At 44.9% G+C, this 72,089-nt stretch overlaps 3 protein-coding genes and 1 pseudogene across 3 annotated transcripts in view; 1 reads left to right on the forward strand and 3 right to left on the reverse strand.

Moving 5' to 3' along the window:
- LOC123076991 (DNA damage-binding protein 2) overlaps nucleotides 1–3,740 on the reverse strand; it is a 4,168-nt gene extending 428 nt beyond the window's left edge. Inside the window, exons 1-11 of the mRNA XM_044499164.1 lie at nucleotides 3,335–3,740; nucleotides 2,842–2,932; nucleotides 2,270–2,397; nucleotides 2,030–2,152; nucleotides 1,829–1,917; nucleotides 1,629–1,749; nucleotides 1,308–1,399; nucleotides 850–979; nucleotides 517–765; nucleotides 213–409; nucleotides 1–132 (exon numbers count right to left, since the gene is read on the reverse strand). The exon at nucleotides 1–132 is cut by the window's left edge and continues 428 nt beyond it. Coding sequence (XP_044355099.1) covers nucleotides 1–132; nucleotides 213–409; nucleotides 517–765; nucleotides 850–979; nucleotides 1,308–1,399; nucleotides 1,629–1,749; nucleotides 1,829–1,917; nucleotides 2,030–2,152; nucleotides 2,270–2,397; nucleotides 2,842–2,932; nucleotides 3,335–3,601 — 1,619 coding nt within the window. The 5' untranslated portion in view covers nucleotides 3,602–3,740. The remainder of the gene's footprint in view (nucleotides 133–212; nucleotides 410–516; nucleotides 766–849; nucleotides 980–1,307; nucleotides 1,400–1,628; nucleotides 1,750–1,828; nucleotides 1,918–2,029; nucleotides 2,153–2,269; nucleotides 2,398–2,841; nucleotides 2,933–3,334) is intronic.
- Nucleotides 3,741–9,116: 5,376 nt separating this feature from the next.
- On the reverse strand, nucleotides 9,117–10,932 carry LOC123073860 (UDP-glycosyltransferase 83A1). The gene has a single exon (XM_044496871.1). The coding sequence runs from the start codon at nucleotides 10,818–10,820 to the stop codon at nucleotides 9,489–9,491; it is 1,332 nt and encodes a 443-aa protein (XP_044352806.1). The 5' UTR covers nucleotides 10,821–10,932; the 3' UTR covers nucleotides 9,117–9,488.
- Nucleotides 10,933–22,889: 11,957 nt separating this feature from the next.
- On the forward strand, nucleotides 22,890–24,081 carry LOC123073862 (uncharacterized). The gene is made up of 3 exons (XM_044496872.1): nucleotides 22,890–23,139; nucleotides 23,549–23,598; nucleotides 23,683–24,081. Exons 1-3 carry the CDS (start codon nucleotides 23,059–23,061, stop codon nucleotides 23,891–23,893), a joined length of 342 nt encoding a protein of 113 aa, XP_044352807.1. The 5' UTR covers nucleotides 22,890–23,058; the 3' UTR covers nucleotides 23,894–24,081.
- Nucleotides 24,082–46,402: 22,321 nt separating this feature from the next.
- On the reverse strand, nucleotides 46,403–50,145 carry LOC123076993 (zinc finger protein STAR3-like; annotated as a pseudogene).
- Between the last annotated feature and the right edge of the window lie 21,944 nt (nucleotides 50,146–72,089).

Raw genomic sequence — 72,089 nt, forward strand, 5'->3', positions numbered from 1 at the left:
TCACTACTGTTGTCGTGCTTGCCATTTGGTTTCTTCCGCGAACCTGACCCGTATACATATTCCTTGACCTTCTGGCTGGTCCTCTCCTCCGTGGGATCGATGTCACTCTTTGGTTTCCAAATGAAAATGGACCTGCACAGACAGAACCTCGTAAGGGTGAAGAAGATCTAGATTGGTAGATATGCTGGGTAAATACAGATCGATTGGTCTACCTTGAGCTTCCTGTAGCTAGGATTTCATCTTGAGGATGTAGCTTGTTCACTGGGCTGATAGTGGTTATGTCGGGGTCCATCACCTCGGCCAGAAGCTTCCCAGTGCTGGTGTCTATGAAATCAATGGGATGTAGAGCAACCCCATTGTAGTTTTCACTTATGTAACGACCAATAACTGCAACTGTTTCTGAGTAATCCTGCAGAACAATAACATTTCATATCAAAGTTGGCAGGTTGCTTTTTGCAACTTGGCAACAAAAACAAAAAGGAAGGAAAAAAAAAGGAAACAATTCATAGCTAGAACCTTTGGATCCCACTCTGCTTTGAAGGGAGTCAGGTGACGATTGAAATCATGGCTGTGAACAATTTCTCTACTTGGGGATTCCAGATTACCAAAAATATAATCCCAAACACGAATTCGATTGTCCTGACATGTTGTCATGATCTTATTCCCACTTCGTGGAGAAAAATATCCTGAATTAACAACCCGTCCATGAGCAAGGCTGGCAAGAGCGGACTTGGGATCAAGTTTCCTTGTATCCCAAATACGGGCCTACAATCACAGAGAGGACATATGTGAATTATTAGATATAGGGTAAAGAACGGGATTTGTACATATGCAGAGCAGAGCACTCACAAAGTGATCATTCCCGCTGCTCAGAAGAACTTCAGGTTGTGCAGGGTTGCAATGAAGGCCAGTTACCTTGCTACCTTTTTTATGTATAAGAATTGGTTGCCCGATTCTTTCCTTCGACCGTCTATCCAATCTGCGAAAATTAAGGTGTTAAACAGGCATATAGCTAACATGCAAGATACTCTGATACGGCAAAGGAGTATATGGTATATGTCACATATGACAATGTACAATGATATCTCTGAATCACACATGACAGTATCCACCTATATCTTGAACTCAAATAAAAATAGAAACTTATCACTGATAATTCTATTTGGAATTGAGTTGCCAAGCAAATGCATGAATAAACCATATTAGCATCCAAGTCAACAGTTTTAAAAGAAGTTGCATATACTGCATGTAAGCTATTAATTTCAGAGAAGGTATCAAACAGCTCCTAGGGGTACTCATTTACTCACAAGTAAAGAAACCCAAAACTATCTGCCACCAAAAGAAGACCTTTCTCGGTGTTTAAGTCCATCCCATATATCATGCGCCAAGTGCTTGGACCCTGTTAAAAGCAACAAACAAGGTTGATTAAATCAAGACCAAAGTGGATGCCAAAAAAAAAATCACAACAATGCAAAGAAATGTTCGCCTAACACAGCACAAGATGTAATAAAGATAATATCAAGATGTCACAGTCAAAAAAAGATAATATCAAAATGCAATGTGTACAAAATCCATTTTAGCGCAGCAATCTGTATAAGCTTGATCAGAAAGCAATGGGGATAACTTACACTCCAACCATCTGGGTTGAGATTTAACAAGGGCGAACCAATTCCAGTGTCTAAGTCTGTGCTGCTGATAGTCCCATCAGAAGAAGCTGTGTATAGCACTCCATCATTGGCGGTGTCGAACCTGAATAAGATTATATGAAGTTGCCGTATTTCATCCTTGGATAACAGAACGGATAATAGCCATCAAGCTAAGCTCTTACTTCATACTGTTCAGAATGCAGGAGTGCACAGAATCATAAGTAATCTTCTCATGCAACTTAACATAATCCCAAATGCCTAGTAGCCCTTTCTGTGAAAGAAAAAGAAAGGGGCGATTACTAGTCACCTAAAAATACCTGCAATGTGACCATACTTACAAGGAATTAAGTGGACAACACAGCCCAGTGGTAAGACTGTAATACCTTGTCTCCTGATAAAAGCACATTGTTCTTAGTTGGATGAAATTCCAAGCAGGTCACACGTCTTTGGTGAAATTTTATGTTACCACACTCCAATTGGTTAGGTACTAGAAACCGAGGCTTAACCTAAAATTAGGGAGAGGAATTCATTTTAACCATAATTGTTACTGGAGAAAGCAGTGATATGAAGTGCTGCAACTGATGCTGATGCGGAAAAAGGACAGCGATCATCAACTCACGCACCATGGAGATCTTGCCTTTCACTTGACTCTGGAAGACGTAATCCAGTGAAGTGTTTGTGTTCCTTCTAGGGGCTGGGATGACACCATGCTCCATCGCTACCCTATGTGGGCAAGTCAAGGTCGTATGACCTGCAAAGCGCAAACGTAGAAAGCATCACAGTATCAGTGACTCGGAAAGTCTCCATCCATGTCAAGCTTTCAAGTACTAAATGGCAATACATCAATACTGTCAAGCAGTCAAAGGAAACAGCTATGAGACACCTGTATGCAGATACATGAGAAAATAGTATGTGGCGGTTCATCAATACCATACAATTTGTATCCCTCTTGCCTGAATAAAAGTGGAAACTTTTATTTATAAGTATCTGGAACAAGCAGTTAGACTAAACTCCTGTGAGCATGTACACAAGGAAGTACTAATTCATAAAACAGAGTTCCTGAACTACCCGCTTCTCACTGGGATATACTGCCATTTTCTAACTCGACAACTCAAATTACAATACTGTTGAGTTCTTCTACTCCCCAATCCCAAAGTAGAAACAAACAAGCATACATAGTTACAGATATCAGGACCTGGCATCTTGCATAGGAAGCAAGGCTTCATGGGGCAATCGATGTACACCGCCCCCTTGAACCCTGCCTCATGCCCCGTCTTCTTGCACACCTGCAACCAGACATAGCAAAGAAGACATCAATATTACAGTAAAAGAACACCGACTTCAAAAGTTCAGACACCATCAAGGATAGAAATCTTTCCAAAAAAGAAGAAGAAGGTTGGAATGATGCTGGAGTGGGCAGATCCTAAATTAGTCGTAATAAACGCAGGATGAAGCAGCCATTTCCACAGCAGACGCAAGGGGAAGCAACCGCCCCTGCTCTGAACTGAACTCCCAAAATATCCGCGGAGGCTTACTAGGGAAGCGACTGCGGCACGAAACTTAAGCCCGAAATCTCGGAAATAAACAATCTTTGCGAGAAACCATGGACAGCCCGTGGCAAAATCGTGAGCAAAAAGGCTCCGAGAAAACAGGGGAAACTCTGGCGGCGCCGGCCGGCCGGCCACTACCTTGCAGACTTTCTTGAGGCTGATGGTAATCGGGCCCTTCCTGCCGCCCCTCCCCGCTGCTGCGGGGGGCTCCCTGGCCGCTGGCTCGTCGGCGACCGCCTCCTCCTCTTCGGAACCCTCGACCTCCATCTCCTCCTCTTCCTCGTCGCCGCCGTCGTCGTCAGAGGAGGACGAGGAGGAGGCGTCCTGCTGCTCGTCGGAGGACTCGTCGGCCGCGCGGCGGCGGCTGCGGTTGTGGACGAAGCGGGCGCGGGCGGTGGCGGCCATTGTGGGGCCCGTGTGTCGGCGGGGCGGCGGAGGGAGGCCTCGGGAAGCGGGAAGAGCGAGGGGAAGGGAGGAAGGTGTGTGGTGTGGGCAGAGACGCGACGGCGGGGAGACAAAGCGGTTGGGGTCGGGTCGGTTGGGCTGGCGCCGTTTGGGCTTGTGCAAGGCAGTGGTCTAGGGCACACCTTGACTGACTTTTCTTATAGAAAAATAATGCTTTCGATTTCCTTCCCCCCGGGTTTATAAGTCTCACTTATGTATAGTATATTTTTTTAAATCATGGATTTAACTAGCAAAATATAAACAATACATCATAAAATTCATATCGTTAAAATTCTTGTCGCACAAACAGATGTACTCCCTCTGTAAACTAATATAAAATCTTATGTCAGTTTATGAAGGGAGTATCTAGTACAGTATTTAATTAATTAAATTTAGGGTCAGAGTGTTCTACCAAGGGGGCTAATAAACCTGGACAAAAGGGTGCCTCACAAACAAAGTGTTGTTACAAAAAGTTCCTAAAAAGAAGTGTGGTTGGAAAAAAAAATTAATCCAAAGCAAAGTACGACTGCAACAAATAACAACAAATTCAAACTATGAGTGGGCCAAAAATTCTATTGCAACAAATATAAAATGGAAAAATAAAACAAAAATAGGTAAGAGGAAAAAGATGACTCTCAAACCTCGGAAGAGATGGAGCCATCATCTCTACTCTCTATCTGGACGAAGCAATTCGGTGTCTAGGCTCAGCTGGACCCGCAATGATCAGAAAATACAAAAAAAAATACTATAACTTTCTAAAAAGAATCAAATTTTTTTCATGGAAGATAGTTTGATGTGTGAGGTGCGCTTCAAATTTCATATCATTTGGATAACTGGGTAGATCACGCCAAAAGGACAAATTTGGAGTCCGTGAAAAAGTTTACTGTTCATGTATTATTCTGAACCAATTTGTCTTTTTTGCTGAGAGCTACTCGTATCCAAGTGATCTTAAATTTTGAGCGCACCTCATGCACCAGATTATCTTTGATGCAAAAAATCAGAATTTTTTTAATTTTTTTAATTTTTCTCTTAACAGTGCAGATGAGTTTGGGCTCGGAAATTGATGTTCGTCTCTATCTCTAATACTACCTCCGTCCTAGCTATTAGTCCTTCTCGTATTTAGAGTCATATTTTAACCATTATTTCAACTAATAAAATATTAATTATACGTAGTAAAAGTAATATCATCGAAAACTATGTTCGAATACAAATCTAGCGATATAATTTTCTGTGCATGCATTACCATTTTTTTAGTTAAATCTATGGTCAAACCTTGACACAAAATACAAAGAGGACCAATAAACTAGGACGGAGGTAGTATTTAAAAGAACTTTTCTCTCCATCATCCCTTCGTCGAACCTTCCCCGTATGATAATCAATCGCCTTAATTTATTTATATTCTAAACCAGTTTTACTTTAACTTACTACCAAACTTCTCATCACAATATAAGGTAAATCACGAGTAGGATTTGATAAATATTTATTTACATAATAGCATTAATATGGGCAGGTAAATCACAAGTTAACATACTACTCCTTCTATCTCGAGTAAATTGCAAAAAACCACCACAATTGGGGACCCTAATTCACAAAACCACCACCATTCGAAATTTTTTTTCAAAAAACCACCAACATTGTGCTGACAGTTTTCAAAAAACACTGATCGCTCAGATAGACACTTGCTGACTCTAAAGCTGACAGGTAGGTCCCACTATAAGCGATGACATGGCAACAAAAACTAACGGCGTTCGACTGAAGTTTGGTTGACCATTAAAATAGACATGGCCCCGCATGTCATTGTGATCTCTCTCCTCTAATAAAAAAACACATCTCCCTTCATCTGTTTTTCTCTTATAGGCATTCCATCAAACAGTTTCTGTGCGGTGCCTGACGAGCATCTACGGGCATTGTGACCGCGTGGGGCTACGCTGACGGGGAGGATGAAGGCTAGGGCGTCGCCACCGGTGATGGCAGCAGCTCGGTGGGGAAGCGCCGCTGGAGTCCGTCGCGCGCGGCTCGGTCCGGGTGAGGAGCGCTCAAGTAGTCAAGTCCATCCTGTAAGGCAATCTGGTCGAGTTCGCCATGCCGGCGGCGCATGTGGCCGGCGAGGCGCCTCCTGCACAGGCTCCTGGAGCAGCGGAGCTGGCCACGGAGGTCGCCAGAGTCGTCCTCACCCTCCTCCTTGATCTGCTCTCAGGTTGCGCCGCCTAAGCCCATCCGGTCGAGGTCGCCATGTCAGCGGCGCACGTGGCAGGGGAGGCGTGCCCGGAGTCCGAGCTGCTGGAGGCGTTCTCGCAAGGGGCGAAGGGATGGCTTTTCTCGCAGGGGATAAGGGCACCGCCGCCGCGCATGCGGGACAGAAAGAAAGCCACGGCTCGCCGGGGGATAACGGCGCCGCCGCCGTGCATGCTGGACAGAGAGAGGCATGGCTCGCCGGGGCTAAGGGCGCCGCGCACCATCCCAACCACACCGTCCTCCCATTCCATCCTCCGCGGCGCGCTCCACGGCGGCCGAGACATGGCCATGGGCACTAGGCGGCGGCCCCACCCTAGGCACGCCAGCCTCACTGGCCGCCATCGATGCCATCGGACAGCTCGCCGACGCGGTGCATGGCGGTGCTGGGAGGCTCGTCGGCCGGCGGACGAGCTGGCCGGAGCCGGCGGGGTCGTGCGTGTTCAGATGCGCGAGGCGCTCCTCACCTGACGGCTCCGTGCGGGGAAAGGTCAGAGGGAGACGGGTTGACTAGCAGCGCCGTCTGTCTTTCGCCACCACGTGGACCTGCCATCGGGACCCGCCAGTCAGGTTTTGTCTCAAACAGCTCTAATCGCTCAATCAGCGTTTTTTGAAAACTGTCAACGCATTGTTGGTGGTTTTTTGAAAAAAAATCGAATGGTGGTGGTTTTGTGAATTAGGGTCCCGAATTGTGGTGGGTTTTTGCAATTTACTCTTCTATCTCAAATTATTTGTCGTTTAAATGGACGTCGCTAGGTGGTCTACGAATCTTGATGTAATTTTTTATATTTTTGATGTTCCTTGTACTGTTATAACAGATGATGATAGATAGGAAGTTTTTCAAGCAAATCTCTACTATTATTAATAATATGAAGTGTTTGCATTCACGATAACCTTGTAAGGATGTTGTTGTAGGCGGCTCGTTCGACTGCAAAGGCAATGACTCGTGCCAGACATGCGAATGTGAAGGCTTGTGTTTGCATGCGTGAGAGATACCAGCCGAATATCACGTATGCCAACTTGGTCTCGCTCAACCACTTTGGGGACAACAATTTCTTCTACGTCTCCCTCTACCAGAGCTTGAGTTCCTGCCAATGTCGGTTAAGGGACGACCTAGGTGCATCAAGGGGATGTCTTGCGCGGCCAACATCACGCCGCAGTATCTAAGCAGCTCAAGGCATCGGGTGGCTGTGCTAGAACAAGTATCAAGATTTTCTCAAATTAATATTGGGCCGGCACATGTTCTAGCCACCTACCCTATTGTCGAACCACCTTGGCGCACCTTCGCACCCGGTTGTCACCACACCTAGGGCACATTTGGTCCATGTGTTGTGTTCATATTGTTAAACCATTAGAATGTTAAATTGTTAGATAAATGTGAAAATATACATAACTAGAGTAATATATTAAATGTATTTATTAAATGGGCCTGACCTTCACTAACAGTGAATCAAATTGGGCGCCAGAAAAATGATGAATCAACATTTCGCCAAAACAATGTATATTTCCCTGAAAAATGAACCACACAGCGCAATACACATATCACAAAAAAAATCCTTGGCTTGATTGTTGTTGCCACATGCATGGCAGCACACATAATCATTCATACATACATGAAGAAATTGAAAACAATGTGGAGTCTTTTCATAGGATGACGTGGCTCCTTTTCATGCTTCAAGATTTGTGCTACGAATCGGATGAGAGTGAAGTCTGCTTTGAACCCTGAGGTTGTAGAGTCCGACGCAAACGAACCCTAACGTCTAAATACCTGAAGTCCATACCCTGTATTCAATGATCCCGGTCAATCGTAACCCCAAATCCACCCTAGGCCCATTTGGAAGGACAATCCCGTCCGGAATCGCTCGTCTCTCTCACTGACCACATGCGCCTCCACGCTTATGTGGCAAGTACACCTTCCTCTTGCTCCTAAGGGTCTGTCTAGGACACATCTAGATGTGACATAGTTATGTCACATGCTGATGTCCACTCTGTTTGTGGTTTATTTTTTTTATCCTAGTTTTTTTTATTTCTTGTTGTTACATTATATACTTGTAGGAGCTTAGATGTGACATCCTTAACAAACGTCTAGACGTGAATTAGACAAAATGTATCTCAAACACCTTCCCTGCGTCCATTGCCGCACCATACCGTGGGCCACCGTAGCTCCCCACTGCTTCCTGGGACGCCGAGCCTTGCGTGCGCGGCTGCAAGCACGGCGGAGGTCGCCTGCCACGCTCATTAAGTCGCTCCGCTCCCCGACTCGTCTCATCTGACGCCGCTCGTCTCGTCTTGCTGCTCGCGGTGGCCGCCACGCTCGTCGACCGCAACTAAGCAAGGTGTACACGACGAAGGGTATCTGCGACCGTAGGCATCGACGAGCTCCCCTCCCTCGACCCGTTAGCAGTCGTCGTCACGCCGCTCGTTCAGCAGGACAAGCCCAACGTCGGCAAGCGGCAGAACTAGCAGCAGTATGTGCTTGTGCAGCAGGCCAACAACACTTCGGGGCTGCGAGCTAGCATTTGGTGCCGCGTGCCGTATGATGCATCATGCATACATGGCGCCGCTGCCGTAGTTCTCCCCGACACTCGCATGTCATCTCTCTCGCGAAGCATGCAACTCCAGTCTCCAGGTGACTGGTGAATTAAATCCATTTACGTTGGCCAAAGATCAATCGAGATGTCATGCCACAAGGCATGAACGGTCAGCTTTGTAATACAAAACGGGAGAAAACCCTTTTTCTTAAAAGAACGGTCAGCTTGTTTGGGGGGCGCTCTGTACTGGAAGAGGAGGCGTTGGCGGCCAACGTGATCGGGGGCATGGAGAGACCCACAGACGCATACAAGGAGACGCGCTCCTGTCCGAGACCACCGTGCCGCTGCTGAGGTGCTGCCCATGGAGGACCTCCTCGCTGGGAGCCGTGCGGCCTGATGCACTCAGGCAAGCGACCGCCGCGCCATGCATGCTTGCTGTAGACCGGCCGGTCATCTCCTGGCGGTCCTCCGCTCCACATTGGGGCGAGGCAGCACCTCCCCGCCTCCACCGATACACACATCTGGGGAGGATTGGGATAGACGATGAATCTGACAGGTTGGCCGATACACACATCTGGGGAGGATTGGGATAGACGATGAATCTGACAGGTTGGCCAACGTAGTCAGTGAGAGTGCCGATTGATCCCGGACAGGATAGCCTTTTCCCCAATTCGCCAAACAGACTTAGGGTCTAAATTAACCGGGATAGATGAATACAGGATACAGACTTCATGGATTTAGACGTTGGGGTTTGTTTGCGTCGCCCTCTACAACCACAGGGTTTAAAACAGACTTCACTCATCGGACGACAACCAACGCGTTCGCGCCCAGATTTTTAGTGTTTGGGTAAATTTTTGGGTAAAAAAAAACCATCAAAGCAGACTATTATGGAGTCTAATTTTGAAACTCTCGTCGAAATAAAGTAGACGGTGCAGATGCATGGTAAATGGGATGCACAGCTAGCCACAGTTTGAAGTCGAAGACATTTTAGACGTTGGGATGCATGGTAAATGGTAAATGGGATGCACGATGTCATTGTCATCGCTCCCTCGGACTTGGCAGATTATTGGTGTTCTAGGGACTAGCTAGGTCACTGATCCTCGGACGAGGTCCACGAACCGTGCGAGATTCCGGCGCGACGACCCGCCGTCTGCGACGGCGCCGCGAGCAACGTCCCTCAGCGCGAGCGCCCTGGCCTTGATCTCCCCGTCGCCGAGCAGCTCCTCCACCTTGCCCCGTATCACCTCTCTCCCCACGAGCGTCCCCGTCGTCATCTCGCCGGCCACCTGCAGCCCCGTCCGCCACACGTCGCAGATGTAGCCCCGGTCGAGGAACTGGTCCGTGAAGTAGGGCCAGCACAGGAACGGCAGGCCATTCACCAGCCCTTCCAGCGTTGAGTTCCACCCGCAGTGCGACAGGAAGCACGCCGTCGATGCGTGCTCCAGCACCCGCTGCTGCGGGCACCAGCCCACGACGCGGCCGCGCGGCCCGGCGCGGCGGCGGAGGTCCTCGACCCACTCCTCGCTCGCCGAGTCCGGCCTCACCACCCACAGGAAGGGCCGGGAGGTCAGCGCCAGCGCCTCGGCCAGCTCCACGAGCTGCGCCCGGTCGAAGATGGCGAAGCTGCCGAACGCCACGTACACGACGGAGCCGGCGGGCTGCGCGTCGAGCCACGCCGCGCAGGTGGCGTCCTCGGCCCAGAAGCTCGCCACCGGCTTGTCCAAGGAGTCAGAAAGGAGCGGGCCGACGGTGAGGACTTCGGGGAAGAGCGCCATGGCTCCCGGCTCGAGGTCTTGGACGGAGTTGGTGACGACCGCCTCGGCTAGTGGGGTGGCCGCGTTGTTCCGGAGGATGAAGTCCAGTATGGCCGGCTGGCCACTGGGGTCGCCGGCGCAGTTCCACGAGAGCTCCGTCGCGCGCATGGGCGGCATCCCCGGAGCCAGCCGGAACGTGCCGCGCCGCTTCGGCAGGCCTTTCTCGTCCACCACCCCGTCCCTTACCAGCTCGGGGATGCGGATCCTCGTGGCGAACATGGCCACCGACAGCGGGTTGAAGGCGGCGGCCCGGAGGCCGAGCCGCTTGGCCACGGGAAACGCCCACGCCATGCTCGCGTCGGCGATGATCCACGTCAGCCTGTACGCACCGGACTCGGATTCCGATTGGTAGACCCTCCCGATGAGCTTCTCCAGCTCGCCGGGCATGGCATCCGAGAAGGACTGGGTGAGCAGCGCGAGGTCCTTGCGGTCCTCGCCGTCGGCGAGCCCGTCTGGTAGGGACACCATGTGGACCCCTCCGAGGCTGCTGCCATGTTGGGACTTGGAGAGGTGGAGGGAGGCAAGGATGAGGTCGTGGTTGTGCTGCGTGTTGACGAAGGTGACCTTGATGCCCTGCTCCACGAGGCGCTGGGACAGCTCCATGAGAGGGATGACATGGCCTTGCGCTGCTCACATGGGGCGCGGGTGCGGCCATGGCGGGCGAGCGCTGGAAAACTGGATGTGTGGATGTGTGGAGCAGAGTGGTGGTTAACTGGGAACGGTTGGTTGTTGATCAGCTGCTTGCTTTGCTCTAGTACTTGTACAGTTACTGAGAACCCTATCTTCAGGTTCACATGTTGGACGAATAATCTGATGCGTGAACTCGATCGACATCTTTGGATTCTGGACGTTTGTGGGTCAGCCACACTCTGCCGGCGGCTGAGAGCATCTCCTGCCGGCCCCAGGCGGCGATTTTACGCGTCCCTTGCGGGCGAGCCGGCGCTAAAATCGGCGTGGGACGAGCGGGTTCCCAGTCGCTCGCCCAGGGTCGCCCTCAGACGCGTTTTTTTATTTTAAAACATTTGAATTCGGCAAAGTTCAGCTAAAATTCGGCAAATTTGATATTCATATTAAACATGTTCGGCGTTTTACATAAATTATTTTTAAAAAAAGCAACCTAAGGGGCGAAGAAGCCGATCAGCGCGGCGAAGTCGCCGACGTCGCCGCCGTCCTCGTCGTCGTCGGCGGCCTTCTCCTTCTTGATGGCAGGCCTCCCGTGCTGGACCCCTGCCTGGCGGCTCCATGGCGGACAGGCGGTGGCGGCGCGTCGTTGTCGTCGTCGCTGTCGTTGAGGACGACGATGCCTCCCTCGCCCCGGCCACGGCGACGAGCTTCAAACCGCGCGAGGGTGGCGTACTGGCGCTCCCTCTCCGCTGCAGCCAGTCGTCGCGCGACCATTTGAGGACCGCCTCGTCGTCGAGCGCCTCCTCCTTGACGCCGCCGGCGAGCCTGGGCTCCGTCTTCGGCTTGACGATTGGGGAGGGCCCGAGGACGAGGCGCGGCCGCCGCCTTCGTTGATGACGATGCCGGCCGAGCGGGGTCTCCGCTGCGGGCTCGGCCTTGACGCCGAACACCGCCAGAGAGCCGGAGGAGTCGGAAGAGGAGTGGGAGGAGGAACGGGACGAGGACGACGAGCCGGAGACGAACCTCCTTGGCATCCATTGCCCGGCGCCGCGGGGGGGGGGGGGGGGGGCACCGGAGCGGCGGCCGGTCCTCGAGGGTATGTGAGCGGCGGGTTGTTGTCGCCCTCGAGGTGCGCGAGAATCTCGCGGAGCGTCCGGCCGGGGACGGACCACCACAGGCGTCACCCCTCGCTGTTCCACCGGCCGCCCGCCACCACCGGTGCCCCGTTGGTGGAGGCGAGGCATTGCTCCTGACGGCGCTGGAAGTACGCCGCCCACGCCTCGTGGTTGTCGGCGGCGTACTGCGGGGAGGCGCGCTGCTCCTCGGTCAGCGACGACCGAACGCGGTCGACCTCGCCGGCAAAGTAATCGGGGCGCGCGACGACGTCCGGCAGGGGGGGATGGGGACGCCTCCGGCGCTGAGCCTCCATCCTGTCGGCCCAGCGCGCATGTCTGGAGGCGCCGGAATGTTCGCCTCGAACAGCATGTACGCCTCCCACGTCTGCAGCGAGTGGCGGCCGAAGCCGTGGGCCGCTGCTCCGTCGCCGGGGAACCGCTTGCACATTGTCGTGGATGGGGCTGGTAGAGAGGAGAGGTTCGTCGGCGGCGGAGAGAGAGACAGAGAGGTTCGGCGGCGCTGGAGAGAGACAGAGAGCATGGCGTCTGTGGCCAACGGCGGGGGGGGGGGTATCGGTGTCAAAACCGGCGGATCTCGGGTAGGGGGTCCCGAACTGTGCGTCTAAGGTCGATGGTTACAGGAGACAAGGGACACGATGTTTACCCAGGTTCGGACCCTCTCTATGGAGGTAATACCCTACTTCCTGCTTGATTGATCTTGATGAATATGAGTATTAAAAGAGTTGAAGAGAAGAATATGAATAAGATTGTGATCATAAAAAGAAAGGCATGCATAGAAGCAAACTGAAAAGGATACATTTATCGTCACCATGCTTGGTGCGTATTAAGGAACATGAAGCACATCTTGATACATTTCTACTAAGATCAAACACGGTAAATCAGCAACTTGAGGAGGATACATTTATTATTAGCATGAATGCTACATCTTATAAAATGGAAAATACACGTTGACACTTCTGTAGTAAACTAAAAGCAGTACATTTATTTGTAGCTTCGATCATTAGTGCAGCCTCCTATGGGATTGGTGTCTGTGATGAAGTGATATATAGCTTTTGCATATTGTTGTGCGATCTAAGGTGCATGAGATAATGGATCTCAAGTTTGTCGAGGATGGATATGTATTGGTATGACTTCGGAGAAATTGTTGCAATTGGCATGTCTTGTGAATTCATTTTGTTGAGCGATTATTTGCCGACGTGTCATGATGAATTTCTAGTGTTATGCATACCTTCTCTTGCATTGAAAACATGTTTCTCTTTGCAGCTTCAAATGCATGATAGTCATGATCACTGATAATGCATGTAGCTTTTTTTAAAAATTGTATGGCTGTCTTGGCAGATCAATCACAACACATGCTTTTGTTGTATTGTGGGGTCGGTTCCAGTGACTGTATCCATGAATTTTCAGTTTGGCAGGCAGACTGGCTTCAAGAAGGAAGCGTCGTGATATGTAGACCATCAGCTGGTCCTATTGTATATGGCATATGTTATAGTAATTGTTGCGAATGGAAAAGTTATAAAATGTTGAAAAGTTGGCTTCCATTTGAGACCCATGATAGAAAGGACATTGGTCAACAATTAAGAATTGGCATGCGTAGTAAGTGACGTGGACAACATTCATATGAGAACAACATTCCATCCCTTACTAAATATTTGTGACAATAGTTAACTCAACCAGATGAAAGCATGTATCAACACAATCAACATATGACATCTTATGCATATACTCTCGAAGAGTAGCTTTCGTGTGACATGGGTCACAACTAAATTAATCAAAAATAATATATTCTGTCAGGATGGAAAGGATTTCCCTAATTACAAACTTGCAAAAACTTGTAACTACTATTGACCTGCTAATCCTGACTTTCCGAGGGCTACTTTTCTTAATAATGATGGATGCAAAGCAGAGTTGATTTATTAATATTTGTAAACACAGTTCACTGCTTCTTGTTCCTTCATAATAACTCTGGACATCGGAATTTAACTCAGAAGACTCAAAATTTGCAGAGTTTAATAGATCAAGAGGAATAGAAGAGCTTGGCAGCATATTAAAACAGTCGTAAGTGTTGCATTTGTCAACATGGTCCTGCACAATGGTAAAAAAGAATCAATGAACAAATTCACTACACAGCCTGGTCTTTTCAGCCATGCACAAAGAAAGAAGTGGGGGGAAAAGCATATCTTGTAGGTAGTACAAAAACAGGGGAGAATGAGAAGGTTGAAGCCCATCCTAGTTTGCATGAGCATCTCACTTGTAGATGAACAACCATAATAATTAAGCTGCTGAGGAACATTTCCAGCTGTAAAAAGGCATGACAATTGAACATTAGTAATTGAAATGTACGTAAGCAGGATAAGAAATAGGGAAATTAATTGATGCCTTGCTAAAGCAGAGCAATCGTGTGTTTCCAGTGGTCTACCTGATACTATGCATATGGTGAGATAAAAAATTTGTGCGCTGTCACAAATACATTACAATAATTTTGTTTGTTGGTGTTATGCATTAGTTGTTCGGAAGAAAATTTCACGGTAGAGGACACAAAACCTCGTTTTGAGCACAAGTTGATAGTTAAATTTTACATAACATAGTAGGAGTTTCTACTTACAAAACCGAAGGGTACATTATTTTGACTGGGAAATTGACTACATTATTTTGATAAGAAGATTCTAATGATCATAGACAAAGCTCATTATCTAGTCCAGTGAGTGCTTCCTTGTTTTCCTTCTGAACTAAAACCTTACAATATTCTTGTCTAACCACCTGCTGGATTAGTGACCATTATGAAGTAGCAGATGGCTTGTGCAAATTCTTGGACATGGGTGGTACCTCCCGGCTGGAAACCGCATAAGCTATCCGTAAGTGCTCAAAATGGCAAGAAGAATCACAAAACCACAGATCCTATAACCCGGTTAGTTGGTACCCTTAAAGTCTTAAACACATACCACGGTCAACAGAAACAGAAGATTACAGTGCCCGGTCAATGAAAAAGGGTGTATCTCACAAAAGGCAAAAAGGGTAAACCTCTACGTACTTTATTTTGATCACACCATATCCTATAGAAAAATTAAGTATTATTGATCATCATGTTGTATACCTTGTAGATGAAATTCTAATGGTATTCATCAGTCAAAAACTTATCCTTGCGAAAATAACATAAGTGCTCTGAATCAAAAAACCAAGAATGACAATCAATGATCCGTCAAATTCAACTGGCCAAAGAAAAATATGTACCAAAAGAGAAAACAAATACCATTCCATAGAAGAAGCCATAGAAGCTACCACACGAGGAATGGTCAAAACACCCAACAATAAATCTAACATAGAAGTTGAAGATGGAAACCGTCGTGACGGAATTTCTGAAGTGCAGCAAATCAAAAGAAAGAAAAAACAAATATACAAACAACAAACGTAATTACTGATGCAAGATGGAGACTCACAATAAAGATTATTCGGACAGCACTCAAGTTATTCAACATGACAAGATCCCTTGCCTTCAAGATGTACTGCTCTGGAGGAGGCATCCAAGACCAGATCAATATTTTGCCCGATATTGTTCACGCATAAAAAAATGGCGATAAATATTATCCAATGTACCAAGTTGTTTACACGAAGAAGGGTACACTTGGTAGAAATTATACATGGTCAGGAAAAATACTTCGTATAATCTGCTCACAAAATTTTATGTACTTCGTATCAGTTAGCAAGGGGGAGATGATCCATAACCTAAAGATTAAGAAAAAAAGGAAGAACTTGACTACAGCTTGCGGTCTTTAAGCTGGCCATGATGATTCTAGTCAAGGAGAGTGATGCTTCTGGTTTCCATCCCAAAAAATCATTGGAAAAACCTAAACATGTAGATATGTGATTCGTCGTCTGTATGCTCGTGCATTCAGTAGGAGTGTAATATTATTTTGCACACACAGAAATCAGATTTAAGCACTATAACTGAACATGGCTTTGGTTGCTAGTTGTGGATCAGATAGTTATATATAATTAACTAAGTTAAACTGCACTTCAAATAGATGGTCATGCAGTGCTAATATTTTTCTTTTTAAAACACACCTTGATGTCTATTGCCAGCCTTTTCGATTCTCCCCCAGATGATCTCCGGAAGGTATACATATGCTGCTAGCAATTTATCAATTGGATTCGAAGTTACATAGGTTTAGTAACCAAGCGACATGTATAGATGATATCATTAAAAAAAACTCCCTCGGAGATGAATATCAGGCATCTGGGCAAATAAGAACAGAGATGGGAGATGGAGCAAACGAAGGACATATTTTTTTTCAAAACGGAGGCAAACGTTTTGCCTCATCGATTAATTAAGAAGAACAGAATTGCCCAGTTAATTTATGGAAAACCGGGCGAAAACCAATACAGATAAAGCACGGACTAACTACTCACATGGTAATAAACCCCACAACCGCACATGCGACTCCCGCCAGACACTTCGAATATACAACATCCACGAACCCCGACATTGCTACTACACCAAGAGACCCCCAACAAGAACACCTCAACACAATGCATCAAACACCTTTCAACCCACAATGATAACCCAATCCAAGAGGACATGCTGAGAGAGAGTAGGTCATCCATCGAGCACCCAGAGACGCCTTGCTTGTGGCGCCACTCTTTTCTTTGCCCGCCTTCTTTTGTTTACCCCTTATTGGTGTCCCCGTCAAGAGGCAAGCAATCGACCTGCCCAAACCAGGTCTAGCAACCTCCGCACTAGCGAGCAAATCACAAAGTTCCTTCGCGAAGAGAGCATCTGGCTTTGGAGTAGGTGCCAACACACTTGCCTCAATGGTCATGTCAACAGGCATCACCTGCTCAATGGTCGCGGATGAGGGAAGGGTAGCAACATCCAAAACTCCGCGCTCCATGACACCGAGAGGTAGACTGGCTGACGCCTGACACCCAATGGACGACGAGCAAGAGATTGCAAGGTCTAAATCACCACACTCCTCGGCATCAAGTTTCTGGCTAGACTCCCGGGGTGATGCTGGCGGTAAAGCCACAATCGAGACCTCAGGGGTGTCTACCTTCAGTTGTTCGACGGACCGAGGTAGAACCGGACCCCCACACAGGTCTCGAAGCTCAGGCATGATCTGCAGGACCGGAGTCACAACCACATCATTGCCCAATCCCCCAGAGGTTGACGACGGCGAGTTGGTTCTAGAACGAGGGGAGAAACGACCATGAAGCTCAACTCCCCTCTCGATCTCGAAGCTGTCATCAGGCACAACCAGAGGGCGCAACACATGAGCGTTCTGCAACACAGGCGGTGCTAGCGAGAGCGCGCCCAGTGTAGCCTCAGCTCGCATAATGAAGCTCTCCATCCGCAACATCCAACCTTGCATGGAGTCAATGACATCACGCAGAGGCTGGACCGTCTCCTCAACCCGGAAGGAAGCCATACCAAGGAGCTCAGAGCGCAGCAACTCGGCCTGCCTCTCCAAGGCAGGCCGCACTGGGATATCCGCCGAGGACACGGAGCCAACAGGAGAAGCAACGATTGATGCCCAAGAATCACGACCAAACGTCTTCCGAGAGGGACGAGGCTTCTTTCTGGTGCTTGTGAGGAGCTGGAGCTTGTTGCTGCTGGACTGGGAGGCGAGGCAATGGTGACAGAGTAGGACTTCCCAAAAAGCTGAGGGGACGCCAGGCATTGCGGCACTCACGTGCCCGATGACCATTCTCAAGGCACCGAGAACACCTAAAAGGACCTCGTCAGCATGAAGTTATTTGTTGTATTTTCTAATTTGGTGTAGCACTACTCTCTTCACATCATAGCGCTTTACAGGCAGTGCAGAGATGCCGGAGCCACCATCCGCCATCCCTGTATGTTGCTGCACCCCTCCTCCATCACCACAGACGCCCAAAACTGCCCATGCAGTCGCAGCAAAGCCAACTGATGTTTTATGGAAGTCCTTCTAAATCTTGCTCACCTGCAAGCTCATGCTGTCATGCCGAAGCCCACTACCGTCACGGCCGCGTCCCCACAACGTCCACGAGTAACGCGCCCGGCGTATGGTTGTCCGCGGACTTCTGTCATTGTGGGTCGCGGCATCAGCGGCCTCTGCACCGCTCATGCGCTTGCCACAGGATGGCGTTGTCCACGGAGTAGTCCGCTCCACCGCGGCCGCCAATCCTCCACTGCTCAAAAAGAGAGTAAAAAAGCAGTAAAAGAAAGCAAAAGAGGGAGGAGGGACGCCGCACAAATAGGCCACAGATGGGATCCAACGGACGGCAAGGGGTGCATGCGCCTTCTTCCTCTCGCTGGACCTGGACTGACGACGCACCAAGCCGGCGAGAGGAGTAGGAGCAGCGCCAGCGGGAGGAGCCGGGGCAGCGCCGGCGGTCATCGAGGCCACCAACAGGAGCTCGGGGAGGCCGACGTTGCAGAACGGGCCTCCGGTGCTGTTGAGCTCCATGGCGGCGCTTGTGAGCCGGACCGGCGGGGCGGCGCTTATGTGGGCTGACTGGGGGCGGAAGTGAGGAGGAGGATGCCGCTAGCGGCGGATGGACCTTGTGCATGAGACAGAGGGGGCCGAACGTGTGCACCCTGGCCAGGCGGTCCAACAGTTGTAGAATTGAAGAACGCTAGCATCAAGGACGGGTAACCAACCAGTAACCACGTCGCGGATGAAAGCCTTGCTCTCGTACGACACCTTGGATTGCCATGACGCACAACGCGACGTGCTGCCGGCCGGCTGTCTGCCGACCCGATGAACCTGTCGGCCGGTCTATGAACCCTGCCGGCGCACTCCACCATGCATTCGCCTGTGCACTCCTGGCCCAGGCCACCTCCAACTCCCACATAACCTGCATGGCGGAGCAAGTACCGCCGTTCCTTCCGGTGCCCGCTTCCTCTCCTACGGCAACGGAAGCCACCAGCTCTACCGCCACCGCCGCCTCTACCCTTCCCGGCTCACGTCGTAGCCTCTGCTGCGATGGACAAACCACGAGAAGTCGCCACCGACGTGGACGGCGATAAGCGAAGGCCCAGGCGGCGGGCACCAACCTCGACAACACCACTCATCACGACCCATCATCCATCAGAAGCACCGCTGCGTAAGGCGAAGCAAGCCTGCGACGTCAAATCCATATTTATAGAAACCTAGCCCACCAGAAGTATCCAGCAAGGGAAGACCAGAAGCATCGATCTTCACAGCCGCGCCGAGAAACATCGATGCACAAAGCGGCGCTGAGAAACAACACCGCTAACCATCCACGCAAATCACGTGAAACCCATCAAAACAGGGACACGTACACATCAGGCTGAAGGAATGCAAATCGCAACCCAACACCGCATGCAATGCAAGTCTCCAAATAGGAAACTGCCACGGCAGCATGCACCAACCGGCCCACGCATCACGCGGCCATGCAGCGGCCACAGGCCAAACATGGCCTGACAAAATCAAACACGCCCGATGCAGAGCATGTGCGGGCAGAAAGAATGTCCCCAAATCGTGACATAAATCGTTACGTCCACCCGAGCTGTACCCGCCCAGGTCCCCAGTAATTAACGTGTCATCACCAGATTGGTCCAATTTTCACTGATAGAAAAAAGTCAAAAAAACATGGTAAGCTAAACCTGGCCAGGTTTACTATGTTTAGAATTTACCTACCTCCACTTTTGTGAGGCTATGGTTTTGGAGTAATTGGTTAAAACCTACTGTAGCTAGCCGCCACTTGTAGTGCTTCAGCACAGCTTTCCTCTGTAACCGAATCTATCTTAGTAAAATCACTCTCATGATTAGCTAGTATCTTCTCTGGGGATCAAATTTTGCCACTCAGATGAATGTTGGGTCCCATAGAAATACCCCTTAATTTCTTCCAACGACAAGTATGCATGTATGATTTCTCGCCTTCTGGTAGTCATTTTTGTTTCGGGTGGGGATGTGGAATTGATTTCTAAATTTGTGGCAATATGTGGTCGATTTTCTCCAAAACAAAAAGAATGTTCGCGCTGTGTTTTAAGGTGATACACTGGACTCAGCATCGATAACATGATAGCACCTAAACCTCCGGTATTACATGGATATCTTTGTCTCGTCATGTGGTATCTTGTCAATACTAAATCTGGAACTGATTAGTTGGACAAATGCAATCTTCAACAGTCAAACAAACTTGCATGGCCTCTCACAAGTCAGTACAAATATACAATCGCACGTTAGTACAGAGGATAAAAGAAACAGAGGTACCTGACTTATATCACCAACGCAAAGGAATTAGCTTTTTTTTTTTTTAGAAACACTCCCAAGACTTCTCAACCATACACATTGATTAATTGCTTATACACTTCTGCTGTGGTACCCCCCCCCCCCTCCCCTCTCGTCAAACACATCAACCGAGAATATCTCGTCATACCCCTTTATAATAAAGGGTAGGATGGTTTTAACAAAAATACGTCACCCGCGCCAACACGCCGCCTGTGTACATACCGCCCGTACACGACGCCCTCGGCTTGTTTCTCTTTCTTTTTAAACTTCAAAACATTGTGCACGTGACGTGAATCAAACTCATGACCTCTTCATGTAGAGAGAACCGCACTAACAACCTAGGACATCTTAACGCTTGTGCCTATTTCCTTTTTTTCTTTTTTTCTTTTTCTTTGGTTCATGAAACCTCGGTTTCACTGGGCGTCCCATTGTGGGAAGTGGTCCTTTTCCAATTATTTCTTTTTCTTTCTTAGTTTTCCCTTTTCATTTCTTTTTTCTTTTCCAAAAATGTTCATACTTTTCAAATTTTGTTCAAAAATTCAAAAAATGTTTGCTTTTCAGATTATTTTCTTAAAATGTGAATATTCGCAATTTTTTAAAAAGTGCATAAATTGCAAAAAAAATTGTGTGCCTTTCAAAATTGCTCAGAATGTCAAAACACAAACATTTTTTTATGAACTGAGCGAACAAAATTTTGAGCAAGCACATTTTTAAAAAAGAGCTAACACAATTTTGAACACGAATATTTTTTGACTTTTCCTAACATTAAAAAACACTTAAATTTTTTAATTTTAAAAAAAGAAAAATATTAACAAAAAATTGGAACCAATTTTTTAAATTTTCTCGATTTTTTTTTGTAGAAACAAATTGAATACATGAACATTTTGGAAATTCTGAAAAAAAATTGGAAGCACGAATATTATTTGAAACTCCCGAACATTTGTTAAATTTGTGAACAAATTTTTCAAGGACTTGTATGATCAATTCAAGGAACCATGCCAAGTTGTTTGGGTTTTCGATATGTTTTGCATTTTCTAGATTTTTCTCTGTGACAGAAGGCTAATAAATGGCCGGACGTGTCGCAACATGCATGCGGCATCTGAAGTCATTCAAACCTGACATGGATGCCTACCATTCGCATGCTGACCTGGTGGCAAAAGTTGGGGTCATTTCAAGGATATCCAAAAAAATAATGTATTCAATGTAGGGTGTCCGGTAGCCACAAGCCCACAAGGCTCCTTTTGAAAGCACATTTTTTCCGACATCTGTCAAATGACCCTAATTTTTGGCCTTGTATGACCAATCCAAGACACCATGTCAAGTTGCTTGGGTTTTCGACAAGTTTGCATTATTAAGAGTTTTCTCGGTCAAAAATGGTTGATAAATAGCCAAAATTCTCGCAACATGCATACGGTGTCGAAAGTCGTTCAAAACTGGCATGGATGCCTACCATGGGCATGCCCGTCTACTTGCAAAAGTTGGGGTCATGTCAAGTATGTCCAAGAGGGTGTTCGGGTAAAGATCAGAAGGCTCCATATGAGAGCACGTTGTGTTCTCAACATCCATGAAATGGCCCCTAGTTTTTTCATGGAATTGTATGACCAATTAAAGGCTTCATGCCAAGTTGTTTGGGTTTTTGACAAGTTTCGCATTTTCTGGAGTTTTTCGAGTGAAAAAGGACGATAAATGCTCGGACATGTCGCAAATCGGTCAAACCAGGCATAGATACCTAACATGGGCATACCCTCATGCTTGCAGAAGTTGTGGTCGGTCATGAGATTTCCAAAAATATACCATGTTCAACAAAGAGTGTCCGGGTAGTCCAAAGGGTTCTTTTGGGAGCACCTCGTTTCCCTTAAATGGCCCAATTGTTTGATGGCCTTGTATGACCAATTCAAGGCACCATGGCTGTCGGCGGTGTCGCAGTCCACCAGCTGCTGCTCCGAGAGCGACGTCAGGTTCTTGGTCCGGATCGCGTTGATGTTGTCCACCACTGCGATCGTTGAGAAGGCCCAGCAGCTACCGCACTGCCCCTGGTCCTTGACGGCAGTCACCGCGCCCTTCTGCCACCAGTCGACCGACGACGGGGCGGCGACCCTGCTGCCGTGCATGAAACCCCCCCCCCCCCCCCCCCCCCAACCTGCCTTAACCTTAGGGTAGAACATGTGGTGGTGCGCGATGCGGGAGGAAGCGGAACTCATCGGTGGTCATGTCGCCGAAGCCGTTGAGGTGGAGTTTATATGGCGCGTCGCCGCGGTTGAACTCCTGGATGAGCCGCGTGTTCTCCCTGATCACGTTGAACTGGCGGGCCCTCCTATCTTCTCTACACATGACCATATCTCTCTATATATACTAGGAGTAGAGATTCATCCGCGTGCGGGTGCGCGTGCAACTTACGACTTTGGACTTAGACTTTGATGATGACGAGGAATTGGACGATCAGAGACGAGCTCGGGCAGAGGAGAGGATAGGTAGCTGGCGGCGGCGGCGATGAGAGGAGAGGAGACGTCAGACGTGCGTCCTCCTTTCGCGCGGAACTCGCACAACGACGACGCCCGGCCACGTCCTGCGCGGAACTCGCACCACCACCACCACCCGTGATTATCCACAACGGCCTGTGATTGACTGACTTGTTTTTCTTTCGTTTTTTTTATTTAGTGGAGCAGATCGACCAATCCAGTGGAGTATATATATCTCACAACCGAAAGCTTGCAGGCCAAGTTGGAGACCGAGGCGGTTCGGTGCTCGTCTAACAGCGGGCCGGACCGCGAGATCGAGAGAGTTATTAGAAGGAAACCCTAGCCGGCGCACGTCTCCTTCGTCTTGCTCGAAACCTAGCTATCTTCGTCTATGGCGTTGCGCACTGTGGCCGCGAAGCTGAAGACCCCCGTCGCCTCTCTGAAGCAGGCATGGGCAGCCTGCCGTTCTCTGGTCCGTTCTCCATCCTCATCCCTCCTCCTACCGCATGCAATTTTTGTCTCTTGATTCAATCGAATCGCCGTTCATGCTTCCTCACCTTCATATATACCCACCTATCCTAGGGATGAATTTTGTGTAAACTCACGCCTTGGCGCCTGCAAGAGCGGTTCTATTCCTGTCTTTGCCCACCGACGCGAATTAATTAGTTTGTTGCAAGAGCGGTTATTTTTCTGACGATTCATCTATACACATGACATGTTTCAGTTTCCTCGTAAAAATTTTGTGTACAGTTTATAGAAAATCAACCCACCCAAAGCATGCTCTAATTAACGGTTGGTGCTCTAATTCATCCATCTGATTAATTGTTTGCTTTTGGAATCACCAGTACCATCCTTAACGGTGTATGCATGCATGTTTGTAGGCTAAGCGTCCCGATCCTTGGGAAGGCCTGAATGTTGATCCGCTCATCCGGTAAGGCAGTAAGCTAAACCAACGTAACTTCCATTGTTCTTCTCGTTCATCTATTTGAGTTCACTTGTTCCTTCTCACTCTTAGCCAGGACATGGAGGAGCTCAACAGGGCCATTAGGGCGAGCGAAATGAAGCAGACTTTGATTAGCATTGGTTTCATGGGTGCTTTTACTGGTGCGTTTGCCTATGTGCTTAAATCGGACTTAGCTGCCCGTGAGGCGCTTCGTGTGGCGCTTGATTCCGACCAAGATTCTACTGGTGCGGCTGTCAATGCGGTTGGTACAAACGAAGACTAAGCAGCCGACGGGAGCAGCGTTTGGTTGGCCTTGATCGATGTCATGGGTGTTATTAGGGGCGCGGCTGTCTTATATGTTTAACTACAGTAGCTATCTAGTGTTTAACTAGTCTGTATGTGGCTTCTGGCATCTGCGTTATGTAGGTGATGCCGATGCAAACACTTTGTAAGGGCAATTCTAACCGATCACCTATCCGGCGCTAAGGGAGGATAAATTCACGCCGCACCTTACCGATCCACTAAACCTACCCTCCCCTCACCAAAAAAACCCAGTCTCCCTAAATATACTTATCGCGCGCTCAGCTGAGGAAACAGACGCCTCCTCTTTCTCGCTGCCGCCGCCACCGATGACCGTCCCTCCCGCCGGAATGGTGATCCCGGACCATTCCGCCACCCTGCTGGCCACCATCGCGACCTTGTCGCCGCCGAAAACCACCCCTGCGCCACCGCCCGCGCTGAAGAAAAGCTCGGGGATAAAAAAAGTTCAACAGGTTCAAGCTCCAGCTCCAACCGTTGCAAAGGCCGCCGTGGTGGCGAGCACCTCTCCTACGACGGCCCGCCGCCCTCCTGCAGCTCCCGACGATGCCAAAAGAGCTCGAAAACTGACGGCGGCGGCATCGGCCCTAGTCGAGGAGGCCGCCAAGAAGAAGAAGAAAATTTTGACGGCGGCGCCCCGTCCACGACCGACGACACGTGCAGCGTCTGTCGACACCTACGGGCACTGCTCCACCCGTCCGGCAGCGGCAGCCAGCAAGAAAGGTCGCAACCGCCAAGTGCTCAATGAAATGCCAACAAGTTGAATAAAAACCTCTTCAACATTTCGACTAATATTGATTGTTGGTCGCCGATGGTGATGTAGTTCAATTGTGTTGTTGTTGTGCGGAGATGAACACGACTGAATTCTTAGCGTCTTTGGAGTCCTCAGCAACGATGGGACTTGATGAGCTTAACTACGACTCCATTTGGGATCATTCGGAGCGGCCCAAGACATGGAGCAAGAGGAGGTGAACAAAGAAGAGGAGGTGGCCGAGGAAGAGGAGGAGGCCGATGAGGTGGTGGTTGATGAGGAGGTGGGCGATGAAGAGGAGGTTGTGGAGGTGACTGAGGCAAGCACGCGGCCTAGAGGATGGATATGGTGATAGCGGCGGCTGAGAGGATGGTGGCTGAGGATAGTGGTGGTGGTGGCGATGATGTTTTCTTCGCCGAGCACCTCGTCTGAGTTCATGCATGCCATTGGTTGGCTCGATCCACAACATATACATGCTATGTTTGTGGTGATTTTTGGATCAAACATTGTGTTTGAAATGATGACTTTTGGGTGGACTATGCATGTTTTTATTTGAAAATTGCGATGATGAAACTATATGTTATGACGGTTATGTTATGCATGTTTGAATTTCAGTGTTTTAATGTTCAATATGTACCGTATCAATTTTGTATCATTAGATCCATCATGCAAACCATTTTTTTATATTATTCATTTTGTATTGTAGATGTTGATATTTTGTTCTATATAATCATAGTCAAACACACATATTTAAATTGCACAAAAATTGTTGTACCTTGTATTCTGGAACGCAAAAAATATTATTGTTGTTTTATTGTCCTCAGGATAGAATATAGATATTTCCAAATGTCACCGTATATCTCATTCTCAAAGATATATAATATAGAAATCACCGACGACACCACGCTGACCTGCCTATATGAGTCTCGCTTAGGGCATCTCTAGCAAATCCCATAATGGGGGCAAAACGGCAAAATATCTATTTTTTCTGGTTTATCTCGACAAAACATGTACCGAATATACCCCACAAAATGGCGGGTACTGGAAAACTTATCCAGTTCCCTCAAAAAAGGACCCTCACATCCCCATATTTTCAGTTTTGGAGGCAAATTTTCGAGCTGCTATGATACCAGAAAACCGTTGGCAAAAGGGAAGTTTCACGTCGACCGTTACCACCACCGCCACCAGCTTCCGATTCGGGCCGTCCCCGTCGCCGCCGACTAGCAGACCGACGTCCCTCGTGAAGGAAATATGCCCTAGAGGCAATAATAAAGTTGTTATTTATATTTCCTTATATCATGATAAATGTTTATTATTCATGCTAGAATTGTATTAACCGGAAACTTAGTACATGTGTGAATACATAGACAAACAGAGTGTCCCAAGTATGCCTCTACTTGACTAGCTCGTTAATTAAAGATGGCTAAGTTTCCTAGCCATAGACATGTGTTGTCATTTGATGAACGGGATCACATCATTACAGAATTATGTGATGGACAAGACCCATCCGTTAGCTTAAGAGTATGATCGTTTAGTTTATTGCTATTGCTTTCTTCATGACTTATACATGTTCCTATGGCTATGAGATTATGCAACTCCCGAATACCGGAGGAACACTTAGTGTGCTATCAAACGTCACAACGTAACTGGGTGATTATAAAGATGCTCTACAGGTGTCTCCGATGGTGTTTGTTGAGTTGGCATAGATCGAGATTAGGATTTGTCACTCCGATTGTCGGAGAGGTATCTCTGGGCCCTCTCGGTAATGCACTTCACTATAAGCCTTGCAACCAATGTGACTAATGAGTTAGTTACAGGATGATGCATTACGGAATGAGTAAAGAGACTTGCCGGTAACGAGATTGAACTAGGTATGGTGATATCGACGATCGAATCTCGGGCAAATAACATACCGATGACAAAGGGAACAACGTATGTTGTTGCGCGGTTTGACCGATAAAGATCTTCGTAGAATATGTAGGAGCCAATATGATCATCTAGGTTCCGCTATTGGTTATTGACCGGAGATGTGTCTCGGTCATGTCTACATAGTTCTCGAACCCGTAGGGTCCGCACGCTTAACGTTCGATGACAATTGGTATTATGAGTTTACGTGATTTGATGTACCGAAGGTTGTTCGGAGTCCCAGATGAGATCACGGACATGACGAGGAGTCTCGAAATGGTCGAGACATAAAGATTGATATATTGGACCATGTTGTTCGGACACCGGAAGTGTTCCGGAGAGTTTCGGATAAAACCGGAGTGCCGGAAGGGGTTACCGGAAACCCCGGGAGAACTAATGGGCCTCTATGGGCCTTAGTGGGAAGAGAGGAAGGGCCAGGAGGGGTTGGCCGCGCCCTGCCCTCACCCCCTTGGGTCCGAATTGGACTAGGGGAAGGGGGCGGCGCCCCCCTTTCCTTCCCTTCCCCCTCTTCCTTCCCTTCCCCCTCTTCCTTCCTTCCCCCTCTCTCCCTCTTGGTGGACTCCTACTAGGACTTGGAGTCCTAGTAGGATTCCTCTCTTGGGGCGCGCCCTAGGGGCCGACCGGCCCTCCCCTCCTCCCTCCTTTATATACGGGAGAGGGGGGCACCCCATAGACACACAAGTTGATCTTTAGCCGTGTGCGGTGCCCCCCTCCATAGTTTTACACCTCAGTCATTTTGTCGTAGTGCTTAGGCGAAGTCCTGCGCAGGTAACTTCATCATCACCGTCACCACGCCGTCGTGCTGACGGAACTCTCCCTCGGCCTCAGCTGGATCAAGAGTTCGAGGGACGTCATCGAGCTGAACGTGTGCAGATCGCGGAGGTGCCGTGCGTTCGGTACTTGATCGGTTGGATCGCGAAGACGTTCGACTACATCAACCGCGTTACTAAACGCTTCCGCTTTCGGTATACAAGGGTATGTGGACACACTCTCTCACTCGTTGCTATGTATCATCTAGATAGATCTTGCGTGTTCGTAGGAATTTTTTTGAAATTACTGCATTCCCCAATAGTGGTATCAGAGCCAGATCTATGCGTAGATGTTATATGCATGAGTAGAACACAAAGAGTTGTGGGCGATAATAGTCATACTGCTTACCAGCATGTCATACTTTGATTCGGCGGTATTGTTGGATGAAGCGGCCCAGACCGACATTACATGACCACGTTCATGAGACCGGTTCTACCGCCGTGCTTCGCACACAGGTGGCTAGTGGGTGTCTGTTTCTCCAATTTTAGTTGAATCAAGTGTGACTACGCCCGGTCCTTATTGGAGGTTAAGACAGCACACTTGACGAAAAATCGTTGTGGTTTTGATGCGTAGGTAAGAACGGAACTTGCTAAGCCCATAGCAGCCACGTAAAACTTGGAACAACAAAGTAGAGGACGTCTAACTTGTTTTTGCAGGGCTTGCTGTGATGTGATATGGTCAAGATATGATGATATATAAATTGTTGTATGAGATGATCATGTTTTGTAAAAGTTATCGGCAACTGGCAGGAGCCTTATGGTTGTCGCTTTATTGTATGAAATGCAATCGCCATGTAATTGCTTTACTTTATCACTAAGCGGTAGCGATAGCCGTAGAAGCAATAGTTGGCGAGATGACAACGATGCTTCGATGGAGATCATGACGGTGCTTTGGAGATGGAGATCAAAGGCACTAGATGATGATGGCCATATCATATCACTTATATTGATTGCATGTGATGTTTATCCTTTATGCATCTTATTTTGCTTAGTACGGCGGTAGCATTATAAGATGATCTCTCACTAAAATTTCAAGGTATAAGTGTTTTCCCTGAGTATGCATCGTTGCGACAGTTCGTCGTGCCGAGACACCACATGATGATCGGGTGTGATAAGCTCTACGTTCACATACAACGGGTGCAAACCAGTTTTGCACACGCAGAATACTCGGGTTAAACTTGACGAGCCTAGCATATGCAGATATGGCCTTGGAACACTGAGACCGAAAGGTCGAGCGTGAATCATATAGTAGATATGATCAACATAGTGATGTTCACCATTGAAAACTACTCCATCTCACGTGATGATCGGACATGGTTTAGTTGATTTGGATCACGTGATCACTTAGATGATTAGGGGGATGTCTATCTAAGTGGGAGTTCTTAAGTAATATGATTAATTGAACTTTAATTTATCATTAACTTAGTACCTGATAGTATTTTGCATGTCTATGTTGTTATAGATCAATGGCCCGTGCTATTGTTCCTTTGAATTTTAATGCGTTCCTAGAGAAAGCTAAGTTGAAAGATGATGGTAGAAACTACACGGACTGGGTCCGTAACTTGAGGATTATCCTCATTGCTGCACAGAAGAATTACGTTATGGAAGCACCGCTAGGTGCAAGACCCGCTGCAGGAGCAACACCAGACGTTATGAACACCTGGCAGAGCAAAGCTGATGACTACTCGATAGTTCAGTGTGCCATGCTTTACGGCTTAGAACCGAGACTTCAACGACGCTTTGAACGTCATGGAGCATATGATATGTTCCAGGATTTGTAGTTAATATTTCAAGCAAATGCCCGGATTGAGAGATATGAAGTCTCCGATAAGTTCTATAGCTGCAAAATGGAGGAGAATAGTTCTGTCAGTGAACACATACTCAAAATGTCTGGGTACCACAATCACTTGACTCAACTGGGAGTTAATCTTCCGGTTGATAGTGTCATTGACAGAGTTCTTCAATCACTGCCACCAAGCTACAAAAGCTTCGTGATGAACTATAATATGCAAGGGATGGATAAGATAATTCCCGAGCTCTTCGCAATGCTAAAGGCTGCGGAGGTAGAAATCAAGAAGGAGCATCAAGTGTTGATGGTCAACAAGACCACTAGTTTCAAGAAAAAGGGCAAAGGGAAGAAGGGGAACTTCAAGAAGAACGGCAAACAAGTTGTTGCTCAAGTGAAGAAACCCAAGTCTGGACCTAAGCCTGAGACTGAGTGCTTCTACTCCAAAGGGACTGGTCACTGGAAGCGGAACTGCCCCAAGTATTTGGCGGATCAGAAGGATGGCAAAGTGAAAGGTATATTTGATATACATGTTATTGATGTGTACCTTACTAATGCTCGCAGTAGTGCCTGGGTATTTGATAATGGTTCTGTTGCTCATATTTGCAACTCGAAACAGGGACTACGGATTAAGCGAAGATCGGCTAAGGACAAGGTGATGATGCGTGAGGGAAATGGTTCCAAAGTCGATGTGATCGCCGTCGTCACGCTACCTCTACATCTACCTTCGGGATTAGTTTTAGACCTGAATAATTGTTATTTCGTGCCAGCGTTAAGCATTAACACTATATCTGGATCTTGTTTGATGCGAGACGGTTATTCATTTAAATCAGAGAATAATGGTTGTTCTATTTATATGAGTAATATCTTTTATGGTCATGCACCCTTGATGAGTGGTATATTTTTGTTGAATCTCGATAGTAGTGAAACACATATTCATAGTATTGAAGCCAAAAGATATAAGTTTAATAATGATAGTGCAACTTATTTGTGGCACTGCCGTTCAGGTCATATTGGTGTAAAGAGCATGAAGAAACTCCATGCTGCTGGGCTTTTGGAATCACTTGATGCTTGCGAACCATGCCTCATGGGCAAGATGACTAAGACTCCGTTCTCCGGAACAATGGAGCGAGCAATAGACTTGTTGGAAATAATACATACTGATGTATGCGGTCCGATGAGTATTGAGGCTCGCGGCGGGTATCGTTATTTTCTGACCTTCAAAGATGATTTGAGCAGATATGGGTATATCTACTTAATGAAACATAGATCTGAAACATTTGAAAAGTTCAAAGAATTTCAGAGTGAAGTGGAAAATCATCGTAACAAGAAAATAAAGTTTCTACGATCTGATCGTGGAGGAGAGTATTTGAGTTATGAGTTTGGTCTTCATTTGAAACAATGCGGAATAGTTTCTCAACTCACGCCACCCGGAACACCACAGCGTAATGGTGTGTCCGAACGTCGTAGCCGCACTTTATTAGATATGGTGCGATCTATGATGTCTCTTACTGATTTGCCGCTATCATTTTGGGGTTATGCTTTAGAGACGGCTGCATTCATGTTAAATAGGGCACCATCTAAATCCGTTGAGACAACACCATATGAACTGTGGTTTGGCAAGAAACCCAAGTTGTCGTTTCTTAAAGTTTGGGGCTGCGATGCTTATGTGAAAAAGCTTCAACCTGATAAGCTCGAACCCAAATCGGTGAAATGTGTCTTCATAGGATACCCAAAGGAGACTGTTAGGTACACCTTCGGATCACAGATCCGAAGGCAAGATATCCGTTGCTAAGAATGGATCCTTTCTAGAGAAGGAGTTTCTCTCGAAAGAAGTGAGTGGGAGGAAAGTAGAACTTGATGAGGTAATTGTACCTGCTCCCTTATTGGAAAGTAGTTCATCACAGAAATCAGTTTTAGTGATTCCTACACCAATTAGTGAGGAAGCTAATGATAATGATCATGTAACTTCTGATCAAGTTACTACCGAACCTCGTAGGTCAACTAGAGTAAGATCCGCACCAGAGTGGTACGGTAATCCTGTTCTGGAAGTCATGTACTTGACCATGACGAACCTACGAACTATGAGGAAGCGATGATGAGCCCAGATTCCGCGAAATGGCTTGAGGCCATGAAATCTGAGATGGGATCCATGTATGAGAACAAAGTATGGACTTTGGTTGACTCGCCCGATGATCGGCAAGCCATAGAGAATAAATGGATCTTCAAGAAGAAGACTGACGCTGACGGTAATGTTACTGTCTACAAAGCTTGACTTGTTGCGAAAGGTTTTCGACAAGTTCAAGGAGTTGACTACGATGAGACCTTCTCACCCGTAGCGATGCTTAAGTCCGTCCGAATCATGTTAGCAATTGCCGCATTTTATGATTATGAAATTTGGCAAATGGATGTCAAAACTGCATTACTGAATGGATTTCTAGAAGAAGAGTTGTATATGATGCAACCAGAAGGTTTTATTGATCCAAAGGATGCTAACAAAGTGTGCAAGCTCCAGCGATCCATTCATGGACTGGTGCAAGCATCTCGGAGTTGGAATAAACATTTTGATAGTGTGATCAAAGCATATGGTTTTATACAGACTTTTGGAGAAGCCTGTGATACGTCTCCAACGTATCTATAATTTTCGATTGTTCCATGCTATTATATATTCTGTTTTTGGATGTTTAATGGGCTTATTTATACACTTTTATATTATTTTTGAGACTAACCTATTAACCGGAGGCCCAGCCCAAATTGCTGTTTTTTTGCCCATTTCAGTGTTTCGCAGAAAAAGAATATCAAACGGAGTCCAAACGGAATGAAACCTTCAGGAGCGTGATTTTTGGAACGAACGTGATCCAGAGGACTTGGAGTCCACGTAAAGTAATCATCGAGGAGAGCACGAGGCAGGGGGGCGCGCCTACCCCCCATGCGCGCCCTCCACCCTCGTGGGGCCCACATTGCTCCACCAACGTACTTCTTCCTCCTATATATACCTACGTACCCCCAAACCATCAGAGGCATCCACGAAAACTTAATTCCACCGCCGCAACCTTCTGTACCCGTGAGATCCCATCTTGGGGCCTTTTCCGGTGTCCTGCCGGAGGGGGCATTGATCACAGAGGGCTTCTACATCAACACCATGGCCTCTCCGATGATGTGTGAATAGTTTACCTCAGACCTTCGGGTCCATAGTTATTAGCTAGATGGCTTCTTCTCTCTCTTTGGATCTCAATACAAAGTTCTCCATGATTCTCGTGGAGATCTATTCGATGTAATCTTCTTTTGCGGTGTGTTTGTCGGGACCGATGAATTATGGGTTTATGATCAAGATTATCTATGAACAATATTTGAATCTTCTCTGAATTCTTTTATGTATAATTGGTTATCTTTGCAAGTCTCTTCGAATTATCAGTTTGGTTTGGCCTACTAGATTGATCTTTCTTGCAATGGGAGAAGTGCTTAGTTTTGGGTTCAATCTTGCGGTGTCCTTTCCCAGTGACAGCAGGGGCAGCAAGGCACGTATTGTATTGTTGCCATCGAGGATAACAAGATGGGGTTTATATCATATTGCATGAGTTTATCCCTCTACATCATGTCATCATACTTAAAGCATTACTCTGTTCTTATGAACTTAATACTCTATATGCATGCTGGATAGCGGTCGATGTGTGGAGTAATAGTAGTAGATGCAGGCAGGAGTCGGTCTACTTGTCGCGGACGTGATGCCTATATACATGATCATACCTAGATATTCTCATAACTATGCTCAATTCTATCAATTGCTCGACAGTAATTTGTTCACCCACCATAATACTTATGCTCCTGAGAGAAGCCACTAGTGAAACCTATGGCCCCCGGGTCTATTTTCCATCATATTAATCTTCCAACACTTAGCTATTTCCATTGCCTTTTATTTTACTTTGCATCTTTATTTCTCCATATCATAAAAATACCAAAAATATTATCTTATCATATCTATCAGATCTCACTCTTGTAAGTGACCGTGAAGGGATTGACAACCCCTTTATCACGTTGGTTGCGAGGTTCTTATTTGTTTTTGTAGGTGCGAGGGACTCGAGCGTAGCCTCCTACTGGATTGATACCTTGGTTCTCAAAAACTGAGGGAAATACTTATGTTGCTTTACTGCATCACCCTTTCCTCTTCAAGGGAAAAACCAACGCAGTGCTCAAGAGGTAGCAAGAAGGATTTCTGGCGCCGTTGCCGGGGAGTCTACGCAAAAGTCAACATACCAAGTACCCATCACAAACCCTTATCCCTCGCATTACATTATTTGCCATTTGCCTCTCGTTTTCCTCTCCCCCACTTCACCCTTGTTGTTTTATTCGCCCTCTCTTTCCGTTTGCCTCTTTTTCGCCTTCCTTTTCGTCATGGCTAGTCCTTTATGTACTCCTCTGTCTCCCGAGAATGAAGTTCTTAATTTTAAACAAAGGGAGGGAGAAAGTCTAAAAGATGCTTGGTATAGAATCTGTAACGCTCAAAATAAATCTGCTAGAAAGCAATCTACTACCATTTTACTTCGCAATTTTTATGTAGGCATCACCCCTTGGCATAGATATATTCTTGATACCATTACCGGAGGAAACTTTTTGGGTAGCCATACGTTTGATTCTTATAATGCTATGATAGATTTGTTTGGCTCACCACCTCTTTTGGTTAATGGAACTATTTTAACTTTGGAACATGTGATGCAACGGCTTGAAATTATTGAAAATAAAATTGCCACCGTAGAGTTGATTGAAAATTTGGATAAAAAGATCCATAATCAAATTACCCAATATGGATCTAAGGTAGTAGTTGCTCTTAAAATTTTTAAAGAAAAGGAACCTATGGTTAATGAAAGGATAGATCAAGATTTCCACTAGAATTAATAAAATTGAGGATATTATTACTAACCTAGGATCTGCCTTTTCTTCCATGAAAAACACTTCTTCCAATGCTAGGCTTGCCAAGTTAATGTATGTTCCTAAGAATAAGGGTGAAACTTCTAGTAAAGGGAAGGCGGACCTTAAATCCATAAGTGTTCACCCCAATCTTTTTGCTATCCTTAAGGAACCTTTTGCCACAAGAGATTTCTTTGATTTCGTGCCTAGAAGTTTGATTATTAATAAAAATTAAGAAACCCCTAGGGGTGATAGGCACCTTATTGAAGAATTGCCTACCAAAGATGGCAATACCTAGATCTATTCGTGTTTTTATGCCTAGCTAGGGGCGTTAAACGATAGCGCTTGTTGGGAGGCAACCCAATTTTATTTTTAGTTTTTTGCTTTTTGTTTCTGTTTAGGAACAAATCTTTGATATAGCCTCTGGTTATATTTGTTTTTAAGTTTTAATTAGTGTTTGTGCCAAGTTAAACATATAGGATCTTCTTGGATGATAGTTATTTGATCTTGCTGAAAAATTCCAGAAACTTTCTGTTCACGAAAACAATTGTTAACAATTACCAGAACGTGAGATAATATTTATTCAAATTTCAGCAGATCAATAAACAAATTATTTAGGTCTTCCTATTTTTGCTGAATTTTTAGAGTTCCAGAAGTTTGCGTTAGTTACAGATTACTACAGACTGTTCTGTTTTTGACAGATTCTGTTTTTCGTGTGTTGTTTGCTTATTTTGATGAATCTATGGCTAGTAAATTAGTTTACAAACCATAGAGAAGTTGGAATACAGTAGGTTTAACACCAATATAAATAAAAAATGAGTTCAATACAGTACCTTGAAGTGGTGTTTTGTTTTCTTTCGCTAACGGAGCTCACGAGATTTTCTGTTAAGTTTTGTGTTGTGAAGTTTTCAAGTTTTGGGTAAAGCTTTGATGGAGTATGGAACAAGGAGTGGCAAGAACCTAAGCTTGGGGATGCCCATGGGACCCCACGATAATCTAAGGACACCAAAAAGCCAAAGCTTGGGGATGCCCCGGAAGGCATCCCCTCTTTCGTCCTTATCCATCGGTAAATTTACTTGGAGCTATATTTTTATTCACCACATGATATGTATTTTGCTTGGAGCGTCTTGTATGATTTGAGTCTTTATTTTTTAGTTTGCCACAATCATCCTTGCTGTACACACCTTTTGAGAGAGACACACATGATTCGGAATTTGTTAGAATACTCTATGTGCTTCACTTATATTCTTTGAGCTATATAGTTTTGCTATAGTGCTTCACTTATATCTTTTAGAGCACGGCGGTGGTTATATTTTATAGAAATTGTTGAACTCTCATGCTTCACTTATATTATTTTGAGAGTCTTAAACAACATGGTAATTTGCTTTAATTGTGAAATTAATCTTCTATATTGAGTTTATTAAATATCATGAGAAGTTGGATACTTGATAAGTGTTTTGAGATATAAAGGTGGTAATATTAGAGTGTGCTAGTTGAGTAATTGTGAAATTGAGAAATACTCTTGTTAAAGTTGGCAAGTCCCGTAGCATGCACGTATGGTAAAAGTTGTGTAACAATTTTGACACATACGTGTTCTTTTATTGCTTTCCTTATGAGTGGCGGTCGGGGACGAGCGATGGTCTTTTCCTACCAATCTATCCCTCTAGGGGCATGCGTAGTAGTACTTTGCTTCGAGGGCTAATAAACTTTTGCAATAAGTATATGAGTTCTTTATGACTGCTGTGAGTCCATGGATTATACGCACTCTCAACCTTCCACAATTTTCTAGCCTCTACGGTACCGCGCATTGCCCTTTCTCACATTGAGAGTTGGTGCAAACTTCGCCGGTGCATCCAAACCCCGTGATACGATACGCTCTATCACACATAAACCTCCTTATATCTTCCTCAAAACAGCCACCATACCTACCTATTATGGCATTTCCATAGTCATTCCGAGATATATTGCCATGCAACTTTCCACCGTTCCGTTTATTATGACACGCTTCATCATTGTCATATTGCTTTGCATGATCATGTAGTTGACATAGTATTTTATGGCAAAGCCACTATTCATAATTTTTTCATACATGTCACTCTTGATTCATCGCATATCCCGGTACACCGCCGGAGGCATTCACATAGAGTCATATCTTGTTCTAAGTATTGAGTTGTAATTGTTGAGTTGTAAGTAATAAAAGTGTGATGATCATCATTATTAGAGCATTGTCCCATGTGAGGAAAGGATGATGGAGACTATGATTCCCCCACAAGTCGGGATGAGATTCCGGACTAAAAAAAAAAGAGAAAAGAGGCCAAAGAAAAAAAAAGAGAAGGCCCAAACAAAAAAATGAGAGAAAAAGAGAGAAGGGACAATGCTACTATCCTTTTCCACACTTGTGCTTCAAAGTAGCACCATGATTTTTATGATAGAGAGTCTCATATGTTGTCACTTTCATATACTAGTGGGAATTTTTCATTATAGAACTTGGCTTGTATATTCCAATGGTGGGCTTCCTCAAAATGCCCTAGGTCTTCGTGAGCAAGCAAGTTGGATGCACACCCACTTAGTTTCTTTTGTTGAGCTTTCACGTATTTATAGCTCTAGTGCATCTGTTGCATGGCAATCCCTACTCCTCTCATTGACATCAATCGATGGGCATCTCCATAGCCTATTGATTAGCCGCGTTAATATGAGACTTTCTACCTTTCTGTCTTCTCTCATAACCCCCATCATTGTACTTTACTCCACCCATAGTGCTATATCCATGGCTTGCGCTCATGTATTGCGTAAGAGTTGAAAAGGCTGAAGCGCGTTAAAAGTATGAACCAATTGCTCGGCTTGTCATCGGGGTTATGCATGATGAGAACGTTTGTGTGACAATATTGAAACATAGCCTAACTATATGATTTTGTAGGGATAGGCTTTCTTTGGCTATGTTATTTTGATAAGACATAATTGCTTGGTTAGCATGTTTGAAGTATTATTGTTTTTATGTCAACATTAAACTTTTATCTTGGATCTTTCGGACCTAGATATTCATGCCACAATAAAAAGGGATTACATTAAGAAGTATGTAAAGAAGCATTCCACATCAAAAATTCTGTTTTTATCATTTACCTACTCGAGGACGAGCAGGAATTAAGCTTTGGGATGCTTGATACGTCTCCAACGTATCTATAATTTTTGATTGTTCCATGCTATTATATATACTGTTTTGGATGTTTAATGGGCTTATTTATACACTTTTATATTATTTTTGGGACTAACCTATTAACCAGAGGCCCAGCCCAAATTGCAGGGTTTTTTTTTGCCTATTTTAGTGTTTCGCAGAAAAAGAATATCAAACGGAGTCCAAACGGAATGAAACCTTCGGGAACGTGATTTTTGGAACGAACGTGATCCAGAGGACTTGGAGTCCACGTAAAGTAATCAACGAGGAGAGCACGAGGCAGGGGACGCACCTACCCCTCCCCTCCCAGGCGCGCCCTCCACCCTCGTGGGGCCCATGTTGCTCCACCGACGTACTTCTTCCTCCTATATATACCTACGTACCCCCAAACCATCAGAGGCATCCACGAAAACTTAATTCCACCGCCGCAACCTTCTGTACCCGTGAGATCCCATCTTGGGGCCTTTTCCGGCATCCTGCCAAAGGGGGCATTGATCACGGAGGGCTTCTACATCAACACCATAGCCTCTCCAATGATGTGTGAGTAGTTTACCTCAGACCTTCGGGTCCATAGTTATTAGCTAGATGGCTTCTTCTCTCTCTTTGGATCTCAATACAAAGTTCTCCACGATTCTCGTGGAGATCTATTCGATGTAATCTTCTTTTGCGGTGTGTTTGTCGGGACCGATGAATTGTGGGTTTATGATCAAGATTATCTATGAACAATATTTGAATCTTCTCTGAATTCTTTTATGTATGATTGGTTATCTTTGCAAGTCTCTTCGAATTATCAGTTTGGTTTGGCCTACTAGATTGATCTTTCTTGCAATGGGAGAAGTGCTTAGCTTTGGGTTCAATCTTGCGGTGTCCTTTCCCAGTGACAGCAGGGGCGGCAAGGCACGTATTGTATTGTTGCCATCGAGGATAACAAGATGGGGTTTATATCATATTGCATGAGTTTATCCCTCTACATCATGTCATCATACTTAAAGCATTACTTTGTTCTTATGAACTTAATACTCTAGATGCATGCTGGATAGCGGTCGATGTGTGGAGTAATAGTAGTAGATGCAGGCAGGAGTCGGTCTACTTGTCTCGGACGTGATGCCTATATACATGATCATACCTAGATATTCTCATAACTATGCTCAATTCTATCAATTGCTCGACAGTAATTTGTTCACCCACCGTAATACTTATGCTCCTGAGAGAAGCCACTAGTGAAACCTATGGCCCCCGGGTCTATTTTCCATCATATTAATATTCCAACACTTAGCTATTTCCATTGCCTTTTATTTTACTTTGCATCTTTATTTCTCCTTATCATAAAAATACCAAAAATATTATCTTATCATATCTATCAGATCTCCCTCTCGTAAGTGACCGTGAAGGGATTGACAACCCCTTTATCGCGTTGGTTGCGAGGTTCTTATTTGTTTGTGTAGGTGCGAGGGACTCGAGCGTAGCCTCCTACTGGATTGATACCTTGGTTCTCAAAAACTGAGGGAAATACTTACGCTGCTTTACTGCATCACCCTTTCCTCTTCAAGGGAAAAACCAACGCAGTGCTCAAGAGGTAGCGGCCTGTATTTACAAGAAAGTGAGTGGGAGCTCTGTAGCATTTCTAATATTATATGTGGATGACATATTGTTGATTGGAAATGATATGAATTTCTGGATAGCATAAAAGGATACTTGAATAAGAGTTTTTCAATGAAAGACCTCGGTGAAGCTGCTTATATATTGGGCATCAAGATCTATAGAGATAGATCAAGACGCTTAATTGGACTTTCACAAAGCACATACCTTGGTAAAGTTTTGAAGAAGTTCAAAATGGATCAAGCAAAGAAAGGGTTCTAGCCTGTGTTACAAGGTGTGAAGTTGAGTCAGACTCAATGCCCCACCACTGCAGAAGATAGAGAGAAAATGAAAGTCATTCCCTATGCTTCAGCCATAGGTTCTATCATGTATGCAATGCTGTGTACCAGACCTGATGTGTGCCTTGCTATTAGTTTAGCAGGGAGGTACAAAAGTAATCCAGAAGTGGATCACTGGACAGCGGTCAAGAACATCCTGAAATACCTGAAGAGGACTAAGGATATGTTTCTCGTTTATGGAGGTGACAAAGAGCTCGTCGTAAATGGTTACGTCGATGCAAGCTTTGACACTGATCCGGATGACTCTAAGTCACAAACCGGATACGTATTTATATTGAATGGTGGAGCTATCAGTTGGTGCAGTTCTAAGCAAAGCGTCGTGGCGGGATCTACGTGTGAAGCGGAGTACATAGCTGCTTCATAAGCAACAAATGAAGGAGTCTGGATGAAGGAGTTCATATCCAATCTAGGTGTCATACCTAGTCCATCCAGTCCAATGAAAATCTTTTGTGACAATACTGGAGCAATAGCCTTGGCGAAGGAATCCAGATTTCACAAGAGAACCAAACACATCAAGAGACGCTTCAATTCCATCCGCGGTCAAGTCAAGGAGGGAGACATAGAGATTTGCAAAATACATACGGATCTGAATGTTGCAGACCCATTGAATAAGCCTCTCTCACGAGCAAAACATGATCAGCACCAAGACTTCATGGGTGTTAAAATCATTACTATGTAATCTAGATTATTGACTCTAGTGCAAGTGGGAGACTGAAGGAAATATGCCCTAGAGACAATAATAAAGTTGTTATTTATATTTCCTTATATCATGATAAATGTTTATTATTCACAATAGAATTGTATTAACCAGAAACTTAGTACATGTGTGAATACATAGACAAACAGAGTGTCCCTAGTATGCCTCTACTTGACTAGCTCGTTAATCAAAGATGGCTAAGTTTCCTAGCCATAGACATGTGTTGTCATTTGATGAACGGGATCACGTCATTAGAGAATGATGTGATGGACAAGACCCATCCGTTAGCTTAGCACTATGATCGTTTAGTTTATTGATATTGCTTTCTTCATGACTTATACATGTTCCTATGACTATGAGATTATGCAACTCTTGAATATTGGAGGAACACTTACTGTGCTATCAAACGTCGCAATGTAACTCTGTGATTATAAAGATGCTCTACAGGTGTCTCCGATGGTGTTTGTTGAGTTGGCATAGATCGAGATTAGGATTTGTCACTCCGATTGTCGGAGAGGTATCTCTGGGCCCTCTCGATAATGCACATAACTATAAGCCTTGCAAGCAATGTGACTAATGAGTTAGTTACGGTATGATGCATTACGGAACAAGTAAAGAGACTTGCCGGTAACGAGATTGAACTAGGTATGGTGATACCGACGATCGAATCTCGGGCAAGTAACATACCGATGACAAAGGGAACAACGTATGTTGTTGTGCAGTTTGACCGATAAAGATCTTCGTAGAATATGTAGGAGCCAATATGATCATCTAGGTTCCGCTATTGGTTATTGACCGGAGATGTGTCTCGGTCATGTCTACATAGTTCTCGAACCCGTAGGGTCCGCACGCTTAACGTTCGATGATGATTGGTATTATGAGTTTATGTGATTTGATGTACCGAAGGTTGTTCGGAGTCCCAGATGAGATCACGGACATGAAGAGGAGTCTCGAAATGGTCGAGACATAAAGATTGATATATTGAACCATGTTGTTCAGACACCGGAAGTGTTCCTGAGAGTTTCGGATAAAACCGGAGTGCCGAAAGGGGTTACCGGAAACCCCAGGAGAACTAATGGGCCTCTATGGGCCTTAGTGGGAAGAGAGGAAGGGCCAGGAGGGGCTAGCCGCGCGCTCCCCCCTTGGGTCCGAATTGGACTAGGGGAAGGGGGCGGCGCCCCCCTTTCCTTCCCTTCCCCCTCTTCCCTTCCCCCTCTTCCTTCCTTCGCCCTCTCTCCCTCTTGGTGGATTCCTACTAGGACTTGGAGTCCTAGTAGGATTCCCCTCTTGGGGCGCGCCCTAGGGGCCGGCCGGCCCTCCCCTCCTCCCTCCTTTATATAGGGGGGAGGGGGAAACCCCATAGACACACAAGTTGATCTTTAGCCATGTGCGGTGCCCCCCTCCACAGTTTTACACCTCGGTCATATCGTCGTAGTGCTTCGGCGAAGCCCTGCGCCGGTAACTTCATCATCACCGTCACCACGCCGTCGTGCTGACGAAACTCTCCCTCGGCCTCAGCTGGATCAAGAGTTCGAGGGACGTCACCGAGCTGAACGTGTGCAGATCGCGGAGGTGCCGTGCGTTCGGTACTTGATCGGTAGGATCGTGAAGACGTTCGACTACATCAACCGCGTTACTAAATGATTCCGCTTTCGGTCTACAAGGGTACGTGGACACACTCTCCCGCTCATTGCTATGCATCACCTAGATAGATCTTGCATGTTCGTAGGAATTTTTTTGAAATTACTGTGTTCCCCAACACCCCGCCCTTCCTTGCCTCATTCACGGTGACCATCTGCCCCTCAAGCTCTCGAGCGGCCACGGCAGCTCCGCCTTGGATGGGCTCGAGGTCACCGCTCTAAGGAGACGGTGGGGAATCTACGTCAGAGCTCCGTCGACTACATCCATGTGGACAAACTCGAGGAGGATTGGAGCCCAGAAGACAAACTCAAAGAAGAAGCGCCACCATCCAACGAGTGCCGCGCCTGCGAGGACTAAAAAACTCTAACCTAAACTATTAACTAAAGCGGAGGCACCGGGATTCCCCTCCTCGCCATCGGACGCGGGAGCGGCATGAGGAGGGAGGCGAAACCACGGGTTCGCCAGTGAAAGCCTAGAGGGGAGAGCCTTCCCAAGCAACCTAGGCTTAGGGAAGAAAACATGAGGAAGTCTTAACGCCTTACATGGGGCTGGAGAGTTAAATCCGATCTCGAAAAGGAAAAAAAAGCCAGTTTCTGTAAATTTTGAAACAATGCAGACCCTAATTATACATCTGTGTTGCAGAGAACACGAATCAGAACATATTTGAGACTACATCTGACTCTTTTAAGGACGAGGATACATCTGACAGGGTCTCACTTCTGGCACTACATAGCCTATGGGCCAAAAGGCTAAGTGTAGACTTGTTCTTTACTAGTTTGTGAACAGTCCACACTGACGTGCTTTCAGAACAAAAGTAAGGGCCACAGTGTTGGTACAGGTTCAGTGGTATCTAATACATGAAATAATTATAAAACAAATATAATAATAAACAAGAAAAATTTATGTACTAATATGACGGCACATTGATCAATGTATCATTGTGCCGCTTGTTTAGAGCAACCTAAGCTAGCCAGCTCTTTGGCTTCTCCTTAGCTTGTCGACATCGGGGTCATTCAACCAAATATTAGGCCCTCAAAATAAATATAATCATTTACACCAATTTTTAGTACTTATATATAAAAAATTCATTAAATCGTAATCATAGATAATAATATACTATGGTATTTTACACTATTTGTTTAAATAATAAATTTTAACATATTTAAACCAAATCCACTTAAACGTTAGAAAATAAAAAATTAAAAAAAGAAAGTTGCTTGTTTCTCCGATTATTTGTGACTATTGCACAAATATAGTGTATATCTTTCTTTCTTTGCAGGTGAATATAGTGTATATCTCTTTGTGTGTTCTTAATAACTGAGTGGTATATACGAAATATCTTGATTATTCTTTGATTAGACATACGCAAATAGAAAAATTCTAGATTACATAAGATGTTTACGAGGAGCTTGTCACTTAATTATTGGGACACCGCTTTATCATATATATTTTTTTGCCAAGTGTGTCTTACATATTATTGTGGGATTAGAAATATGTTGGTCATGTATGTCTACACTGTACTTGTGTACCGAAATAGCATTGCTCTAACTAAGACAACCTTTAGTACAACTTGTAAATCATTCACCTAAGAAAGGTTAGTAGCCTAAATAAAGGTGATTTATATTGTGGACTTGCACTGTAAATTGAGTCTTTTGTTTTGTCTAGATATTCATTTATATATAGGACACCGATAACTGCCACACGTGTGGTGTATCGGGTGGTTGTGCCGCACGCCTCGTGTGGCATGGAGAAGAAACAGCCCACACACCTACGTGTGGGCAAAACAAGTAATGCCCACACACCTCTTTTTTTCCTTCCGGTCCCTCTCACACGCGTGCGTGTGGGCGAAATAGATAACGCCCACATGCCCCGTACGTCAGGCCTCGTACCTCGTGGTCCCGCACGCTCCGCGTGGCAGTCACCGCGCGTCCCGCAGTTGCCATGGTCCAGACTCTCGTCCATGTTCGTTTAACTGCAGTTGCTATGTCGCTGAACTTCGGTTCCATGTCGGACAACTACAGTTGCCATGGTTGCTCAACTGCAGTTGCCATCTAATGTCAAAAGTTTCAGATGCCATTTTTGGGCAACTGCGGTTGTTGCCATGTATGGTCTGGTTTACCACTAGGCAGTTGCCATGTATGGTCTGGTTTACTACAGTTGCCATGATTTGAAAACCTTAGGAGTTGCCACCTACTAACACTAGGCAGTTGTCGTGTAGTGCTACAAAAAGACATGGCAAAACAACATGTTCGGGTAAAAAAAAGAGTTGCCATCTGCTTACAAGCACACTAGGGCAGTTGCCGTGTACCCTGCAAAAATACATGACAACTGACATGTTCGGGTAAAAAAAAAGAGTTGCCACCTGCTTATAAAGCACACTAGGGCAGTTGCCATGTACAGTGCAAAACACATGGCAAGTGGCAACTTGGGTGTGGGAGATGAGACGGGTGTGTGGGCGAGATGGCAAATGCCCACACACCAGCCCTTGTGCGTGAGTGGAAAGTGGCGTGTGGGCGAACTGCTGAACGCCCACACACCAGCCCCTCCCGTGTGGTGAAACGGCCGTGTGGGCGACCAGGTGAATGCCCACACACCAGCTCAGTCCTACGTGGCACTAGAAACATGCCAAGATTCGTGCGCTAACAAACGGACGCGGATCCACGCGTGTGGGCGAGATGCAAACCCCACACATGGGCGTTAGACTTTTCGTGTATATATATAGTCAGTTAGTATGTGGGTAGGGGCCTCCACCTGTGTGCGTGGGTTGATCACCATGCATGTTTATCTGGCCTATGGGCCGGCTATGATGCCAAGGTAATTTGTAAATCATTCACGTAAGAAAAATAGTTCCCTAAAAAAAACGTAAGAAAAACTAGTAGCCTAACAAAGATCAACGAAATTTTGGCTAATGATTTGATGGTTATTTTCCCTTCATAAACAAAGTCAAACTCTCGGCCTATGCATCAAATGATGCACACATTTAATTTTTTTGGACTTTTAAAAGTCTCTGTACATATATCACTAGAGCAAGAGGCTACCAATAGAAGACCGCCATACAAGTCATGCATCACATATCTATCGCTTAACGCACCATTCATATTGGATAAATAAGCTGGGTACCATCATTTTGAAGTTTTTTTATTTGACCCCGAACTATCATTTTCAAGTGGTTGCAGCCATCGATGAATCTAGCATGTCAAGTGGTGGCAAATCTGAGGAGCTTTATTGCTGCCCTTTTTATTTTTGAGAAATATACAGAAGGAGGTATCTTATAGCTGATAATTATCAAGAAAAACAGCAACCAATAGAATGGAAAGACAACAAGACATAAAACGACCAACAAAAAATAAAATTACATCAAAAATCATATTGGTCATCTTCTTCCTATGATTATGCGTCACCTGCCGGAGCTTGGCTTGCACTGAACCGACGATCAGGGAAAGGCACACCTACAAAAAACAGCCTTGTTGTACTTGGCTTTGAAGACCACAATCGTTGTTGGTCGCTAGAAACGAAATCTAGTAGTCTTTGAAGGAACATCGGTTGGGGCATCGCCCGATGCATCGTAGACTTATAATCCTTTACCACTAGTCAGGGTTGAAAAAACACGACCATGTCGTTGAATAGATCGAAAGAAGATGTCGAAATCGCCGCACCACTAGACAAACAAGTATTTCTCCTGATTGACACACAAACTGCCAAGATCTGAAGAGAGTCAAAAGATCTGGCAACTATACCCTCACGGTCCCTTCGTCCACGTCCGTCGAGGTAGGGAGAGGCGGGAGAGTCCTTATTTCAATGTGTCATCACTGTCGCCACCTTGTCGATGCCACCGGGAAATCAGAACCTAAGGGGAAACAATGACCTACAAAAACTAAGAAAAACGGAAGGGGCGGGTCCTGACTCCTCTAGTCGCCGACAAGGCCGACAAACAGGGTGAGAGGAGGGGGACCGAGGCGGCGGCGTGGAGAAGACCTTGGTTGGGGAGGGGCAGTTTTTGTCCTTCACAATCTTAGAATATGGAAACATTAAACGATGATCTCTTGTAAATTTGCAAGCAAGTACTACTGTTTGGGTACCCGCAGACAGGATGAAAACTTTCCATTTCTATAGTAAAGTGCTTCATTGTGTTTTGGCTAGTTTGTAGACGAGTTCGTGCCAGTTACTTCCTTATTATGAAAAATAAAGTAAATGAAATGGACCTGATCACCTAAAGCATGAGATCAGTACAAGTTAGGCATTTCCTGAATTGAAGGAAGGTCCACCTAATTTTTGTCTAAAATGTTCTGTAATGTGTCGACAAGCAGTGGAGAAACATATATACAGGTTGAAGCAGATATGGTCAGCATGCGGAGCTCACGACCCAACTGAAACTACCAAGGTAACCGCCAGCACTTTGGGTAATTTCTAAGGAGGGTTAGCAAGCAATCTAATTTAATAAGAATATAAAAAACAAACTCCATAAAGAAATGCTGATTCCGTGATCCATAATTTAGAGCTCCCAACTAATACTCAAAACGATTTTCTGAATAAACCAGTATTAGTTCACAGAACTGTCCTATACATTATCCTCCCATTGATTATCCAGTGACATGGTGCTAGGGTCTCGAAGAACTTACATCATTCTGCTTCTGATCAAGACAGAATTTATCACCTCTTCAATGTCAGCCAACAATAAGCAAAGCTCTGACGTCTCCCCAATTTGCGTGTTCGAAATCTCTGCAGATAACTTTTTATATAGGTTCATAATCTCATGTCCTTAATCAAGTTTATTTTTTTCATTATTTTTTATGAAAAATGTACAGTATCTCCTCCATATAATTCACTAAAAAAAGAGCCTCTACATTTGAAATGCACATCTAGTTACAAATTATATTGTATATGTAGAACCCAGCAAAATCATAAATATAGACGAGCGAACTTTTCAAGACAAATCTACAAATGTGGTTATAAAGTACCCAAATCTTAAATGAGTCTGCATCAGATTCACAATAGGTGGCCTGATACTTTACAAAGATGAAAACCAACAGCTCAATGCAAATGGAACTTGAGGTAGAAGTACGGGAGTATATAGTACATAAGACACAGGGAAATATTTCAGGTAAGAACTTCCCAGCCAAGCACAAAGCGCCGTGAAGAACAAAAAGGGAGGTGCTATTCTACAGATAAATGATTGTAGTACCTCTGAAACCATCCAGGAAAAGAATGGTCTGAATTTTAGCTCTCTCCATTCTTTTCGGCGCTTTGGTGGTGCCCTGGAGGCAGCAGCATGAATGAACCCTCAGAATTATCTTCTGGGAACCCATCGAATTGCCCTAAACCAAAGCTGAAGGAGCCAAAATTCTCCGTCGAAAGGAAGTCTTCGGTGAAGCTGTCGAGCCCATCGACACCTAAAGGCACGCCAGCACCACCAGAGTTACCCCAAATCAAGCTACTACCCTTGGCTGGTTCTTGATGGCTTCCTGCGTGAGCCACCTGGTGTGAGCCTCAGGCTCGTCTGCCGGCAACAGCAGTGTGTGGCCTTTGAACAGACCCACATGAGTGAACAGCTTGTCCTTCCTCGTGAAGGTCGTGCCGCAGGAGCACACCCACCTGACCTGGCCGCAGTGCTTCTCATGCGTCTTGAGGTCGGCCATGACAGAGAATTTCTTGGCGTGGCACCGGCTGCAGGTGTAGTTCTTCACGCAGTGGCTTCGCTTGTAGTGGTTCTTGACGCACAGGATCGTCTTGAGGGGCAGGAAGCCCTTGTGCAGCCTGTTCCTCTTGCACCCGGCGACCGGGCACGAGTACCTCTTCACAATGGCAGCGTGGTCCAAGCTCTCGTCCCTAGGCGGTTTGGCCAGCGCGGCAGGGCTCTTGTACTCGTCGCCGTGCCCGTGCATGTGCATCCGCAGGTTCGCGTCCCTCTTGAAGCCCTTGCCACAGATGGCGCAGAAGTGGGTGTGCGGAGCCAGGATCTCGTCCTCCTCCAGCTGCAAGAGTTCATATGTGCCTGGTGGTAGGCTGTCTGCATCTATGCCAATGCCAACCTCGTTGCCATCCTTGGTGTCGTGCTCGTCGACAAGTAAACTGTTGCCGATTTCAATGCCTTCCACTTCCACAGCATAATCAGTCAACCCCTTAAAAAGCTCTTCGTAGTCAGGACTATGCATTTCCTCCTTGTGATCTTCAGAGACGGCTCTGTTACGAACGGAGCTTGAGCTAGTTCCACTGCCACTGGCAGCAAGATTAGCCATCTGCACTGTTGCAGGGGGGCTGGCTAAGAAAGGATGAGTTCTGCAGTTAAGGGAGAAGGCTCCCGGCTGTTGAGATGAGCTGAACTATGAGGCATGTCAGGTCTGCATTGACCTGCTGCTGCTGCTGAGTCGATAACTGACTGCCATCGCTGATCATCGAACGGATGACATCCTTTGCTTGCCGGATCTTGTCCTCGATAAGGCTGAGGTTGTCGAGCATTGTACCTGGGTTCCAGTCCATGTGTGGGATGCTGGTGGAAGGTGCAGGATCGAATGGTAAGGTGGATGCCGAAAATGGCTGTTGCATTCCCATGTCAAGGAGCAGATTCTCTGAACTGGGCTGGTAATACAGAGGATTGGAGCTGAGATTTGGAGGTTCATCTTGGATGATATTTTTGCCACGGTCCATCGTCAACTTCTTTATGGAATCAGGTGTTTGAAATCAGGGGAATGTAGCAGCCTGTCTGAATATCTGAAACAAAATAACGTCACCTGTTGAGTATTCTGTACCTGAAGATTGAACTTGTACATATTGCACAGATTTGAGTGGACCAAATCAAAACAAAACATTAAGGCATTAGAAATGCAAACTGCACTAAGATTTTCAAGTTCATGTTTACTACACAAATCCGTTTACAGAGGACAAACTTATAATCAAATGCTCAAAAATCTAATGAAGATAATCAATTTATCGACTGTAATTTAAATGAAACCCAGATCCCAGACAAAAAAACTAATCCGCACTTTTTTTACCTGCAACACCCAATTACTTGACTGCACTAAGAAAATTGTTTACAAGAGGTGGGGGCCCTAGTTAAAATTATTAGTTGAAGCAAAAATCAGTCGGGAACATATGTTACTCAGCACACCACAACAGAGTGTCACTGGAACAAGATCACATCCATAGGGAAAGTAGTGCAATCTAAGCTAGTACTCTAAACTACCAACTTGGCAATGCAGTTAGAGATCGATGCTCATAGAACATAACAATTAACACCACTGGAGTGGAAACTAGGAGTACAGGGTAACCTAGCACAACAACCAAAATAACGTCACCTGTTGAGCATTCTGTACCCGAAGATTGAAGTTTTACATACTGCACATATTTGAGTAGACCAATCCAAAACAAAACATTAAGGCATTAGAAATGCAATCCGCCCTAAGATTTTCAAGTTCATGTTTATTACACAAATCCTTTTATAGAGGACAAATCTATTATCAAATGCTCAACACACTAATGATGATAATCAGTTTATCCGCTGTAATTTAAATGAAAACCAGACCCCAGAAAAGAAAACTAATCTGCACTCCTGTTTCCTGCAACACCCAATTATTTTGACTGTACTAAAAAAATTTGTTTTACAAGAGGATTGGAGGGCCCTAGTTGAAACTATTACTTGAACCGGAAATCTGTTCAGAACATATGTTACTCAGCACACCACAAGTAGTGTCACTGGAACAAGATCACATCCATGCAGAAAGTAGTGCAATTTAAGCTACTCTAAAGTACCAACTTGGCAATGCAGTTACAGATCGATGCTCATAGAACATAGTAACAATTAACATCATTGGAGCGGAAACTAGAAACTGTACTCTGACATGTACTCCCTCTGTTCCAAAATAGATGACTCAACTTTGTACTAACTTTAATACAAAGTTAGTATAAAGTTGGGTCATCTATTTCGGAACGGAGGGAGTACTAATCTACAGGGTAACTTAGCACATCAACCAAATCAGAGTGGCTACTTCTTGTGAACAATCTCATATCAGTCATATGTAAGGCAGTAAGCGTGACAAGAACAGCGAGGGGGTACAGAGTATCCCAAAAAAGGCACCCCCTTTGGTTCAGGGTATCCCAAAAAATTCAGAGAAATTGGTGTCGGACGCTACAGAGATCAAGAAGTGAAATACTGGTGCTACCTTTAATCCAAGGCCGCTTCGACAGCTAATCCAAGAAACGGATGTCTCTTCCTTGAGAACGCATTGACCTAGGAAGAAGGAGCTCAAGAAATCCGGATCTTGCCCGAAATCACCTGGTACCAAACTTTACAGGTCGGCAGCCGCATTCCCAAGGATGATGCGCAGGAGCCAGGAGGCGGCGCTCATCGGCGGTCCGGCCAGACGCGGCACGCCTCGTCGCCGGGAAGGGGGCGCCCTGGAGAGGCGGGAGGAGCAGGAAGCAGGACAAGGAAGCAGCCAGGAAGCTGGGTGTGCAGACATGGGGTGACCTGGCTACAGAAAAGATTGGGGGATCCGCTTGAATCCAAGATCTTCTCGTTTGTTTAGTCATTGGCAAGAAATTGGCAGTTGGTTTGACCTCTCCTGTGTGGGTGGCGACTACCGACGAGGCATAGTCGTATAAACATTTTTTCAGCATGCCGATAAGTGCCACACGTGTGGGCGTTAGGGGGCTGCTCACACATTTTATGTGATGTATAAGAGGAACAGCCCACACACTCACGTGTGGGGAAAAAGTAATGCCCACACATCTTTTTTTCTCTCCCGATCCCTCTCACACGCGTGCGTGTGGGTGAAATAGATAACGCCCACATGCCCCGTACGTCAGGCCTCGTACCTCGTGGTCCCGCATGCCCGCGTGACAGTCACCGCGCTTCCCGCAGTTGCCATGGTTCAGACCCTCATCCATGTTCGTTTAACTGCAGTTGTCATGTCGCTGAACTTCGGTTGCCATGTCGGACAACTACAGTTGCCATGGTTGCTCAACTGCAGTTGCCATGTATGGTCTGATCTACTGCAATTGCCATGATTTCAAAACTTTAGGAGTTGCCACCCACTAAACACTAGCAGTTGCCATGTAGCACTACAAGAAGGCATGGCAAAAAAACATGTTCAGGTAAAAGAGAGTTGCCATGTGCTCACAAGCACGCTAGGGCAGTTGCCATGTAAAAGAAAGAGTTGCCATCTGCTTACGTGCACGTCACGGCAGTTGTCATGTACCATGCAAAAACACATGGCAACTCGGGTAAAAGAGAGTTGCCATCTGCTTACAAGCAAAGCTAGGGCAGTTGCCATATACCTGCAGAAACACATGGCAACTGCCAGCTTTGGGTGTGGGCTAGGAGACGGGTGTGTGGGCGAAGTGATAAACGCCCACACACCAGCCACCTCTGCGTGCGTGAAACTAGTGTGTGGGCGAATTGCTAAACGCCCACACACCAGCCCCCCGTGTGGTGAAAAAAGAACGTGTGGGCGACCGGATGAATGCCCACATACCAGCTTAGTCCTACGTGGCACACAAAAACTGCTAAAACGCGCCAAGATTCGTGCAGAATTGGTTGGACGAGGATCCATGCGTGTGGGCGAGTTGCCAGACGCCCACACGTGTGGGCGTTAACATTTTTGTTTTTTTAACACGGTACAGCTCACACATAGGCACATACATTCATCATATCCTATGAATGCAAGCACGCATGCCTCCGAAAAACTCAGTCGGCACATCATCTTCAAATTGACAAAGTCATCACAAACACCTTTATAGTCAACCGGAACGTCTCCTTACACTAAACGCGCATCGCTAAAAGACTTAAAATAAATCAAAAAGATGCGACCATCAGTGCCAAGTATAGGACTTGAAACCCGATGGGTTGATTCAACCACAAGAAACCAAACCATCTGATCTCATCCAATGAGTTCAAACTTCAAAGTGCTACTAGGACATTTCCAATGTTTTTTTTAGAGCATCTACAATCCGATTAGGCTAATTGTCACCCTTCCCTATGTATGTCCGCATCCATCCAACAATTCTGTCCGCTTGGAACCCTCATTTGTTCGTGCGTTCAGTCACATCCTTCAAATTATTCGGTCAAATGCATATGATCGATGGATGTAAGGGCATTTCCATTTTAAGTGTTTTGGTGTTGATGACAATGCAATTTGGGGACTAACCGTGTGCCTAAGCTACACAGGTATACATCATGTGGCACAAGACGGCTGTGCACCCCTCCCGACGGAAAAGATCGAAGACGGCATTTCTGACGTTTTTGTTTTTACGGTCCTAAGGAAATCCGTACTATCAGGAGGGAGTCTGCATCGAAAGATACTGGGTGAATCAAAGCACGTACACAGTCTTGTTGCACCCACATATACCCTTTCGTTTGAGGAGAGAGATTCCTTATCCACCAAGTGCAGCTTTTCCTATGCAGGGGCGGTTGTACCGACAAGGTGGTATCCCAGGTGATGGCATTGCGGTGGTACCGTTGTTCACGGGCGGTTGTACTGCCCGGACCGTGCCACTCCCAGGGAGACCACCTAGGTTATACCGGTGCTTGTACCGGACCTAGTACCGCTCGAGGGTGGTTTCTTTCGGGTACCAGGGCGATAGTAGTCGGTGCTGGGCCGGTTGTCCCGGGCGGCATATGCGCACCGGTGCAACGGTGGACCTAGGGCGGTACTACCGTCCGGTCATGACCCTGGCGGTTGCACTGGACCAAGTACCGGCCCCCCAGTACCACTCGTGGATGACTCCGCTCGGGCACTAGAGCGGTACTTGGCGGTGGTTGCCCGGTTGTCCCTGCTGATATCATCTCAGCGATACTACCGGTCCCACCTTCGGTTGTACCGCTCGGTGCCCTGCAACGGGAATCCCGCAAAAAGCAGTTGTACCGGGCATGTGTAAATTTGTACATAACGATTGGATTTGAAGGACCCTATAAAAGGAGGTAGTTCTTCCACCTCTCACTTGCCCCCCTCCCCCCCTCCATGGACCCCCTTTGAGCTTTCTTGTACTTTTATATTTAGTCAACAAAGTTCATTAGTTCCAGTGGCCGGGCATGCACACCTAGGAGTTGGAGGTATGTTCTTCAAATGCCACACACGTGCATCTCTTTCGGGGAATTTTAACTATTCTTGCTATGTTGGGCCGGGCCACCGGGGGGAGGGGGGTTGCACCCCTTTGTGAATTGCTGACTATTTGTCGTAAATTGCGGCATGTAGGAGGTCCCGTTTTAATTAACGTGGTTTTCTCCTCCATCAAATTTAACATCAAAAGTAAAGCCAAAATAGAATGAGAGCTCCTATATGTCGCATTTTGCGTCAAATAGGCATCGGATGCATCCCTGGACCGGCCATTTAGCGGTGATGCACTGTATTGATCTGGTACATTGTAGTGATCCGGTACAGTGTACCAACTTGTTTCAGTTGATTTTTCTAATATCGATTTTTTTAAATAGAAATCATTTTTAATAAAGTGATCTTTTTTGAAATTGTGAACATTTTTTATTTTCTATAATAATTTTCTTAAAGCAAACCATTTTTTAAATTCCAGACATTATTTGAAATTGGGAACAATTTTGTAAATGTGATATTTTTTATAAAAATGTTTGTTTATTCTAATTTTATAAAAATAAGAACATTTCTTAAAATTCCCAAACATTTTCTGCAGCTGTGAACAAATTTTAAAAACTGGAACATTTTTCGAAATTCTAAACTACTTCTGAAAAAAATGATATATTTTTTAAAATTCACAGAGATTTTTAAATTTATGAGAAAATTTGAAATAGGATTTTTTTTACCAAAGATTTTTTGAATTTGTGAACATATTTTTGAAAATGGGTACATTTGCTGAAATTCCGAATATATATTTTTAACATGAATATTTTTTGAATTACCAAACAATTTTTGAAGATTCTGAACTTTATTTGAAAAAGAAATGTATTAGAAAGCCAAAGAAAAAGAGAAGGAACCTTCTATGGGGTTTTCAAAACCGAATCGTTGTAGTATGTGTCCTATCTAATTAGGCCGGCAATATTACATCACTGCCGTCACCTGCCTATGGGATTGTTTGACCCTCAAATCCTCAATGCATCGCACAGGGGAGAAACTCATTAAGGGTTTGATAGGGAGAGAAGGAGCATGATAGCTATATCTCGCTTCACGCGAGCCGGAAGCTTCTCTCGCGTGAAGGAACAACTTCTCAAGTAGCAACTGGCCCTCCTGTTTCTCTGTTTTTTCGCTCACTGGTTCGCGATGCGCGCTCACTCGTAATCCCTTCGCTGATTCGGATGTGTTTTTCTTTTTCTTTCTCTTTCCAGTTTCTTTGTTTCTTCACCGGTTTTCTCCATTTTCACCGATTTTCATTGTTTCTTTATCTTTTTTCATTTTCTTACTTTATTTTTCTTTGTTTTTGGTTCTTTCTCAGTTTTCATTGGATTTTTTAGTTCTTTCATTCCTTTTTTTTGTTTAATTTTGTACCTTTCTTGTTTTTTTTATCAGTTTCGTTGGTTTTCATTATTTTTTGCGGTGGTTTTCTATGATTTTTCATTTTTTTCTTTGTTTCTTTCTTAGCTTTCATGGTTTTCTTTATCTTTCTTTTGTTCTTATGAAAACATGTTGATAATTTATTTTTTAAATGTTAAATGTGTATACTAAAACATAATTGTTTTTATAAAGTTAATTATATATTTAAAAATTAGCATGTAAACAAAAATGTTCCTGATGTATACAAAATATATACATTATGTGTGGAAAAAATGGTTATTGGGATTAAAAAAATAACTCACACCCAACTTTTTTATACATAATACAATTTTATAAATACATGGTCGAATTTTTTTATACATGTTTAACATATTCTTAAATGGATTTTCTTTTTAGAAAGGAAGGATATACCCTCGGCCTCTACATCTGGGCGATGCATGCAGCCATGTATTCTTAAATGTGTGATCAACATTTGTTTTTCATACTCAACACTGCCCTAGCAGCAAACTCTTAAGTTGTCGGATGCCCATGCCCACCGCTCCTGACCAATGTTCGCTTACCTGTTGTTGGCGTCACAATGAGGGTTCGGCGCTTGCTCGCACGGTGTGGCTACGTATACTTGATGTTTTAGACAAAAATCTTGGAATTTTATCGCTCGAAAAATTCAATCAATTTGACCTTTTTTAGGTAAAAAGCATTACAATGAAACAGTTCCAAATACTACACGCAGCTGATCCTGTCCTAGCAGTCACGGCTCCGAGTTCACCACACTTCAATATTCTTCATTTTACTAGCAAAAGGCCCACGGAGAGAGCACAGCACACCATCACACTTTTTTATTCCTTTTATTAGCAAAAGGCACACAGAGAAAGGACAACTCAAAAAAGCTCAATATCAAGAGGGGAGAGCGCTGCTGAAAAATTAATAGGAGGCACAAGGTTTTGATCCCCAACCACGCGATAGTATGCCCGTTATCATACCATCATGCCAAGTACTACTTTAGATAGGCTTATAGTACAGAAAATCAAGATGGGGCGGCCGCCTTACCTTGCCCTACGGGGAGCTCCGCCAGTGCTTAAATGCATGCATACGTGTGAATAATATTGCCTTGCTGAATCCCTACCCATACCACGATAAGTCGCTCTCGCATGTTATTTATGTCCATATGCTTTTGGAATCACCAGTACCACTACCATCTTTAACGTTTTATGCATGCATGTAGGCTAAGCATCCCAAACCTTGGGAAGGCCCGAATGTTGACCCACTCCTTCGGTAGGGCAGTAAGCTAAACACTTACAGTATTTTTCTTGTTCATCTATTTGAGTTTACAAGTTCATTTTCATTCTTAGCCAGGAGATCGAGGAATTTGAGAAAGTGGCTGAGGCATATGAGAAGGTGGTCGAGGCATTCGAGAAGGAGGCGGAGGTTTTCGAGAAGGAAGTTAGGGCGATCCGACAGAAGGATAAGATTAGCGGTGGTATAATGGGTGCTTTTGCTGGTGCGTTTATCTATGCGCTTTATTTAGAGTTAGCTGCCCGCGCGGCTCTTGATTCAAACCAAGATTCAAGAAAAGAATAAGGGGTTGAAGGAAGCTGGTTAGCCTTGATGCCATTGGTTTTATAGCTGTTAGGATTGTCTTATATGTTTGACTATCTATCTTATTGTTTAATTACTTTTTACTGGCAGTTGAATGCATGAATTGTATGTTTTAAAACAGAAAATGCACAAGTTTATTGATTATGTCATAAGTGGCTGATTACATAGGAAAAACTTTGGAGAACCATACGTTGGATGGATCCATGATCACGATTATACGACGGAGTGAGCTTTGATCTAATAGAGACTTCTAGGAGTTGCATTTGTGGCTTATGGCTAGTGGTCGTCCTCGTCGTCTGAAAGGATTGCGGTGACGTCTTGATTCTTTTATGTATTCTTAAGTAGGGGATCCTTCCTTTTCCTTTTGGGTCTGCTCGGTGCTTTCCTCAAGGGCTTGTTATTCCTTAACAACAATTTTCATGCAGCAAATAACCAAGCGTCGTGGCCTTTTAGTTAGCTTTGTTAATGCTAATATTGAGTTTATAATTCTTCCCTGTAAACATTACTATCCACGGATGAAAAGTCAGATATAATCTCCGAGCAGAGCTTCTTGTAGGTCAAAGGAAGGCAAAAACAATGTTAACTAAAAGAAGCAAATACTTCTTAATGTAAATACTTATTTATGTGCTTCCTTTATAGACATGTATGGTTCATAGCTATGCTCATGTACTATTGATGCACAGAAGTCACAAACCGATATTTTCTTAAGCTCTATGTAATTTAGAAACACAATGTATCAATCCAACAATGATAAGTGGCATTGGTGCTTCCACCAGGGCCGATGAGGACGGGGTAGCTGCGCCTCTTCAGTTTCTTTGGATCTAGCGGTTTCTTCGGACGTGGGACATGACATCGCAATAATTTGCATCTCATGTACGTGTGTGTTGTGATCGTTGGCACAAGGTGACACGTTGCGAATCACCTGGACAATTCTCTCTTGCCATGAAAACAGGGCAACACTATAAGAACAGTAGTAAGTATGTTAGTTATATTTTCCATTCTTTTTCTCTTTGAAAGTACATATGGGGCTTTCCTCAGTGGTCGCGCAGCTCATCTTGCATCCATGCATGCTTCTGGATGAGGCTGGTCGTAATAGTAGTATCATAGCTAGTATCATGCATGCCAACTACTCCCTCCTTCCATCTATATAAGGCTTAATGCGTTTTTCAAGAACGTCATTGACTATTGACAAGATTAATAGTACATGACATGTATAACATAAAAATTATATCATTGGAAGCTCCTTTCACATACGAATTTCACGGTGTGCTTTGTGTAAGGTGCATGTCATATATTATTGCTCTAACATTTGGTCAAAGTTAGCCTCGAAAAGCGCATTAGGCCCTGTATAGATGGAAAGAGGGAGTAGGAAATTTTGATGAGGTGTCATAGCATTAAATGAAGAAAGAGAGGGTGGAGTATCATATCATGATACCGTATCATAATAAATGCTATGCTACTTTGTGTCATGCATGGCAATAAATAGAGTACTACATGATACTAAGGCTGGTCGTAATGGTACTATCAAGCATGTCAACTAGGCAAATTTGATGAGGTGGCATAGAATTGAATGAAGAAAGAGAGGGTTGAGTATCATATCATGGTACCGTATCATATTAAATGGTGTGCTACTATGTGTCATGGCAATAAATGAATTTAACTATAATACTAACTCATGATACTATGCACTACGGATGTAGTATCATACACTAGTATCATATGCATGATACTAGTATATGATACTCGCCATTACGACCAGCCTAATATATGATACTATGCATTAGAGAGGTAGTATCATACACTAGTATCATATGCATGATACTAGTATATATATGATACTCCCCATTATAACCAGCCTGGAAGAAAGAGCCATGCTTGTGCGGTTGTGCCCAATTGCTGCTCGACCTATATACTCCCTCGGTTTCAAAATATAAAGTGTATTATTTTCATAAAAAAGTTGAACATATCCATGTTTGACCAAGGTTTTAGAAAGGTATCAATATGTACAATATCAAATTTGTATCATTAGATCCATCACGAAAACCATTTTCCTATTTTATTCATTTTATATTGTAGATATTCTGTTCTATATAATCATGGTCAAACATACATATATTTGAATTGCACAAAAACTGTTGCACCTTATATTTTGGAAATGGGGAAAATATTGTTGTTGTTTTATTGTGTTCATTTAGTTCATATTTCCCTTGGATATCTGATATTTCTAAATGTCACCGTATATCTCAGTCTCATATATATATAATATAGACATCACCGTGTATCCCTGAAATAGATAGCGAGGGTTGCTGCTAAGCAACACATCTCGCCAATACCACGCTGACCTGCATGAATGAGTCTTGCTTAGAGCATCTATAGCAGATCCCGTAAAAAGGAGGGTAAAGCCTCAAAATAATTGTTCTTTTACGGTTTATGTCGACAAAACATGCATCGAATAGATGCCGCAAAACATCGGGCTCCCCTGAAAACGAACCCCCACATCCCCATATTTCCAGTCTTGAAGGCAAAAAATTTAGCTCCACGATACCAGAAAATACCACATTCCCATATTTTCAGTCTTGAAAACAATTTTTTTAACTCCCCGGATACATGTTGGCGGGAGGGAAGTTTCACGTCAACCGCCACCGCCACTAGCTCCAGATTTCGACCGTCCCCGCCGACGACGACCAGTCGTCTGACGTCCCCCACCCTTCCTCGCCTCATTCCCGACGGCCATGGAGCCCCTTGAGCTCTCGGGTGGCAGCGGGCAGCTCCGCCATGGATGCGAGCTCAAGGTCATCGGGGCCCAACAGCCATGGAGCCCCTCGTCGTGCGTCCTCGTGTTGTTCGTTGCACGACCGCACACTGCCGGATGGCCAGCAGACACTCGTCCCCTCGTCCATGTGCTGCTGGCCTCGTTGTGGGCCATGGTGCCTCTACTTGTACCGCCGGCTGGCCAAGAGTGTTCGACGCCGAGGCTATGGCGGCCGCCAAGCTCGTCATCGCCATGTCAGTGACGGCAATGTTGGGGAACGTAGCATGCAATTTTTAAAAAAAAATCCTACACTCACGCAAGATCTATCTAGGAGATGCATAGCAACAAGAGGGGAGAGTGTGTCTACGTACCCTCGTAGACCAAAAGCGGAAGCGTTTCACAACGCGGTTGGTGTAGTCGAACTTTTCTTCATGATCCAACCAATCTAGTGCCGAACCGACGACACCTCCGAGTTTAGCACACATGCGGCTCGATGACATCTCCTCCTTCTTGATCCATCAGGCGGGAGAGGAGAAGTAGATGGGATCACAACCAACACGACGGCGTGGTGGTGATGGTGGTGGTGGAGCACCGACAGCGCTTCACTAAGCGTCGCCGGGACGAGGCGATGGAACTACGGAGTAACGGGAGAGAGAGGGGCGCCAAGGGCTTGGTGTGTCCTCTTGGGGCGCCCCCTCCCCTCTATATATAGGTGGAGGGGAATGGCAAACAGCCCCTCCAAGCCCTAGGGCGCAGCTAAGGGGGAGAGGACTTGGACTCCAAGTCCAATCATATTCCTACTAGGACTCCTTCCTTTTTTGCCTTCCCTAGCCACATGGGCTTTTAAGGACTTGGTGCGCCTAGCCCAATAAGGCCAGGGCACCTCCCTGCAGCCCATGCTAGCCCTTGGGTCGTGGTGAACCCACTTGTGGACTTCCGTACCCTCCGGAATCCTCCGGAACCTTTTGGAAGCTTCCCGGTACAATACCGAAAAAACTGCACCTTTTTCCGGAACCCAAAATATGACTTTCTATATATAAATCTTTACCTCTCGACCATTCCGGGACTCCTCGTGACATCCGGGATCTCATTCGGGACTCCGAACAACATTTGGTTACCACTCATCAAATATCCCAATAGTACTCTAGCGTCAACGAACGTTAAGTGTGCGACCCTGCGGGTTCGAGAACTATGTAGACATGACCGAGACACCTCTCCGGTCAAGAACCAATAGCGGAACCTGGATGCTCATATTGGCTCCCACATATTCTACGAAGATCTTTATCGGTCAAACCGTTATGACAACATACGTTATTCCCTTTGTCATCGGTATGTTACTTGCCCGGGATTCGATCGTCGGTATCTTCATACCTAGTTCAATCTCGTTACCGGCAAGTCTCTTTACTCGTTCCATAATGCATCATCCCGCAACTAACTCATTAGTCACATTGCTTGCAAGGCTTCTTATGATGTGCATTGCCGAAAGGCCCCAGAGATACCTCTCCGATACTCGGAGTGACAAATCCTAATCTCGATCTATGCCAACCCAACAAACACCTTCGGAAATACCTGTAGAGCATCTTTATAATCACCCAGTTACGTTGTGATGTTTGATAGCTGATACGTCTCTGTCGTATCTACTTTTTCAAACACTTTTGCCCTTGTTTTGGACTCTAACTTGCATGATTTGAATGGAACTAACCCGGACTGACGTTGTTTTCAGCAGAATTGCCATGGTGTTATTTTTGTGCAGAAATAAAAGTTCTCGGAATGACCTGAAAATCCACGGAGCAACTTTTCAGAATTAATAAAAAATACTGGCGAAAGAATCAGCGTCAGGGGGCCCACACCCTGTCCACGAGGATGGGGGCGCGCCCCCTGCCTCGTGGGCCCCCTAGACGTCCACCGACCTCAACTCCAACTCCATATATTTGCTTTCGCGGAGAAAAAAAAATCAGAAAGAAAGTTTCATCGCGTTTTACGATACGGAGCCGCCGCCAAGCCCTAATCTCTCTCGGGAGGGCTGATCTGGAGTCCGTTCGGGGCTCCGGAGAGGGGGATTCGTCGCCGTCGTCATCATCAACCATCCTCCATCACCAGTTTCATGATGCTCACCGCCGTGCGTGAGTAATTCCATCGTAGGCTTGTTGGACGGTGATGGATTGGATGAGATTTACCATGTAATCAAGTTAGTTTTGTTAGGGTTTGATCCCTAGTATCCACTATGTTCTGAGATTGATGTTGCTATGACTTTGCTATGCTTAATGCTTGTCACTAGGGCCCAAGTGCCATGATTTTAGATCTGAACCTATTATGTTTTCATGAATATATGTGAGTTCTTGATCCTATCTTGCAAGTCTATAGTCACCTATTATGTGTTATGATCCGACAACCCCGAAGTGACAATAATCGGGATACTTCTCGGTGATGACCCTAGTTTGAGGAGTTCATGTATTCACTATGTGTTAATGCTTTGGTCCGGTACTCTATTAAAAGGAGGCCTTAATATCCCTTAGTTTCCACTAGGACCCCGCTGCCACGGGAGGGTAGGACAAAAGATGTCATGCAAGTTCTTTTCCATAAGCACGTATGACTATATTCGGAATACATGCCTACATTACATTGATGAACTGAAGCTAGTTCTGTGTCACCCTATGTTATAACTATTACATGAGGAATCGCATCCGACATAATTATCCATCACTGATCCAATGCCTACGAGCTTTTCACATATTGTGCTTTGCTTATTTACTTTACCGCTGCTACTGTTACAATTACTACAAAACTGCTACTGTTACCTTTGTTACCGTTACCGTTACTTCCATACTACTTTGCTACTAAATACTTTGCTGCAGATACTAAGTTATCCAGGTGTGGTTGAATTGACAACTCAACTGCTAATACTTGAGAATATTCTTTGGCTCCCCTTGTGTCAAATCAGTAAATTTGGGTTGAATTCTCTATCATCGAAAACTGTTGTGATCCCCTATACTTGTGGGTTATCAATAGCACACAAGGCATTCCTCCGGTATCCGGGAGTTGCATAATCTCATAGTCGGAGGAATATGTATTTGACATGAAGAAAGCAATAGCAATAAAACTGAACGATCATTATGCTAAGCTAACGGATGGGTCTTGTCCATCACATCATTCTCCTAATGATGTGATCCCGTTCATCCAATGACAACACATGTCTATGGCTAGGAAACTTAACCATCTTTGATTAACGAGCTAGTCAAGTAGAGGCATACTAGGGACACGGTATTTTATCTATGTATCCACACATGTATCAAGTTTTCGGTTAATACAATTCTAGCATGAATAATAAACATTTATCATGATATAAGGAAATATAAAATAACAACTTTATTATTTCCTCTAGGGCATATTTCCTTCAGTCTCCCACTTGCACTAGAGTCAATAATCTAGTTCACATCGCCATGTGATTTAACACCAATAGTTCACATCTGTATGTGATTAACACCCATAGTTCACATCGCCATGTGACCAACAACCAAAGGGTTTACTAGAGTCAATAATCGTGTTCACATCGCTATGTGATTAACACCCAAAGAGTACTAAGGTGTGATCATGTTTTTCTTGTGAGAGAAGTTTAGTCAACGGGTCTGCCATATTCAGAGTCGTATGTATTTTGCAAATTTTCTACCAGTTATCTTAGTCCTCTTAGGTAACTAAGGATAACTTTGACTGATGTCCAGTGATCTACTCCTAGATCACTATTGTACCCCCTGCCAAACTCATGGCAAGGTACACAACAGGTTTGGTACACAGCATGTCATACTTTATAGAACCTATGGCTGAGGCATAGGGAATGACTTTCATTCTCTCTTTATCTTCTAACGTGGTCGGGTTTTGAGTCTTTTACTCAACTTCACACCTTACAGTACATGCAAGAACTCCTTCTTTGACTGATCCATTTTGAACTCTTTCAAAATCTTTTCAAGGTATGTACTCATTTAAAGTCTTATCAAGCGTCTTGATCTATCTCTATAGATCTTGATGCCCAATATGTAAGCAGCTTCACCGAGGTCTTTTATTGAAAAATTCTTATTCAAGTATCCTTTTATGCTATCCAGAAATTCTATATCATTCCCAATCAATAATATGTTATCCACATATAATATCAGAAATGCTACAGAGCTCCCACTCACTTTCTTGTAAATACAGGCTTCACCATAAGTCTGTATAAAACCATATGCTTTGATCACCTTATCAAAGCGTATATTCCAACTCCGAGATGCTTGCACCAGTCCATAGATGGATCGCTGGAGCTCGCACACTTTGTTAGCACCTTTAGGATTGACAAAACCTTCTGGTTGCATCATATACAACTCTTCTTTAATATCCATTAAGGAATGCAGTTTTTGACATCCATTTGCTAGATTTCATAATCATAAAATGTGGCAATTGCTAACATGATTCAGACAGACTTAAGCATCGCTACGGGTGAGAAAGTCTCATCGTAGTCAGCTCCTTGAACTTTGTCGAAAACCTTTTGCGACAAGTCGAGCTTTGTAGAAAGTGATATTACTATCAGCGTCAGTCTTCTTCTTGAAGATCCATTTATTCTCAATGGCTTGCCAATCATCGGGCAGTCCACCAAAGTCCACACTTTGGTCTCATATATGGATCTTATCCCAGATTTCATGGCCTCAAGCCATCTATTGGAATCTGGGCTCGTCATAGCTTCTTCATCGTTCGGAGGTTCGTCATGGTCAAGTAACATGACTTCCAGAACAGGATTACCGTACCACTCTGGTGCGGATCGTGCTCAGGTTGACCTATGAGGTTCAGTAGTAACTTGATCTGAAGTTTCATGATCATTACCATTAGCTTCCTCTCTAGTTGGTGTAGGCATCACGGGAACGGATTTCTCGGATGAGCTACTTTCCAAATTGAGAGAAGGTACAATTACCTCATCAAGTTCTACTTTCTTTCCACTCACTTCTTTTGAGAGAAACTCCTTCTCTAGAAAGGTTCCATTCTTGGCAACACAGAACTTGCCTTTGGATTTGTGGTAGAAGGTGTACCCAATTGTTTCCTTAGGGTATCCTATGAAGACACACTTCTCCGATTTGGGTTCGAGCTTATCAGGCTGAAGCTTTTTTACATAAGCATCGCAACCCCAAACTTTAAGAAATGACAACTTAGGCCTATTGCTAAATCACAATTCATACGGTGTCATCTCAAAGGATTTATACGGTGCCCTATTTAACGTGAATACGACTGTCTCTAATGCATAACCCCAAAATGATAGTGGTAAATCGGTAAGAGACATCATAGATCGCACCATATCTAATAAAGTATGGTTATGACGTTCGGACACACCATTATGTTGTGGTGTTCTAGGTGGCGTGAGTTGTGAAACTATTCCACATTGTTTTAAATGAAGACCAAACTGTAACTCAGATATTCACCTCTGCGATCAGATCATAAAAACTCTATTTTCTTGTTACGATGATTCTCCACTTCACTCTAAAATTCTTTGAACTTTTCAAATGTTTCAGACTTGTGTTTCATTAAGTAGATATACCCATATCTGCTCAAATCATCTGTGAAGGTCAGAAAATAACGATACCCGCCGCGAGCCTCAACACTCATCGGACCGCATATATCAGTATGTATTATTTCCAATAAGTCATTGGCTCGCTCCATTGTTCCGGAGAACGAAGTTTTAGTCATCTTTTCCATGAGGCATGGTTCGCAAGTATCAAATGATTCATAATCAAGTGATTCCAAAAGCCCATCAGCATGGAGTTTCTTCATGCGCTTTACACCAATATGAACTAAACAGCAGTGCCACAAGTATGTTGCACTATCATTATCAACTTTGCATCTTTTGGCATCAACATTATGAATATATGTATCACTACGATCGATATTCAATAAACCATTAATATTGGGTGTATGACCATAGAAGGTTTTATTCATGTAAACAGAATAACAATTATTCTCTGTCTTAAATGAATAACTGTATTGCAATAAACACGATCCTATCTTGTTCATGCTCAACGCAAACACCAAATAACATTTATTTAGGTTCAACACTAATCCCGAAAGTATAGGGAGTGTGCGATGATGATCATATCAATCTTGGAATTACTTCCAACACACATCGTTCACCCTCAACTAGTCTCCATTTATTCTGCAACTCCTGTTTTGAGTTACTAATCTTAGCAACCGAACATGTATCAAATACCCAGGAGATACTACGAGCACTAGTAAGGTACACATCAATAACATGTATATCAAAATATATCTTTGTTCACTTTGCCATCCTTCTTATCCGCCAAATATTTGGGGTAGTTCCGCTTCTAGTGATCATTTCCTTTGCAGTAGAAGCACTCAGTTTCAGGCTTAGGTCCAGCTTTGGGTTTCTTCAAGGGAGTGACAACTTGCTTGTCATTCTTCTTGAAGTTCCCTTTCTTTCCCTTTGCCCTTTTCTTGAAACTAGTGGTCTTGTTTAATCATCAACACTTGATGTTTTTTCTTGATTTCTATCTTCATCGATTTCAGCATCATGAAGAGCTCGGGAATCGCTTTCGTCATCCTTTGCATATTATAGTTCATCAAGAAGTTCCAGTAACTTGGTGATAGTGACTAGAGAACTCTGTCAATCACTATCTTATCTGGAAGATTAACTCCCACTTGATTCAAGCGATTGTAGTACCCAGACATTCTGAGCACATGCTCCCTAGCTGAGCTATTCTCCTCTATCTTTTAGGCGAAGTACTTGTCAGAGGTCTCATACCTCTCGACACGGGCATGCGTCTGAAATACCAACTTCAGTTCTTGGAACATCTTATATGCTCCATGGTGTTTAAAATGTTTTTGAAGACCCGGTTCTAAGCCATAAAGCATGGTGCACTAAACTATCAAGTAGTCATCATATTGAGCTAGCCAAATGTTCATAACGTCTGCATCTGCTCCTACAATAGGTCTGTCACCTAGCGGTGCGTCAATGACATAATTCTTCTGTGCAGTAATGAGGATAAACCTCAGATCACAGACCCAGTCTGCATGATTGCTACTACCATCTTTCAACTTAGTTTTCTCTAGGAACATATCAAAAAACATAGGGGAGCTAAAACTTGAGCTATTGATCTACAACATAATTTGCAAATACTATCAGGACTAAGTTAATGATAAATTCAAGTTCTTAATCATATTACTTAAGAACTCCCACTTAGATTGACATCCCTCAAGTCATCGAAATGATACGTGATCCAAATCAACTAAACCATGTCCGATCATCACGTGAGATGAAGTAGTCATCAATGGTGAACATCTCTATGTTGATCATATCTAGTATATGATTCACGTTCGACCTTTCGGTCTCTAGTGTTCTGAGGCCATGTCTGTACATGCTAGGCTCGTCAAGTTTAACCCGAGTATTCCGCATATACAAAACTAGCTTGCACCCGTTGTATGTGAACGTAGAGCCTATCACGCCCGATCTTCACGTGGTGTCTCGGCACGAAGAACTTTCACAACGGTGCATACTCAGGGAGAACACTTATACCTTGAAATTTAGTTAAGGGATCATCTTATAATGCTATCGCCGTACTAAGCAAAATAAGATGCATAAAGATAAACATCATATGCAATCAAAATATGTGACATGATATGACCATCATCATCTTGTGCTTTTGATCTCCATCTCCAAAGCAACGTCATGATCTCCACCGTCACCGGCTCGAGACCTTGATCTCCATCATAGCTTCGTGGTCATCTCGCCAACTATTGCTTCTACAACCATCGCTACCGCTTAGTGATAAAGTAAAGCAATTACATGGCATATGCATTTCATACAATAAAGCGACAACAATAAGGCTCCTGCCAGTTGCCGATAACTTTTACAAAACATGATCATCTCATACAACAACGTATATCACATCATGTCTTGACCATATCACATCACAGCATGCCCTGCAAAAAAACAAGTTAGACGTCCTCTACTTTGTTGTTGCAAGTTTTACGTGGCTGCTACGGGCTTCTAGCAAGAACCGTTCTTACCTATGGCACAAAAACACAATGGTGATTTATCAAGTTTGCTGTTTTAACCTTCAACAAGGACCGGCCGCAGTCAAATTCGATTCAACTAAAGTTGAAGAAACAGACACCCGCCAGCCACCTTTATGCAAAACTAGTTGCATGTCTGTCGATGTAACCGGTCTCATGAATGTGGTCATGTAAGGTTGGTCCGGGCCGCTTCATCCAACAATACTGCCAAATCAAAATAAGACATTGGTGGTAAGCAGTATGACGATCACCGCCCACAACTCTTTATGTTCTACTCGTGCATATCATCTATGCATAGACCTGGCTCGGATGCCACTGTTGGGGAACGTAGCATGCAATTTCAAAAAAAAATCCTACGCTCACGCAAGATCTATCTAGGAGATGCATAGCAACGAGAGGGGAGAGTGTGTCTACATACCCTTGTAGACCGAAAGTGGAAGCGTTTCACAACGCGGTTGGTGTAGTCAAACTTTTCTTCACGATCCAATCGATCTAGTGTCGAACGGATGGCACCTCCGAGTTTAGCACACATGCGGCTCGATGACATCTCCTCCTTCTTGATCCATCAAGCGGGAGAGGAGAAGTAGATGGGATCACAACCAACACGACGGCGTGGTGGTGATGGTGGTGGTGGAGCACCGACAGCGCTTCGCCAAGCGTCACCGAGACGAGGCGATGGAACTACGGAGTAACGGGGGAGAGAGGGGCGCCAAGGGCTTGGTGTGTCCTCTTGGGGCGCCCCTCCCCTCTATATATAGGTGAAGGGGCGTGGCAAACAGCCCCTCCAAGCCCTAGGGCGCGCTAAGGGGGAGAGGACTTGGACTCCAAGTCCAATCCTATTCCTACTAGGACTCCTTCCTTTTTTGCCTTCCCTAGCCACATGGGCTTTTGAGGACTTGCTGCGCCTAGCCCAATAAGGCCAGGGAACCTCCCCGCAGCCCATGCTAGCCCTTGGGTCGTGGTGAACCCACTTGTGGACTTTCGGACCCCTCCGGAATCCTCCGGAACCTTCTGGAAGCTTCCCGATACAATACCAAAAAAATTGCACCTTTTTCCGGAACCCAAAATATGACTTCCTATATATAAATCTTTACCTCTCGACCATTTCGAGACTCCTCGTGACATCCGGGATCTCATCCGGGACTCCGAACAACATTTGGTTACCATTCATCAAATATCACAATAGTACTCTAGCGTCAACGAATGTTAAGTGTGCGACCCTGCGGGTTCGAGAACTATGTAGACATGACCGAGACACCTCTCTGGTCAATAACCAATAGCTGAACCTAGATGCTCATATTGTCTCCCACATGTTCTACGAAGATCTTTATCGGTCGAACCGTTATGACAACATACGTTATTCCCTTTGTCATCGGTATGTTACTTGCCCGGGATTCGATCGTCGGTATCTTCATACCTAGTTCAATCTCGTTATCGGCAAGTCTCTTTACACGTTCTGTAATGCATCATCCCGCAACTAACTCATTAGTCACATTGCTTGCAAGGCTTCTTATGATGTGCATTACCGAGAGGGCCCAGAGATACCTCTCCGATACTCAGAGTGACAAATCCTAATCTCGATCTATGCCAACCCAAAAATCACCTTCGGAAATACCTGTAGAGCATCTTTATGATCACCCAATTACGTTGCGACGTATGATAGCACACAAGGCATTCCTCCGGTATCCGGGAGTTGCATAATCTCATAGTCGGAGGAATATGTATTTGACATGAAGAAAGCAATAGCAATAAAACTGAACGATCATTATGCTAAGCTAACGAATGGGTCTTGTCCGTCACATCATTCTCCTAATGATGTGATCCCGTTCATCAAATAACAACACATGTCTATGGCTAGGAAACTTAACCATCTTTGATTAACGAGCTAGTCAAGTAGAGGCATACTAGGGACACAGTGTTTTGTCTATGTATCCACACATGTATCAGGTTTTCGGTTAATAAAATTCTAGCATGAATAATAAACATCTATCATGATATAAGGAAATATAAAATAACAACTTTATTATTGCCTCTAGGGCATATTTCCTTCAGGCAACACTCTCGAGTGTTGTTCACCTAATTGGAGGCATCACTTTGGGTGGCCTCCTCCATGCTCTGGGTGAAAACCCTTGGTTCATATCTGGGCATGTCAGTTGAAGGAAATATGCCCTAGAGGCAATAATAAAGTTATTATTTATTTCCTTATATCATGATAAATGTTTATTATTCATGCTAAAATTGTATTAACCGGAAACATAATACATGTGTGAATACATAGACAAACAGAGTGTCACTAGTATGCCTCTACTTGACTAGCTCGTTGATCAAAGATGGTTATGTTTACTAGCCATAGACATGAGTTGTCATTTGATTAACGGCATCACATCATTAGGAGAATGATGTGATTGACTTGACCCATTCCGTTAGCTTAGCACTTGATCGTTTAGTATTCTGCTATTGCTTTCTTCATGACTTATACATGTTCCTATGACTATGAGATTATCCAACTCCCGTTTACCGGAGGAACACTTTGTGTGCTACCAAACATCACAACGTAACTGGGTGATTATAAAGGTGCTCTACAGGTGTCTCCAAAGGTACTTGTTGGGTTGGCGTATTTCGAGATTAGGATTTGTCACTCCGATTGTCGGAGAGGTATCTCTGGGCCCACTCGGTAATACACATCACTATAAGCCTTGCAAGCATTGTAACTAATGAGTTAGTTGCGGGATGATGTGTTACAGAACGAGTAAAGAGACTTGCCGGTAACGAGATTGAACTAGGTATTGAAGATACCGACGATCGAATCTCGGGCAAGTAACATACCGATGACAAAGGGAACAACGTATGTTGTTATGCGGTTTGACCGATAAAGATCTTCGTAGAATATGTGGGAGCCAATATGAGCATCCAGGTTCCGCTATTGGTTATTGACCGGAGAAGTGTCTCGGTCATGTCTACATAGTTCTCGAACCCGTAGGGTCCGCACGCTTAAAGTTCGGTGACGATTTGTATTATGAGTTATGTAATTTGATGTGCTGAAGGTAGTTCGGAGTCCCGGATGAGATCGGGGACATGACGAGGAGTCTTGAAATAGTCGAGACGTAAAGATCGATATATTGGACGACTATATTCGGACATCGGAAAGGTTCCGAGTGATTCGGGTATTTTCGGAGTACCGGGGAGTTACGGGAATTCACCGGGAGAAGTATTGGGCCTTATTGGGCCATACGGGAATAGAGGAGAGAGGCCAAAAGGAAGGAGGCGCGCGCCCCCCCTCTGGTCCGAATTGGACAAGGGGTGCAGCCCCCTTTTCCTTCTCCCTCTACCCCTCTTTCCTTCTCTCCTACTCCGGAAAGGAAAGGGGAATCCTACTAGGACTTGGGAGTCCTAGTAAGACTCCCCACACTTGGCGCCCCCCTCTAGGGCCGGCCTCTCCCTCCCTCCTTTATATACGGGGGCAGGGGCACCCCATGGACACACAAGTTGATCTGTTGATCTATTCCAGCCGTGTGCGGTGCCCCCCTCCACCATATTCCACCTCGGTCATATCGTAGTGGTGCTTAGGCGAAGCCCTGCGTCGGTAGCAACATCATCACCGTCACCATGCCATCGTGCTGACGGAACTCTCCCGTGAAGCTCTGCTGGATCGGAGTTCGCGGGACGTCATCGAGCTGAACGTGTGCTGAACTCGGAGGTGCCGTACGTTCGGTACTTGGATCGGTCGGATCATGAAGACGTACGACTACATCAACCGCGTTGTGCTAACGCTTCCGCTTTCAGTCTACGAGGGTACATGGACACACTCTCCCCTCTTGTTGCTATGCATCACCATGATCCTGTGTGTGCGTAGGAAATTTTTTGAAATTACTGCGTTTCCCAACAGTGGCATCCGAGCCAGGTTTTATGCGTAGATGTTATATGCACGAGTAGAACACAAGTGAGTTGTGGGCGATACAAGTCATACTGCTTACCAGCATGTCATACTTTGGTTCGGCGGTATTGTTGGATGAAGCGGCCCGGACCGACATTACGCGTACGCTTACGCGAGACTGGTTCTACCAACGTGCTTTGCACACAGGTGGCTGGCGGGTGTCAGTTTCTCCAACTTTAGTTGAACCGAGTGTGGCTACGCTCGGTCCTTGAGAAGGTTAAAACAGCACCAACTTGACGAACTATCGTTGTGGTTTTGATGCGTAGGTAAGAACGGTTCTTGCTCAGCCCGTAGCAGCCACGTAAAACTTGCAACAACAAAATAGAGGACGTCTAACTTGTTTTTGCAGGGCATGTTGTGATGTGATATGGTCAAGGCATGATGCTATATTTTATTGTATGAGATGATCATGTTTTGTAACCGAGTTATCGGCAACTGGCAGGAGCCATATGGTTGTTGCTTTATTGTATGCAATGCAATCGCCCTGTAATTGCTTTACTTTATCACTAAGCGGTAGCGATAGTCGTAGAAGCAATAGTTGGCGAGACGACAACGATGCTACGATGGAGATCAAGGTGTCGCGCCGGTGATGATGGTGATCATGACGGTGCTTCGGAGATGGAGATCACAAGCACAAGATGATGATGGCCATATCATATCACTTATATTGATTGCATGTGATGTTTATCTTTTATCCATCTTATTTTGCTTTGATTGACGGTAGCATTATAAGATGATCTCTCACTAAATTTCAAGGTATAAGTGTTCTCCCTGAGTATGCACCATTGCGAAAGTTCTTCGTGCTGAGACACCACGTGATGATCGGGTGTGATAGGCTCTACGTTCAAATACAACGGGTGCAAAACAGTTGCACACGCGGAATACTCAGGTTAAACTTGACGAGCCTAGCATATGCAGATATGGCCTCGGAACACTGAGATCGAAAGATCGAGCGTGAATCATATAGTAGATATGATCAACATAGTGATGTTCACCATTGATACTACTCCATCTCACGTGATGATCGGACATGGTTTAGTTGATATGGATCACATGATCACTTAGAGGATTAGAGGGATGTCTATCTAAGTGGGAGTTCTTAAGTAATATGATTAATTGAACTTAAATTTATCATGAACTTAGTACCTGATAGTATCTTGCTTGTCTATGTTGTTGTAGATAGATGGCCCGTGCTGTTGTTCCGTTGAATTTTAATGCGTTCCTTGAGAAAGCAAAGTTGAAAGATGTTAGTAGTAATGATGCGGATTGGATCCGTGATCTGAGGATTATCCTCATTGCTGCACAGAAGTATTATGTCCTTGATGCACCGCTAGGTGACAGAACTATTGCAGGAACAGATGCCGACGTTATGAACGTTTGGCAAGCTCGATGTGATGACTACTTGATAGTTTAGTGCACCATGCTTTACGGCTTAGAACCGGGACTTCAAAAATTGTTTTGAACGCCACGGAGCATATAAGATGTTCCAAGAGTTGAAATTGGTATTTCATACTCATGCCCGTGTCGAAAGGTATGAGACCTTTGACAAGTACTTTGCCTAAAAAATGGAGGAGAATTGCTCAATTAGTGAGCATGTGCTCAGAATGTCTGGGTACTACAATCACTTGAATCAAGTGGGAGTTAATCTTCCAGATAAGATAGTGATTGACAGAGTTCTCTAGTCACCATCACCAAGTTACTAGAACTTCGTGATGAACTATAATATGCAAAGGATAACGGAAACGATTCCCAAGCTCTTC

This window comes from Triticum aestivum, chromosome 3D, assembly GCF_018294505.1.
Source record: "Triticum aestivum cultivar Chinese Spring chromosome 3D, IWGSC CS RefSeq v2.1, whole genome shotgun sequence".
Lineage (NCBI taxonomy): Eukaryota > Viridiplantae > Streptophyta > Magnoliopsida > Poales > Poaceae > Triticum > Triticum aestivum.

Bases quoted from the DNA above. Each gene is read 5' to 3' on its own strand.
- LOC123073860 (XM_044496871.1), bottom strand. From the start codon at position 10,820: ATGGAGCTGTCCCAGCGCCTCGTGGAGCAGGGCATCAAGGTCACCTTC.
- LOC123073862 (XM_044496872.1), top strand. From the start codon at position 23,059: ATGGCGTTGCGCACTGTGGCCGCGAAGCTGAAGACCCCCGTCGCCTCT. The intron at 23,140-23,548 runs GTCCGTTCTCCA...GCATGTTTGTAG, and splicing joins GGGCAGCCTGCCGTTCTCTG to GCTAAGCGTCCCGATCCTTG. The intron at 23,599-23,682 runs GTAAGGCAGTAA...TCTCACTCTTAG, and splicing joins AATGTTGATCCGCTCATCCG to CCAGGACATGGAGGAGCTCA.